General features: G+C 66.2%; 7 protein-coding genes across 17 annotated transcripts; 4 read left to right on the top strand and 3 right to left on the bottom strand.

Annotated features, from left to right (window-relative positions):
- Positions 1 to 900: 900 nt before the first annotated feature.
- IRF3 (interferon regulatory factor 3) lies at positions 901 to 6,186 on the bottom strand. 3 transcript variants are annotated; one of them, XM_037888377.2, is made up of 10 exons: positions 6,124 to 6,186; positions 5,588 to 5,769; positions 4,741 to 4,924; positions 4,498 to 4,595; positions 4,292 to 4,346; positions 3,433 to 3,489; positions 3,247 to 3,339; positions 2,468 to 2,839; positions 2,240 to 2,358; positions 901 to 1,110 (listed from the first exon to the last, which is right to left on the bottom strand). In XM_037888377.2, the coding sequence occupies exons 2-10, from the start codon at positions 5,750 to 5,752 to the stop codon at positions 919 to 921; spliced, it is 1,335 nt and encodes a 444-aa protein (XP_037744305.1). In that variant the 5' UTR covers positions 5,753 to 5,769; positions 6,124 to 6,186; the 3' UTR covers positions 901 to 918. The 3 variants fall into 3 exon arrangements, with proteins under 3 accessions (XP_037744305.1, XP_037744306.1, XP_037744307.1); XM_037888378.2 differs by having other exon boundaries at positions 901 to 1,802; positions 6,124 to 6,173; XM_037888379.2 differs by having other exon boundaries at positions 5,684 to 5,769; positions 6,124 to 6,173.
- A 2,145-nt stretch (positions 6,187 to 8,331) lies between these two features.
- Positions 8,332 to 11,953, top strand: BCL2L12 (BCL2 like 12). Its single transcript, XM_037888432.2, has 6 exons — positions 8,332 to 8,597; positions 9,134 to 9,498; positions 9,660 to 9,818; positions 9,908 to 10,002; positions 10,955 to 11,206; positions 11,555 to 11,953. The coding sequence occupies exons 1-6, from the start codon at positions 8,452 to 8,454 to the stop codon at positions 11,597 to 11,599; spliced, it is 1,062 nt and encodes a 353-aa protein (XP_037744360.1). The 5' UTR covers positions 8,332 to 8,451; the 3' UTR covers positions 11,600 to 11,953.
- Positions 11,954 to 15,791: 3,838 nt separating this feature from the next.
- On the top strand, positions 15,792 to 29,066 carry PRMT1 (protein arginine methyltransferase 1). Of its 2 annotated transcripts, XM_037888342.2 has the most exons (11): positions 15,820 to 15,908; positions 17,511 to 17,564; positions 18,981 to 19,082; positions 19,529 to 19,684; positions 21,655 to 21,718; positions 22,073 to 22,215; positions 22,674 to 22,761; positions 27,330 to 27,445; positions 27,698 to 27,848; positions 28,059 to 28,180; positions 28,454 to 29,066. In XM_037888342.2, exons 1-11 carry the CDS (start codon positions 15,879 to 15,881, stop codon positions 28,535 to 28,537), a joined length of 1,110 nt encoding a protein of 369 aa, XP_037744270.1. In that variant the 5' UTR covers positions 15,820 to 15,878; the 3' UTR covers positions 28,538 to 29,066. The 2 variants fall into 2 exon arrangements, with proteins under 2 accessions (XP_037744271.2, XP_037744270.1); XM_037888343.2 differs by lacking the exon at positions 17,511 to 17,564 and having other exon boundaries at positions 15,792 to 15,908.
- Positions 29,067 to 32,461: 3,395 nt separating this feature from the next.
- LOC119564895 (DNA-directed RNA polymerases I, II, and III subunit RPABC5) lies at positions 32,462 to 41,125 on the bottom strand. 5 transcript variants are annotated; one of them, XM_037888349.2, is made up of 3 exons: positions 41,102 to 41,125; positions 33,219 to 33,314; positions 32,462 to 32,704 (listed from the first exon to the last, which is right to left on the bottom strand). In XM_037888349.2, the coding sequence occupies exons 1-3, from the start codon at positions 41,107 to 41,109 to the stop codon at positions 32,596 to 32,598; spliced, it is 213 nt and encodes a 70-aa protein (XP_037744277.1). In that variant the 5' UTR covers positions 41,110 to 41,125; the 3' UTR covers positions 32,462 to 32,595. The 5 variants fall into 5 exon arrangements, with proteins under 5 accessions (XP_037744277.1, XP_037744278.1, XP_037744279.1 ...); XM_037888350.2 differs by lacking the exon at positions 41,102 to 41,125 and adding an exon at positions 34,302 to 34,439; XM_037888351.2 differs by lacking the exon at positions 41,102 to 41,125 and adding an exon at positions 34,302 to 34,353 and having other exon boundaries at positions 33,219 to 33,330.
- On the top strand, positions 34,606 to 39,794 carry LOC119564896 (tetraspanin-4). Of its 3 annotated transcripts, none has more exons than XM_037888352.2 (8): positions 34,606 to 35,007; positions 35,519 to 35,598; positions 35,994 to 36,185; positions 36,649 to 36,723; positions 36,822 to 36,923; positions 37,002 to 37,130; positions 38,803 to 38,886; positions 39,347 to 39,794. In XM_037888352.2, exons 2-8 carry the CDS (start codon positions 35,530 to 35,532, stop codon positions 39,413 to 39,415), a joined length of 720 nt encoding a protein of 239 aa, XP_037744280.1. In that variant the 5' UTR covers positions 34,606 to 35,007; positions 35,519 to 35,529; the 3' UTR covers positions 39,416 to 39,794. The 3 variants fall into 3 exon arrangements, with proteins under 3 accessions (XP_037744280.1, XP_037744281.1, XP_043390366.1); XM_043534431.1 differs by having other exon boundaries at positions 34,856 to 35,001; positions 35,514 to 35,598; XM_037888353.2 differs by lacking the exon at positions 36,649 to 36,723 and having other exon boundaries at positions 34,832 to 35,007.
- AKT1S1 (AKT1 substrate 1) lies at positions 39,925 to 44,463 on the bottom strand. The gene is given in 6 exon segments (XM_043534416.1): positions 39,925 to 40,622; positions 40,624 to 40,665; positions 40,667 to 40,902; positions 42,121 to 42,198; positions 42,606 to 43,053; positions 44,330 to 44,463. Coding segments are annotated over 5 exon segments (1,011 nt in total). The 5' UTR covers positions 43,048 to 43,053; positions 44,330 to 44,463; the 3' UTR covers positions 39,925 to 40,409.
- A 182-nt stretch (positions 44,464 to 44,645) lies between these two features.
- Positions 44,646 to 57,832, top strand: TBC1D17 (TBC1 domain family member 17). 2 transcript variants are annotated; one of them, XM_037888574.2, is made up of 17 exons: positions 44,646 to 44,792; positions 45,390 to 45,488; positions 45,871 to 45,945; positions 46,021 to 46,129; positions 46,386 to 46,596; positions 46,961 to 47,072; positions 51,256 to 51,417; positions 51,859 to 51,990; positions 52,462 to 52,565; positions 52,878 to 52,972; positions 53,380 to 53,496; positions 53,597 to 53,697; positions 53,781 to 53,880; positions 54,393 to 54,490; positions 54,732 to 54,848; positions 55,978 to 56,064; positions 56,980 to 57,832. In XM_037888574.2, exons 1-17 carry the CDS (start codon positions 44,772 to 44,774, stop codon positions 57,181 to 57,183), a joined length of 1,944 nt encoding a protein of 647 aa, XP_037744502.1. In that variant the 5' UTR covers positions 44,646 to 44,771; the 3' UTR covers positions 57,184 to 57,832. The 2 variants fall into 2 exon arrangements, with proteins under 2 accessions (XP_037744502.1, XP_043390295.1); XM_043534360.1 differs by lacking the exon at positions 51,859 to 51,990.
- The last annotated feature ends 2,765 nt before the right edge of the window (positions 57,833 to 60,597 follow it).

Genomic DNA, 60,597 nt, shown 5'->3' with positions numbered 1-60,597 from the left:
TAAACAAGCACAAAGAGTGCCTGTGAACGGCACGACGGAGGGAGGCCCCGAGTGGGGTTCGGCGGGGACCTTTAGTAAGGAGCAGGCAGATCCAATCTGCTGGGGCTGGGAGGTTGTCAACACCTGGAGGACAGAGCTAAAATCCCACGGGATCTTGGTAAATGGGAGAACCGGGCTCTAGACGACCAAATGAAACTCAGCCGAGCAGAAAAGCAAATGGCGCTTTAGGTTGCATTACCAGAGGCCCAGCAGGCAAGTTACCGGAGGGGAGCGGCTCCTGGGGGAACCCTGCCCCACTGCGCACGCAGCCTTGGTGGCTGGCGCCGAACTTTGATTTTCTGCACAGCAAATACATTCTGGACAGACAGTGCGGGGCACATGGGGCTGCTGTGGGGGTCACAGACTGGGGTTCAGAAGGGCCAGTGGGGGGGACATGGGTGGGGGCTCAGGAGCTAGTGGGGTGACAGACATTGAGCGGGGCGGGCTACAGGGACACCTAGGGTTGGGGGCAGATGTGCCTGACTGAATGGGAAAGGCTAGGAGTCAGTCACGGTCTGCATGGGGAGCCTCCCCAACAATCCACCCCCCCCCCAAAAAAACCCTGTTCATATTTTTTCCCACCTGCACCCCATAACCCTCCAGGTTCACTCGAAGGCTCCTTCCCTTCCCCTCAGCCTGACTCCCCCGAGCCTTGGCACGGCTCCCGACAGGGGCGGGAAATACGGCTCTGTCATGTAGTTGAAACGAATTACTCAAATTTCTGTATTAATTTGCCGAGTAAGGAATCTATTTGTCAAAAAAACATTTCCCGAGTCCTTTTTCTTTTTGGTGTGTGTCTGTATCGTTACAGACGGACTTGCTGACCGGTATTTTGAAATAAATGACCAAAATCAGTGAAACTGGCGTGATGACCGTGTGTTATTTTGACAAATAAAAACAGGCAGGATTTGAAAATATGGTGCGCAGAATTGTTAATGGGTTGGCGCAGAATTCCCCCAGGAAGTGCGATCGTACGGCTCTGGTTAGCCCTCGGCTGGAGTCCTGGGTCCAAGTTTGGTTACCCTGTGAAGAAAGCGGCAAGGCCCCAGAAGCGAGCGGCAGGAGCCACGCCTGAAGGAAGCGGGTGTGTTAAGTTCGGAGAAGAGAAGGCTCGAAAGGCTGCCATAAAAACACCAGGGAACCGTTGTTCTCGCTGCCCCGGAGAGCAGGGCGAGAGCTTTGCACTCGGGTAGAGAAGAGGGAGATTCAGAGGAAAAACATCCTAAGGGGGTAAGAAAAGTGGGGCGACGGGGGGCAGCTCCGTCAGCGGGAGGTGGCCAACAGGAGGCTGGATAGACACCTGTCTGGGATGGACAGGGGCTTAGAGCAGCTGACCCTTGCGGGCTCTTCTAGCCCTATGGGTCTACGATAACCAGGCTGTCCCACCCCAGAGGGGCCACAATCCTGGCTAACCAGCCCCCCCACCCGCGGCGCGGCCTGATGGTACAGACAAGGTGGGTGAACCTGGGGCTCTGTCCCAGCTCCGGGCGGGGGGAGGGAGTTCGGTTCGGTTCGACTGTGCCTGGGTTCGGTTGGGAGGAGTGTCAGGCACAGTCGAGGGGGTCGGGGAGAGCGAGCGTCCGTCTGTCCGGCTAGCTGTAGGGCTGACTCTCCATCCGCTCCTCCCAGTCCCGCAGGGCCCCCAGCAGCCCGGCCTCCCCCAGCGAGTCCGAGATGCGCAGGTCCAGCTCCTCGCCCCGCAGCGACGACGCCCCCCCGGCCTGGCCCAGCTCGTGCAGGGTCCGCAGGACCGTGGGTACCACCTGGGGGGGAGGGGGGAGGGTTGGCGTTTCAGGGATTCCCATTCTCCCCCCCCCCCCCCCCCCGAACCGATTCCCAGGGCCATGCAGCTGGAGCCAGCCTGGCACCAACTAAACCTGGCCAGTGCCAGGGCCCCCCACCCCATAGGGACCTGTAGCTGGACTCAGGTGCCCCACCCCTGCCCCCCACATGGGGAGCAGCCGAGCTGGGGCCCCTGGTCTCTCTCACTCTGGGGTAGGATTTCTGCCCCTTTCGTCCACCTCCCCATGGACCAAGCTCCCTCTAGCCCAGGGACCCCAGGGCCAAATGCCTTCGGCCACTCTTTGTGTTGGGCGGGGGGGGAAGGACAGGAGGGAACCCCCCCCCCCCCCCGAGAGAGGGAGGGAGGGAGCCCAACACCAGAGGAAGCCTAGGAATTGGTGGGGGGGCGGATTCCTACCTGCACCATGATGAGTTTCTTTTTCCAGGAGCGCCCTGTGTCCGGCCAGGCCTCCCCCAGACAGAGCCACAGCTCGTAGGTGGGGGAGCTACCCTGCCCCTCTATGAAGCAGATCAGTTCTGGGGGCGAAAGGGGGGCGCATCAGCCAAGTGGGGGGGGCAGGGGCTCCCCCAGGGCTCCCCCAAGCCCCCCCACCGCACCCCGTGGGGGGCTCCCTCTCCCCCGTACCTCTGACAAAGTGCGACATGTCGTACAGGCGGGTGTACCCCTCCTTGGACAGCTCCCCACCTTCGGCCCCCGGCTCGGGGGTCTCCGTGTGCCCCCAGTAGGCGTGGAGGCGCCCGAGGCGGGTGGCGCAGAGGGCTGGCCCCTCCACCCGCACCAGCACCCCGGCCCCCAGCCCCTGCAGCAGCCGGGCCGTGTAAGAGGCCTGCACCCGATCCGGCAGCATCCCCGGCCCGGGCAGCTCCACGTCCGCCAGCTCGGGGCAGGGGCTGGGCCCGGGGCTGGTGGACACCAGCCGGAAGCCCTGTGGGTTGGGGACCAGCGTCTGCAGCACAAGGTGCCCCCGGTAATAGACCCGCACCTCGAAATCCGTCACTGCGGGGAGAGAGGGAGAGTGAGGGGGGAGATGACATGCCCCCAGAAGCCCCCCAATACCCTGATAATTCCCCAGAAACTGCCAGAGCCCCGAGAAGCGCTCCATAATCCCCCAGAAACAGCCAGAGCCCCCCATAATATCCCAGTAACAGCCAGAGCCCCCAGAAGCTCCCCATAATCCCCTGGAAACAGCCAGAGCCCCCCAGGACTCCCTATAGCCCCCTGACCCAGAGCCACCCCCATTGCTTCTCCCCCCCCGCTTGCCCTAGAGATGAGGGTGCTACGGTCCTACACAGGGCAGGGGAGGGGTCCTGACCATCCCCACCCCACCCCCTGCCACCCCCAGGTGTGCAGCGACTCTGGTTGCAGCCCCAGCAGTGGCCAACAGAGGGCGCCAGGACACTCACTCAGCACATTGGACCCCAGCAGCTGCTCCAGGGCGCTGGGGGCCGGCTGCACCAGAGGAGGGAAATCCCCGAACCCCGGCGAGAGAGCGCCCCCTAGGGGAGAGAAAGGGGCACAAGTAAGGGACAGAGCGAGGGGCACTGCCGGGGGGGGGGTAGGGGGGGAAGCGCAGATGGGGATTTACCTACCTGTGGCTGCATCATGGACGTACGGGGCACCTGGCGGGAGCGCAGAGCACGGAGCATCTGGAACAGAAAGTCAAATAGTTAAGCGGGCGGGGCTGGGAGCCCGGACTCCTGGGTTCTCTCCCTGGCTCTGGGAGGGGAGTGGGGACTAGTGGTTGAAATCTGAGGGGGGCGGGGTGGAGGCCGGACTCTAGGGTTCTCTCCCCGTCTCAGGCAGGGCTCAGGAGTTCCAGTAAATCAGGAGGAGGACAAAGGGGGTGGGTGGGTCGGGAGTGAGGGGCACCAGCAGGGCTGTGGGGGCCGGGCTAGCAGGGGGCTGTGGGTCGGGAGTGAGGGGCACTGGCGCTGCAGGGCACTGTCCGGGCTGTGCGAGGGCCGGACCCCGCAGGGGAGAAAGGGAACGGCGCCGACGGGCCCAGGGCATCTCCCCGGGTGGTCTGGGCACAGACACGGGCAATTGCGGGGGGTCACTGCGGTGCCAGGCGCCGGCCTGGCCCGGCTGTGCTGAGACCGACCCTGGCCTCCCGGCACCGCTTCGGGGCTCCACCTTCTCCACTGGCCCTGAGCACTGGGGGGGGCTGGAGAAAGCGCCGCCTGACGAGGGGTCGGGGTGAAGGGACCGTCCCAGGGCCTGGTGGCCAAGTTGGGGGCTTGTGCAGCTTCACCCAAATGACAGGGCCAATGCTGGTGGGGGCTGGGAGCCAGGACCCCTGGGTTCTCTCCCCAGTTTGGGGAGGGGAGCCAGGACTCCTGGGTTCCATGCAGAGCCTGGCATGGCCAGACCGAGAGCTGGGACTGGCTCCAGGGGTGCCCATCACCCTGGCCTCCGGCCCTGCCCCGCCCCGTCCCCCGGGGCACTCACCCTCCTCGGGGCTGGAGAGGTCCAGCGCGTTCAGAATGTCATCCAGGTCATCGTCCTGGGGGGGCGCAGAATTGGGGGTGTCACTAAGGGGAAGGGCCCCCCAGTACCCACAGTTCCCCTCGATACTCCCCCAGACCCGGCCAGAGCCGTCCAACCCCCTACCCTGACCCAGGCTGCCCCAGCCCCCCTGCCCCGGAGGCACTGACCTGGCTGCAGGAGAGGCTGCCCCCTGACCTGTCCAGGAGCTGGCTGCTTGCGTCAGCCTCGGTGCCCCCCACGGCAGCACTGGGGGCCTCGTCCGCACCTGGTGGGGGAGAACAGAGCCACAGGCCCTCCTGAGCCACACACGGGAATCCCCTTGATATGGGTATGGCCCCACCGGTGCCCCTCACTCCCGACCCGCAGCCCCCTGCTAGCCCGGCCCTGGGCTCACCCGTCTAACCCCTCACCTGCCCGGGCCCCATTGGGCAGGATCTCGTAGACCTTGTGGGGGTCGGCGGAGTCCGAGCTGTGATCCTGAAGCACCTGGATCCCCGGCTTCCGGTTCAGGGCAGAGCGGAAGTTGCGTTTCCAGATGGAGGGCGTGGGGGCATCGTGGCCTGGCCGGTAGTTGCCGCTGTCAATGGCCCAGTCCTGGGGGAGGTGGCGGGGGGGTGGGGGCGGGAAGCAGACGTAGGTACCTGGGAGCTGAGGAGGCCTAGAGGCGGCTGTGAGGCGGGGGGATAATGGGGGTCCCCCAGACCTCACTTCTCCACCACCAAGGAGGGCGAGAGGGCTGCGAAGTGACTGGTACCCCAGCCCCCCGGTGCCCCTCACTCCCGACCTGCAGCCCCCTGCTAGCCCAGCCCTGGGCTCTCCCTCCAGCCCTGCCGGTGCCCCTCACTCCCGACCCACAGCCCCCACCTGCCAAGCTCCCTACAGGGGAGCCGTTCTGAGGGAGAGGGATGGGTCCTGGCATGGGGGTGGTGGGGGGGGACAGGATGGGACCGCAGGGCACCTGCTAAAAGGGGAAGCTTTTCAAAGCAAATCAGCCTGGGGAACTCCCTGCTACTGGACGTGGGGAGTCCGGTGTCAGGGGTGTAAACCCAGCCGCTTGGGGGAGTCAGGAGCGGTACAGAACTGCCCATTGGGGGTCCGTCCCCCCCCCACACCGGCACCGTCACTGGCAAAGATGGGAGACTTGGGTAGATGGGTCACCACGGACCGGGGTGTGGATGGGGGAGGAATCACCCTGCCACCTACCCCCCCATATCTGTGGGTGCAGGGGGGGGATCCCCAGCTTGGGCGGGGGGTTACCCGGAATAGCTGGAAGTCCTCGGAGGAGGCATCCTGTCGCAGCCCGTGTTTCCAGGGCACCCGGAACTGGGTGCGCCCCTGGTCCAGCCAGCTCACCCCCGGGTAGCACCCGTCGTCCAGCTTCTTCCGCAGCCACGGCACGATCAGCGGCTTCGGGGTCCCCATCGCCGGGGCGGTGCCGCCTAGGGGAGAGAGAGAGGGGGGCGGATGGGGGGCAGGGCCTGTCCCCTCTGTGGGGGGCCGGCTCCAACCCAGGGCAGGGAATGGGCCAGCTCCCACCCAGGGCAGGGGCTGAGTTGGGGGGCAGGGAATGGGGGCGGGGCCTGTCCCCTCTGCAGGGGGCCAGCTCCCACCCAAGGCAGTGGCTGGGTTGGGGGGTAGGGAACGGGGGCGGGGCCTGTCCCGGCTGGGTTGGGGGGCAGGGAATGGGGCCCGGGGTCTGTCCCCTCTGGGGGGGGCTGGGTTGGGGGCAGGAAATGGGGCCCGTCCCCTCTGGGGGGGCTGGGTTGGGGGGCAGGCAATGCCCCCCCCCGTACCTGCCTGGCACCTTCCGCAAGAGGAAGCGGCTCAGAGAAATGGAACCCGCCCCCCCAGGTCACATGATTCCCCCGCCCCAGCACGTCACGTGATCCCCAAACTTTGGTACAATTTCTGTGTGTGCCGGTTCCTTCCCCCGGGGCCGGGGACTGTGCGGGGCGCAGGCCCCCCCCCACCGTCCCGTCCCGCGATTCCCCCTTTCCCCCCAGCTGCCTGTGGGGCGGCTGGGAGTTCAGACCATGAGATCTGGGGCGGGGAGGGGGCAACAGCACCCAAGGCCTCAACCCCCCCCCCACTCCAGAAGCCATCCAGGAGATGCAGCCGCCTTTGGGGTGGGGGACAGGGGGGCTGGGTGTACAGGGCCCCCTCTGGGGTGGGGCACAGGGGGGCTGGTTCTGTAGGGTCCCCTCGCCCGGTTCCGAGATGCGCCTGGCTCTGGGGTGGGGCAGGTGGGAGCTGGAGTGATGTGAGCCGGGCAGCAAGGGAGGGTCTTGCCCTGCGCCCCCAGCAGCCGTGCACAGTGGTGCGCTGCCCATGTGCGCGTGTGCCCAGGAGCGGGCGTCGCACGGGGGCTGCATGCACTGTTGGCCGACAGGCCCCCTGGCCGGGGAGAGGGGGCGCGGGTCGCAGGCGGGGTCAGGGCAGATGGCGGCTGCTCCCACGTCTGTGCACGCGGGTCACACGCGTGTCCAGCGGCGTCGGCCTCGCCCAGGGCCGGCTGCTCCTCGACACCCCCTGGGACCCCCCCCCAGTCGCCTCCCGGGCCCGGGGCAGGACGGACACACGGACGCGCGAGTCTCTCTGCACCCCATGGCCCAGCCTCCGACTGCCCTGCCCAGCCCCCCACTGCCCGGCCCCCCACTGCCCAGCCTGGTGCCCCATGGCACTGTGCCCCACAGCACAGCCTGTCCCCCCAATCCGGCCCCCCACTGCCGAGCCCGGCCCCCCACTGCCTGGCCCCTGACTGCCCAGCCCCCCACTGCCCAGCCTGGTGCCCCATGGCACTGTGCCCCACTGCCCAGCCTGTCCCCCCAATCCGGCCCCCCACTGCCGAGCCCGGCCCCCCACTGCCTGGCCCCTGACTGCCCAGCCCCCCACTGCCCAGCCTGGTGCCCCATGGCACTGTGCCCCACTGCCCAGCCCGGCCCTCCACAGCCCAGCCTGGTGCCCCATAGCACTGTGCCCCACTGCCCAGCCCAGCCCCCCCACAGTCCAGCCTGGTGCCCCATGGCACTGTGCCCCACAGCACAGCCTGTCCCCCCAGTCTGGCCCCCCACTGCCGAGCCCAGCCCCCCACTGCCTGGCCCCTGACTGCCCAGCCCCCCACTGCCCAGCCTGGTGCCCCATGGCACTGTGCCCCACTGCCCAGCCCGGCCCTCCACAGCCCAGCCTGGTGCCCCATAGCACTGTGCCCCACTGCCCAGCCCAGCCCCCCCCACTGTCCAGCCTAGTGCCCCATGGCTCTGTGCCCCACAGCACAGCCTGCCCCCTCAGTCTGGCCCCCCACTGCCAAGCCCGGCCCCCCACTGCCTGGCCCCTGACTGCCCAGCCCCCCACCACTGCCCAGCCTGGTGCCCCACGGCACTGTGCCCCACAGCACAGCCTGCCCCCTCAGTCCGGCCCCCCACTGCCGAGCCCGGCCCCCCACTGCCTGGCCCCTGACTGCCCAGCCCCCCACCACTGCCCAGCCTGGTGCTCCTCCCATGGGGTCCAAGGAGCCCCCAGCCCAACCCGTGGAAAGGGGGCGGAGCGTATCGGTTTCTATATATGCAAATAATCAACGCCCCGCCCCTCCCGTTATTTGCACCTCGCGCGGCTGCCGCATCCTGCGCCCAGTGGACCCATTCCGTGGGGCGTGGCTTATGGAGCCCCGCCCACGCGTCTAAGCTCCGCCCCCCGCATGGGGAGGTGCATGGTCAGTGCCCTGCAGTTCAGAAAGTTTGTGAAGTTTGGGGCTGGGCCCTTGAGGGCCCCCGCCCCGCCCCGCCAGAAAGTTGAGAGGGGCGGGGCGGAGATGAGGGGCGGGGGTTGAGCGACGCGTTTTACCCCCCCCCCCCCCGCCCCGCCTAGGTCCTGCCCCCCCGCCTCCCCTCCCCCCGCGGGACAGCTGGGATCCCGGGTGGCTCCGAACTTGGCTCTGCGAATCGCAGCTGGAGCCCGGCGCGTCACCCCCGCCCCCCCCCGCCGCCCTTCCCCGCCCCCGCTCTGCCCCCCCCCCCGGGGTTGGGCAGGGAGTCGCCCGGCTTGTGCACAGGTTGTGTCGGGGGCGCTGGACAGAGATTCCCCCACCTTGCCCCGTGTCTGACCCCCCCCCCACAGGCAGGGCCATGGCGGGGCCCCCCCAGGAGCGCCGCCGGCTGCAGGAGGAGACGCGGCTGGTGCTGGAGGCCTTCCTGCAGGGGGCGCTGGGCCGGCGGCCCGCCCTGGGGCACGTGGGGGGCAGCTACCATGACCCCCACTGCTACGCACACAGGTAAGGGGGGGCGGGGCTCACCCCCCTCCAGGGCGCAAGCAGGGAAGGGGGGGCCGTTGGAGTGGGAGGGGGGCAGAGCTCATGGAGTTCCCCCCCCCCCCCCGGAGGGACGGGGGGAGGGAATGTGCAGGTTGGGGGGGGCGGGGTGTTGGCCGGGGAAGGGGGCATGCCGGCGAGAGGAGGGATGGGGAGGAGTGGGGGAGGGGTTGCCCATGGGTGCCCAGGGATCCAGGTGACTGGGGGGGGCAGATGGGGGGAGGGGGTATGCGGAGATGGGTTGCCGGAGGGGGCGGGGTGGGAAGGCAGGATATGCAGGAGGGGGGGTGGGGGGAGTTAGAGAGTTTCCAGGGGGGAGGGGGATATGTGGGGGGGTGGGGGAGATGGGTTGCTCGAGGGAGGGGGATATGCACGGGTGGGGGGCTAGGGGGATATATAGGCATGAGGGGGAGGGTGGACATGCAGGGATGGGGAGGGCTGGGGGGGCCGGGAGATGCATTCTGGAGAAGAGTTCCCTGCCCCCCCGACTCTCCCCGCAGGCGCCCCGTGGAGCCGGGGGGGGCCTGGACCCCCCTGCACGAGGAGATCAGCCGGGCGGAGGAACGGAAACACGGCTTCAAGACCAGCATGAAGCGGCTGCTCCAGCGACGGACCAGCCCCCGCCGGGACCCCCCCGGCCCCCCACCCCCCGGGGCAGAGCCCCGCGAAGGACAGAAGGAGCGGGGGGAGGAGCGCCCCAAGCACGGCCGGGGGTTCCCCTTCAAGGCCATGCTGTGGAGGAAGGGCCCCCCTCGGGAGGAGACAGAGCCCCCGCCTCCCCCCTCCGCACCCCCCAACTCCCTGCCGGTCACCCCCTGCTACTGCACAGACACCCTGACCTCACGGCCAGACCCCCTGCCTCTGGGTAAGAGCCCCCCACGGGACCGGGAGAGAACCCAGGAGTCCGGGCTCCCAGCCCTCACTGCTCTAACCCACTAGACCCCCCCTCCCTTTCCAGAGCCTGGGATAGAACCCAGGAGTCCGGGCTCCCCACTCCCCTGCTCTGACCCCCAGCTCTCTCCCCAGGCCCGGCAGCCGAGGACCCCGAGTTCTACGCCCGCCTGGCCCAGAAGCTGGACCGGCTGGTGAAGCTCCAGCACAGCCAGCCTGGCAGCCCCTGCGGGGTCCAGTCCCCTGAGGTCGTGGCCGGGCCCCTCAGCCCGGAGCCGGGCCCCGGGCCCCTAGGTGAGCAGGGGCCTTGGCCCTTCCCCCCACCCTGCGGCCGGCGCCCCCTGGGGGCAGCTCTGGGTCACAGGCCTGTATCTCTCCCCCAGCCCCACCGGAGCCGGCCAGCGAGAGGCACAAGGAGCAGGTGATCCAGAGACTGGTGGCCCTGCTGGAGGAGCAAGCCGGGGTCATCAATGAAGAGGTGCCAACCCGGTGCCCCTCACTCCCGACCCACAGCCCCCTGCCAGCCCAGCCCTCGTCACCCCCCACCCCCCCGGCCCTGCCGGTGCCCCTCACTCCCGACCCGCAGCCCCCTACTAGCCCGGCCCTGGTCACCCCCCACCCCCCGTGCCCTGCCGGTGCCCCTCACTCCCGACCCACAGCCCCCTGCCAGCCCGGCCCTGGTCACCCCCCACCCCCCCGGCCCTGCCGGTGCCCCTCACTCCCGACCCGCAGCCCCCTGCCAGCCCGGCCCTGGTCACCCCCCACCCCCTGGGCCCTGCCGGTGCCCCTCACTCCCGACCCGCAGCCCCCTGCCAGCCCGGCCCTGGTCACCCCCCACCCCCCCGGCCCTGCCGGTGCCCCTCACTCCTGACCCGCAGCCCCCTGCCAGCCCGGCCCTGGTCACCCCCCACCCCCCCGGCCCTGCCGGTGCCCCTCACTCCCGACCCGCAGCCCCCTGCCAGCCCGGCCCTGGTCACCCCCCTACCCCCCCGGCCCTGCCGGTGCCCCTCACTCCCGACCCACAGCCCCCTGCCAGCCCGGCCCTGGTCACCCCCCACCCCTCCGGGCCCTGCCGATGCCCCTCACTCCCGACCCGCAGCCCCCTGCCAGCCCGGCCCTGGTCACCCCCCCCCCCCCCCGGCCCTGCCGGTGCCCCTCACTCCCGACCCGCAGCCCCCTGCCAGCCCAGTCCTGGTCACCCCCCACCCCCCCGGGCCCTGCCGGTGCCCCTCACTCCCGACCCGCAGCCCCCTGCCAGCCCAGCCCTGGTCACCCCCCACCCCCCCGGGCCCTGCCGGTGCCCCTCACTCCCGACCCGCAGCCCCCTGCCAGCCCGGCCCTGGTCACCCCCCACCCCTCCGGGCCCTGCCGGTGCCCCTCATTCCCGACCCGCAGCCCCCTGCCAGCCCGGCCCTCTCTCTCCCCCACAGATCGAGGCTGACCCTCTGCTCCGCAGTTCCCTGTCCCGCCTGTCGTACCGCAGCTTCTCCCGGCTGGCCGAGGCGTACACCGCGCGGGCCGACCCGGACAGCCCCAGCCCCCAGCTCACCCGGCTGGCCCTGACCATGGAGCTGACGCGGAAGGTGGCCGGGATCAGCAGCCACACGGTGCAGACCCTGATGGGCTACAGCCTGCAGTACATGGACATGTTCGTGCCCTGGCTGCAGCAGCAGGGCGGCTGGGTAAGGGGGGGGCAGGGTGTGCCGGGGGGCGGGGGGCAGGGTGGGCTGGGGGGGAGCTGTGCACGTGGGGGAGTGGGTGATGTACAGAAGATCCGGGGGGGGAGGGGGACTTTGTATATGGTGTGGGGGAGCTAGGGGGCGGCTGTGGGGGGGCCCCGAGCAGGGAGTGGGGTGCTGGTTGGGGCTTGGAGGCAGGCTGGGGTTGACCCCCTGGCTCATAGTCTGTGGGGCAGGGGCTGCATGAGCCGGGGGTAGTTTTTTTTTTGGGGGGGGGGGGAATCTGTCTGGGATAAACCCCCCCCCCCCCCGCAATCTCAGGGACTAATCTCTCTCTCCTGACCCCGGCAGGAGAGCATCGCAGGACAGGAGGAGATCTTCGATGTCCTGGACTAGCAGCCCTTGGCCGCAGGGGGCTCGGGGCCGGGGTCACAACGCCGGCCCCTCCCCCTTTCCTCCCCAGAATCCGCCTTGCGGGGAGGGTTCAGAACACAGCCATGGCGGCGGGAGGGGGGCTTTGGGGAGAGGGTACCTGTCCGGGGGAAGGGCAGAAACTGAGCCAGCCCTCCCCAAATTCTCAGGGGAGTTGGGGGGGGGGAGGGTGTCACTGGAGGAATCCACCCCACAAAATCTCTGGGTCTGCCCAGGTTTGGGGCCCCAGCAGAGAGCAATCCCCCCCCAACTTTTGTTTTGGCGGAGGTGAGTGGTTTTTTTATAAAGGATTTTCAATATATTTTACTATTAAAGCTCCTGGCGTGTCTGTCTCTCTCCTGCCCCTCCCACCCCCACCTCCTGCGTGACCAGACTGAGGGGGCCCTGCACTGCACCCAGTGGGAGGGGCGGTCCTCTCTGGGGTGGGGTGCCAAGATGCAGGGGAGGGGGGGCAGGAAGACAGGACTGCAGTGATGGAGGAAGGGAGTTGCAGTGGGTGAGATGAGGTTTGCAGGGGTGAGTTGGGGCACACAGGGTGCCTTGGCAGGGAGTGCGCTAAGGGATGGGGGAGGTGTGGTGGTGGTGGGGTTCAGTAATGGGGAGGGAGTTGCAGTGAGGGGGTGCAGTGGGAGAAGAGCTGGGAGACGGTGGGGGTTGCAGTGTTAGCAGATGGATGTGCAGTGGGAGGGCTGGCAGTGGGAGGGAGAAGGTTGCAGTGATGGGGTGGAGCAGTGGTGGTTGCAGTGAAGGGGAGAGGGTTGCAATGGGGTGTAGTGGTAGGGAGGCCAGCAGTGGGGCGGGGGTGCAGTGAGTGGGAGGGGTTGGAGGAGGTGTTGCAGTCACGGGGGAGGGGGATGCAGTAAGGGGGTATTGCAGTGTTGGGGAGGGGGATGCAGTGTGGGAGTGGAGGAGGGGGTGATGCAGTGGAGGAGGGGGTGTTGCAGTGATTGGGGAAGGGGATGCAGTGGAGGAGGGGGTGTTGCAGTGATTGGGAAAGGGGATGCAGTGTGGGAGTGGAGGAGGGGGTGTTGCAGTGATTGGGGAAGGGGATGCAGTGTGGGAGTGGAGGAGGGGGTGTTGCAGTGATTGGGGAGGGGGTGTTGCAGTGTGGGAGTGGAGGAGGGGGTGATGCAGTGGAGGAGGGGGTGTTGCAGTGATTGGGGAAGGGGATGCAGTGATTGGGGAAGGGGATGCAGTGGGGAGGGGGTGTTGCAGTGATTGGGGGGATGCAGTGGAGGAGGGAAATGCAGTGGAGGAGGGGGTGTTGCAGTGTTGGCAGAAGGGGATGCAGTGGAGGAGGGGGTGCTGCAGTGTTGGCAGAAGGGGATGCAGTGGAGGAGGGGGTGCTGCAGTGATTGGGGAGGGGGATGCAGTGAGGAGGGGGTGTTGCAGTGATTGGGGAGGGGGATGCAGTGGAGGAGGGGGTGTTGCAGTGTTGGCGGAAGGGGATGCAGAAGAGGAGGGGGTGTTGCAGTGATTGGGGAGGGGGATGCAGTGGGGAGGGGGTGTTGCAGTGTTTGGGGGGATGCAGTGGAGGAGGGAAATGCAGTGGAGGAGGGGGTGTTGCAGTGTTGGCAGAAGGGGATGCAGTGGAGGAGGGGGTGTTGCAGTGATTGGGGAGGGGGATGCAGTGGAGGAGGGGGTGTTGCAGTGTTGGCGGAAGGGGATGCAGAAGAGGAGGGGGTGTTGCAGTGATTGGGGAGGGGGATGCAGTGAGGAGGGGGTGTTGCAGTGATTGGGGGGATGCAGTGGAGGAGAGAAATGCAGTGGAGGAGGGGGTGTTGCAGTGTTGGCGGAAGGGGATGCAGTGCAGGAGGGGGTGTTGCAGTGATTGGGGGGATGCAGTGGAGGAGAGAAATGCAGTGGAGGAGGGGGTGTTGCAGTGATTGGGGAGGGGGATGCAGTGGAGGAGGGGGTGTTGCAGTGATTGGGGGGATGCAGTGGAGGAGAGAAATGCAGTGGAGGAGGGGGTGTTGCAGTGTTGGCGGAAGGGGATGCAGTGGAGGAGGGGGTGTTGCAGTGATTGGGGGGATGCAGTGATTGGGGAGGGGGATGCAGTGAGGAGGGGGTGTTGCAGTGATTGGGGGGATGCAGTGGAGGAGAGAAATGCAGCGGAGGAGGGGGTGTTGCAGTGTTGGCGGAAGGGGATGCAGTGGAGGAGGGGGTGTTGCAGTGATTGGGGAGGGGGATGCAGTGGAGGAGGGGGTGTTGCAGTGTTGGCGGAAGGGGATGCAGAAGAGGAGGGGGTGTTGCAGTGATTGGGGAGGGGGATGCAGTGAGGAGGGGGTGTTGCAGTGATTGGGGGGATGCAGTGGAGGAGAGAAATGCAGTGGAGGAGGGGGTGTTGCAGTGTTGGCGGAAGGGGATGCAGTGCAGGAGGGGGTGTTGCAGTGATTGGGGGGATGCAGTGGAGGAGAGAAATGCAGTGGAGGAGGGGGTGTTGCAGTGATTGGGGAGGGGGATGCAGTGAGGAGGGGGTGTTGCAGTGATTGGAGGGATGCAGTGGAGGAGAGAAATGCAGTGGAGGAGGGGGTGTTGCAGTGTTGGCGGAAGGGGATGCAGTGGAGGAGGGGGTGTTGCAGTGATTGGGGGGATGCAGTGATTGGGGAGGGGGATGCAGTGAGGAGGGGGTGTTGCAGTGATTGGGGGGATGCAGTGGAGGAGAGAAATGCAGTGGAGGAGGGGGTGTTGCAGTGTTGGCGGAAGGGGATGCAGTGGAGGGGGGGTGTTGCAGTGATTGGGGAGGGGGATGCAGTGGAGGAGGGGGTGTTGCAGTGTTGGCGGAAGGGGATGCAGTGAGGAGGGGGTGTTGCAGTGATTGGGGAGGGGGATGCAGTGGAGGAGGGGGTGTTGCAGTGATTGGGGGGATGCAGTGGAGGAGAGAAATGCAGTGGAGGAGGGGGTGTTGCAGTGTTGGCGGAAGGGGATGCAGTGGAGGAGGGGGTGTTGCAGTGTTGGGGGAGGGGGGTGCAGTGGAGGAGGGGGTGTTGCAGTGATTGGGGGGATGCAGTGATTGGGGAGGGGGATGCAGTGAGGAGGGGGTGTTGCAGTGATTGGGGGGATGCAGTGGAGGAGAGAAATGCAGTGGAGGAGGGGGTGTTGCAGTGTTGGCGGAAGGGGATGCAGTGGAGGAGGGGGTGTTGCAGTGTTGGCGGAAGGGGATGCAGTGGAGGAGGGGGTGTTGCAATGTTTGGGGAGGGCGATGCAGTGGAGGAGGGGGTGTTGCAGTGAGGGGTGTTGCAGGGGGGGAGGGGGGAGAGCCGCATGACCCGACAGCGCCGGGAATGGGGGGCGGGGCTCCTGGTGACAGGCACCTCCTGCACCCAATAACTGCAGGGGGCGGTTCCACGGGTGGGCGGGCCTGGCTGCTGGGAAGAGCCAATGGGGTTTGTGGCTGGCAGGGGAGGCGGATCCCTGCCTGGGACGGGCACCAGAGTCTCCACTGAGGTAGCGGGGGCAGGGTCTCATTCCGCGATTGACGCTTCGATCTGCAAATGGGACGGGGCTGCGAGGGTCAGAGCAGAAGAGCGTCATGGGGGTGGGGCTCAGGGTTTGAGTGACACATCGTCCACCAATGGCATTTGCATTAGGAGGTGGCCGGGGGCGAGTCCCTGAGTGACACCTGTCTCGCCCAATGGCATTCTCTTTTGGCTCTTGGGGCTTGTTACCGTCCGTCAGAGACTAGCGGCCAGTCGCGAAGCGAAGATAGGGCGGGGCAACATTGAGAGTGACATCCCCCTTGCCCAATGGGAGCTTCACAAGACTGCGAGGACCGGCTTGGAATGCTGAGTGACATCTCCCTCGCCTAATAGGAGCGTCTCTGGATGGGCGGGCACTCTGAGTGACACCTCCTTCGCCCAATAAGAGTACGTAGTGGCTGTGGGGCGTGCCCGGCACTCTGAGTGACACCTTCGTCGCCCAATAGGAGCACCTTTGGCTGTGGGGGCGGGTCCGCTACTCTGAATGACAGCTCAGTCGCCCAAGAGGACCACCTCTGGGGTGTGAGGGGTCGGCAAACATGCTGAGTGACATCTCCGTCGCCCAATAGGAGCGCCTCTTGCTTGTGGCGGGCGGGCCCGGCCCGCTGAGTGACAAGTGCCCGGCCCAACGGCGGCGCCCAACGCGAGGGGCGGGCCCGAGGCCCACGGGGGGGCCAATGGAGGCCGAGGGGCGGGGCCGGGCCCTCCCCCGGTATAAGCGGCGGGGGGCGGGGCTCTCGCTCTCTCTGCGCTTCGCTCGCAAGATGGCGGAGGCGACCAACTGCACCATGGAGGTGGGGGCCGGGCCGGGCCGGCACGTGCGGGGCCGGGGGCGCGGGGCGCGGCGGGGGCGGCTCGGGGCCTGGCGGGGGGGGACTTGGCGGGGGGCCGGGGAGCCCGCCGGGGGGGGCGCCGGGCTGGGGGGGTCGGCGGGGGGCTGTGTCCGGCGGGGGGGTGGCCGTGGGCGGGGGAACTCGGGGGGGGCCGTGGCTGGCGGGGAGCTCTTGGGGGGGGCGTCTCGGGGGGGCGGGGGCCGTGGCTGGCGGGGGCGTCTCGGGGGGGCGGGGCTGTGGCTGGGGGGGCGGGGGAACTCGGGGGGGGTCTTGGGGGGGCGGGGGCCGTGGCTGGCGGGGGGGTCTCGGGGGGGGCGTCTCGGGGGGGCGGGGGCCGTGGCTGGGGGGGCGGGGGAACTCGGGGGGGTCTCGGGGGGGCGGGGCTGTGGCGGGGGGGGCGGGGGAACTCGGGGGGGGTCTCGGGGGGGCGGGGCTGTGGCTGGGGGGGCGGGGGAACTCGGGGGGGGGTTTCGGGGGGCGGGGGCCGTGGCTGGCGGGGGGGGTCTCGGGGGGGGCGTCTCGGGGGAGCGGGGGCCGTGGCTGGGGGGGGCGGGGGAACTCGGGGGGGCGGGGGCCGTGGCCGGTGGGGGGGTCTCGGGGACCTCTCGCCCGCGGACAAAGGGGTGGGGGCGGATCCGCGGGGGCTGGGCGGGCCCTATGGGGGGCGGGGGGGCGGGGCCATGTCCCAGCGCTGCGGAGCGCGGGGAGCCTGCGGCTGGTTTCCGGTCCCGCGAGCTCAGCGGGGCGGGGGTCGGGAGTGTGGGGCACTGGCAGAGCGGGGGGGGGGGGGGCGGGCTGGGGGTCGGGAGCGGGGCGGGCTGGGGGTCGGGAGCGGGGGGGGGGGGGCGGGGGGTCGGGAGTGTGGGGCACTGGCAGAGCGGGGGGGGGGGGGCTGGGGGTCGGGAGTGTGGGGCACAGGCAGAGCGGGGGGGGGGGCACTGGCAGAGCGGGGGGGGGGCTGGGGGTCGGGAGTGTGGGGCACTGGCAGAGCGGGGGGGGGGGGGCTGGGGGTCGGGAGTGTGGGGCACTGGCAGAGCGGGGGGGGGGGGCTGGGGGTCGGGAGTGACGGGCACCGGCAGAGCTGGGGGGGGGCGGGGGGTCGGGAGTGTGGGGCACTGGCAGAGCGGGGGGGTCAGGGGGTCGGGAGTGTGGGGCACTGGCAGAGCTGGGGGTCAGGAGTGAGGGGCACCGGCAGAGAGGGGGCGTCAGGGGGACGGGAGTGTGGGGCACTGGCAGAGCTGGGGGGGCTGGGGGTCGGGAGTGTGGCGCACTGGTGGAGCGGGGGCGTCAGGGGGCCGGGAGTGTGGGGCACCGGCAGAGCTGGGGGGGCTGGGGGTCGGGAGTGTGGGGCACTGGCAGAGCTGCGGGGCTGTTCTGTTCCCGGCCTGGCTTGGTGCTGATCTTGCGAGGGGGGTGGAGCCCCCCGTGACCTGTGTCACCCCTCCCCTGGCAGCTGAGAGCAGTGGCCCCGGGCACAGTGTTAGGGAGACCCTGGCTCTGGGGGGCTCGGCCCCCCCCGGTTCCCGAGCCCCCCATTGACTTGTCTCCGTTACTTTCTCCTAGAATTTTGTAGCCACCCTGGCTAATGGGATGAGCCTGCAGACTGCGGTAGAAGATGTAAATATCCTTTGAGTGAGGGGCCAGGCCAGGGCTCGGGGGCTAGTGACCCCCAGGGCCGGCCGGCCGTGTACATCTCCCCCGGCCTGTTCCCAGCACTGCCTGGTGACATCCCCCCGGCCCGTTCCCAGTGACAAATGCCCCCCCACCCCTGCCGGCCAGCCACCATACCCCATTTCAACTGACCGCCCTGGTCCTCGCCCTGCCCCATCTAGAGGGTTCCCTCCCTTGGCAGCCAGCCCCAGAACCCCCCTTCGGAGTCAGATAAACCATGGGGAGGGGGACCGAAGGGATCCAGAACCACCCCCGCCCCCCGAAATCCCAGCTCAGAGTGTCTGCCTGCTCTCCCGGCAGGTTGCGACCCATCCCCCGCACATTGCTCAGCCCTAAGGGGGGCAGTGGGTGTCCATGGGGTGGCGGAGAAGAACCTCTAGGGCCCCTGCAGTCTCCTGGGGGGCGCTCTGTGCAGGGGGGTCCCATAGGAAGCTCCTAGGGCCCCATGTTCTGTATGGGGGTTACTGGCTGGGAGTTTTTGAGGGGGCTGGGTAGTTCACTGCATGGGGGGGGTGGGTCGCTGCTGGGGAGGCTGTGTGCATGGTTGGACCTCGGGGGGTGGGGAGTGGCTGTTGGAGTGTGAGTGGGGCTCTGTGCCTGGGGGGGCAGGTAGCTGCTGGGGGGATTCGGGGCTCTGTGCCTGGGGGGGCAGGTAGGTGCCAGGGGAATGGGGGGCTTTGTGCTTGGGTGGAGCAGGTAGCTGCTGGGGGGAGCGGGGGCAGGTGGCTGCAGGGGAGGGAGGGGGGAACTCTGTAATTTCCCAGTTTCCTTAACTCGGTCTCCAGCCCCAGCTCCTGTGATGCATTGTGGGTGCGGTCGGTGGGGGCACGGAGGTGGGGCGTGGGGAGACCCAGCTCTGCGGGGGGCTGGAATGGGGGGGCTTGGGGCTACGTGTCCCAGCCCTGCATTGTTCCTTCCAAACAGACATGCTCTGGGCCGCACCAGGGGAGGGGGCAGGATGGGGGGCTGGGTCCCTGGCCTTCAGCCTGGCCCCCCAGAATGGTGCTGTCTGCTGCCAGGGGACCCCCTGTTCCACATGGGCCCTGCAGAAATGGAAGTGGTGGCACCAGGCGGGGGCTGGTGTGAGGGACTGGGGGGGATACAGGCTGGGCTGGGCCCGTGGGACAGGTCAGGGGGGTGGATACTGGCCAGACTTGGCACATGGGGCTGATGCTGGGGCTTGGGGGTGGATACAGGCCAGGCTGGGCCCATGGGGCAGATGTGGGGGCTGGATAGCAGCTGGGCTGGGCCCGTGGGGCTGATGTGGGGAGTGGATAGTGGCTGGGCCAGCTGTGGCTTGGCCCCATCCCTAAGGTGTGTTTGGGGGCGTCCGTCTGACTGTGGCCCCCCCCCGCCCCCCAGGTGTCCTGTCCCCAGGCCGAGAGCAGTGTGAAGCCCACAGCCGAGGAGATGACGTCCAAGGATTATTACTTCGACTCCTATGCCCACTTCGGCATCCACGAGGTCAGTGTGGGGGGGAGGCTGCCCCCCGGGGCGTGGGGGGGGGCAGACGTCTCCATGGGGTACTTGGTTTCATGGGTGTGTCCCTACCACTTGCCCCCGTCCCACCCCCAGGAGGAAGTGGAGGATGAGGTGCACTGGGGGGCTGGGTAGGGTTGGGGGGTCCCTCTTCTCCCCCAGGTGATGCTGAAGGACGAGGCGTGTGGGGTTGGGGGGCCCCGCTGACCCCCTGTCCCCCCAGGAGATGCAGAAGGACCTGGGGAGGGGGCTGGAAGGGATTGGGGGGCCCCCTCTGACCCTCCGCATATTCCCTCAGGAGATGCTGAAGGACAAGGGGCGCGGGGAGGGGGTTGGGTGTCCCCCCAGGAGATGCTGAAGGACGAGGGTGCGGTGAGGGCTCTGGGAGGGGTTGGGGGGCCCCCACTGACCCCCCCCCCGTGTCCCCCCAGGAGATGCTGAAGGACGAGGTGCGCACTCTGACCTACAGAAACTCCATGTTCCACAACCGGCACCTCTTCAAGGACAAAGTGGTTCTGGACGTGGGCAGCGGCACCGGGATTCTCTGCATGTTCGCGGCCAAGGCGGGCGCCAAGCGGGTCATCGGGGTGAGTCGTTCCCCCTCCCCGCTGGGCCCCCTGACCCCTTGCTTCCCGGCCAGTCGCCTAGTCCGGTCCCCTGCGCTCACGGCAGGACTAAGTATTGTCCAGACCGTCCCTGACAGGGGTTTGTCCAACCCGCTCTTAAAAATCCCCAATGACGGAGATTCCACCACCGCCCTGGGCAGTTTATTCCGGTGCTTCACCAGCCTGACAGGACGTTTCTCCTAATGTCCAACCTAAACTGCCCTGGCTGCATAAGAACGGCCAGACTGGGTCAGACTCAAGGTCCATCCAGCCCAGGATCCTGTCGGCCAACAGTGGCCAATGCCAGGTGCCCCAGAGGGAGTGAACCTAACCGGTAATGATCAGTGATCGCTCTCCTGCCATCCATCTCCACCCTCTGACAAACAGAAGCTAGGGACACCATTCCTTACCCATCCTGGCTAATAGCCATTAATGGACTTACCCTCTGTGAATTTATCCAGTTCTCTTTTAAACCCTGTTATAGTCCTAGGCTTCACAACCTCCTGAGGCAAGGAGTTCCACAGGTTGATTGTGCGCTGAGCAAAGAAGAACTTCCTTTTATTTGTTTTAAACCTGCGGCCCATTAATTTCATTTCGTGGCCCCTAGTTCTAAAATTATGGGAACAAGTAAATAACTTTTCCTTATTCACTTTTTGCACAGCACTCATGATTTGATAGACCTCTATCATATCCCCCCTTAGTCGCCTCTTTTCCAAGCTGAAAAGTCCTAGCCTCTTTAATCTTTCCTCATAGGAGACCCCTAGTTGCCCTTTTCTGAACCTTTTCTAATGCCAGTATATCTTTTTTTGGGACGCGGGGACCACATCTGTACGCCGTATTCAAGATGTGGGCATACCATGGATTTATATAAGGGCAATAAGATATTCTCCGTCTTATTCTCTCTCCCTTTTTTAATGATTGCTAACATCCCGTTTGCTTTTTTGACTGCCGCTGCGCACTGCGTGGATGTCTTCGGAGAACTATCCACGATGACTCCAAGATCTTTCTCCTGAAAATTTAAGCCCATGGCTTCTTGTCCGATCCTCAGAGGTTCAGAAGAACAAATTTTTGTTCCCTCCTTGTAACTGCCTTTTCTGTACTTGCAAACTGTTCTCACGTCCCCGCTCCGGCTTCTCTTCTCCAGACTAAACAAACCCCGTTTTTTTTCAATCTTCCCCCATAGCTGATGTTTTCTAGACTTTTCATCATTTTTGTTGCTCTTCTCTGCGCTTTCTCCAATTTGTCCCCTCTCTCCTGCAATGTGGCGCCCAGAACTGGACCCAATACTCCAGCTGAGACCAGATCAGCACGGAGCAGAGCGGACAATTCACTTCTCATGTCTTGCTATTCACAGCAGCGTTACACTGTTGACTCTCATTTGGCTTGTGATCCACTCTGACCCCCAGATCCCTTTCCGCAGGACCCCTTCCTAGGCAGTCATTGCCCTTGTGTGTGTGCATCTGATTGTTCCTTCCGAAGTGGAGAACTTCGCATTTGTCCTGACTGAATTTCATCCGATTTACTTCCGACCATTTCTCCAGTTTGTCCGGATCGTTTTGAAGTTTAATCCTATTCCCCAAAGCATTTGCAACCTCTCCCAGCTCAGTATCGTCCGCAAACTTTATCAGTGTCCTCTCTGTGCCATTATCTAAATCCTTGCTGAAGATATTGAACAGAACCGGACCCAGAACCGATCCCTGCGGGACCTCGCTCGTTACTCCCTTCCAGCCTGACTGTGAACCCCTGATAACTACCCTCTGGGAATGATTTGGCCCCCTTTCTCTCCTCCCAGGGCCCCCCTCCCAGCCTCCCTGTTCTGCCCCAGCCCCGGGATGGGGGGGCGTTGCTCTTGGGGGTTCATCTCTCCCCACTGACCCCCCCCCCCGGCTCTGCTTGTCCCAGTCCTGGCGGGGGCACGTCGTCTCCCCACTGACCCCTGGCTGCCCTTGCAGATTGAGTGCTCCAGCATCTCCGACTACGCTGTCAAAATCGTCAAAGCCAACAAGCTGGACCATGGTGAGTGGGAGCCCCCCTGCCCCCCCCATTGTCTTCCCTGGGGCGCTGCCCCTGGAGCTCCCACAATCCCCTGCTGTCTCCCCTGGGGTATCCCCCTGCCCCCACGCCCTCTCCCCTGGGGTGCTGCCTCTCTGGAGCCACCCCCCCCCTTCTTGCTCCCAGGGTGCCCCCCGGAGCCTGCTGAGCCTGCTCATGGCTCCTCCCACCCGGACCGGTGCAGCTCTCCCCACAGGGCCCCGCCCTGCACCCCCATAACAGGAAACAGCAGCTCATCCCCATCCTCCCTGGAGCCGCTCCCCCTCCCCCACGTCTGGCCCATCCCCCGTGCTGAGACCCCCGTCCCCTCCCCCGCAGTGGTGTCCATCATCAAGGGCAAGGTGGAGGAGGTGGAGCTGCCGGTGGAGAAGGTCGACATCATCATCAGCGAGTGGATGGGTTACTGCCTCTTCTACGAGTCCATGCTCAACACTGTCATCTACGCCCGCGACAAGTGGCTGGTGGGTCCTTCCAGGCCCCCTCCTCTACCCCCTGCAGCCAGCTGGGCCCCCTTCTCTGCCCCCCGACAGCCAGCTGGGCTCCATTCCCCGACCTGCCATAGGGCCAGACGGGAGCTGGCTCCCTCGGAGGGGACAGGCCCTGTGTCCCATTCCCTGAGCCAGCCAGTCCCCACCTTGGGGTGGGTCAGAGCTGGTGCCCCGTACAGGGGAAAGGCCCCATTCCCCATCCCCCTGAGTCAGCCAGTCCCTGCCCTGGGGCCAGGTGGGAGCCGGCACCCCCTAGAGAGGAACAGGCCCCATTCCCCGCCCCCTGAGCCAGACAGTTCCTGCCCCTTAGTGGGGCAAGGCCCTGTATTCTGTTCTGGGGACCCTGTGCCTAGGTGCTGTGGGGGTGGGGGAGCGTTGGGGATTTTAGGGGCTGTGACGCAGTGACCCCCCCCCTCCGTTTGTCTCCCCAGACCCCCGACGGACTCATCTTCCCTGACCGGGCCACCCTGTATGTCACAGCCATAGAGGACCGGCAGTACAAGGACTACAAGATCCACTGTGAGTGGGGGGGGCTGCAGCCCCTCTCTTGGGGGGCTGGCTAAGTGTCTGCAGGGTGCTGGTCCTGGTGACTCTCCCTGCCTGCGGGCAGTGTTGCTGCTGTTCTGTGGTGGACGGGGGGGGTGTGTGTGTGTGTGTGTGTGTGTGTGTGTGTGTGTGTGTGTCTTGGTGTGGCCCTGGCTCTCTGTCCCGGGTGGGGGCGGGTCTCTTGTTCCGCCCGCCCGTGGGGTCTGCCTGACCCCCCCCCATTAAATCATAGAATCATAGAATCTCAGGGTTGGAAGGGACCTCACGAGGTCATCTAGTCCAACCTCCTGCTCAAAGCAGGACCGATCCCCAGTTAAATCCTCCCAGCCAGGGCTTTGTCAAGCCTGACCTTAAAAACTTCTAGGGAAGGAGATTCCCCCACCTCCCTAGGGAACCCATTCCAATGCTTCACCCCCCTCCTAGAGAAATAGTGTTTCCTAACATCCAACCTAGACCTCCCCCACAGCAACTTGAGACCATTACTCCTCGTTCTGTCATCAGCTACCACTGAGAACAGTCTAGATCCATCCTCTTTGGAACCCCCTTTCAGGTAGTTGAAAGCAGCTATCAAATCTCCCCTCATTCTTCTCTTTCACAGACTAAACAATCCCAGTTCCCTCAGCCTCTCCTCATAACTCATGTGTTCCAGCCCCCTAATCATTTTTGTTGCCCTCCGACGGACACTTTCCAATTTTTCCACATCTTTCTTGTAGTGTGGGGCCCAAAACTGGACACAGTACTCCAGATGAGGCCTCACCAATGTTGAATAGAGGGGAACGATCACGTCCCTCGATCTGCTGGCAATGCCCCTACGTATACATCCCAAAATGCCATTGGCCTTCTTGGCAACAAGGGCACACTGATGACTCATATCCAGCTTCTCGTCCACTGTAACCCCTAGGTCCTTTTCTGCAGAACTGCTGCCGAGCCATTCGGTCCCTAGTCTGTAGCGGTGCATGGGGTTCTTCTGTCCTGAGTGCAGGACTCTGCACTTGTCCTTGTTGAACCTCATCAGATTTCTTTTGGCCCAATCCTCTAATTTGTCTAGGTCCCTCTGTATCCTATCCCTACCCTCCAGCGTATCTCCCTCTCCTCCCAGTTTAGTGTCATCTGCAAACTTGCTGAGGGTGCAATCCACACCATCCTCCAGATCATTAATGAAGATATTGAACAAAACCGGCCCAAGGACCCACCCTTGGGGCACTCCACATGATACCGGCTGCCAACTAGACATGGAGCCATTGATCACTACCCGTTGAGCCCGACAATCTAGCCAGCTTTCCATCCACCTTATAGTCCATTCATCCAGCCCATACTTCTTTAACTTACTGGCAAGAATACTGTGGGAGACCGTGTCAAAAGCTTTGCTGAAGTCAAGGAACAACACGTCCACCGCTTTCCCCTCATCCACAGAGCCAGTTATCTCGTCATAGAAGGCAATTAGATTAGTCAGGCATGACTTGCTCTTGGTGAATCCATGCTGACTGTTCCTGATCACTTTCCTCTCCTCTAAGTGCTTCAGAATTGATTCCTTGAGGACCTGCTCCATGATTTTTCCAGGGACTGAGGCAAGGCTGACTGGCCTGTAGTTCCCAGGATCCTCCTTCTTCCCTTTTTGAAAGATGGGCACTACATTAGCCTTTTTCCAGTCGTCCGGGACTTCCCCGGATCGCCATGAGTTTTCAAAGATAATGGCCAATGGCTCTGCAATAACATCCCCCAACTCCTTTAGCACTCTCGGATGCAGCGCATCCGGCCCCATGGACTTGTGCTCGTCCAGCTTTTCTAAATAGTCCCGAACCACTTCTTTCTCCACAGAGGGCTGGTCACCTCCTCCCCATGCTGTGGTGCCCAGTGTAGCAATCTGGGAGCTGACCTTGTTCGTGAAGACAGAGGCAAAAAAAGCATTGAGTACCTTAGCTTTTTCCACATCCTCTGTCACTAGGTTGCCTCCCTCATTCAGTAAGGGGCCCACACTTTCCTTGACTTTCTTCTTGTTGCTAACATACCTGAAGAAACCCTTCTTGTTACTCTTAACATCTCTTGCTAGCTGCAGCTCCAGGTGCGATTTGGCCTTCCTGATCTCACTCCTGCATGCCTGAGCAGTATTTTTATACTCTTGCCTGGTCATTTGTCCAATCTTGCACTTCTTGTAAGCTTCTTTTTTGTGTTTAAGATCAGCAAGGATTTCACTGTTAAGCCAAGCTGGTCGCCTGCCATATTTACTATTCTTTCTACACATCGGGATGGTTTGTCCCTGTAACCTCAATAAGGATTCTTTAAAATACAGCCAGCTCTCCTGGCCTCCTTTCCCCCTCATGTTGTTCTCCCAGGGGATCCTGCCCATCAGTTCCCTGAGGGAGTCAGTCTGCTTTTCTGAAGTCCAGGGTCCGTATTCTGCTGCTCTCCTTTCTTCCCTGTGTCAGGATCCCGAACTCGACCATCTCATGGTTACTGCCTCCCAGGTTCCCATCCACTTTTGATTCCCCTACTAATTCTTCCTGGTTTGTGAGCAGCAGGTCAAGAAGAGCTCTGCCCCTAGTTGGTTCCTCCAGCACTTGCACCAGGAAATTGTCCCCGCACCGCTGTATTGCTCTCCCAGCAGATATCAGGGTGATTGATTCCTGGCTGCAGCCCTCACCCCTGCACCCCAACCCTCTGCCCCAGCCCTGAGCCCCTCCCAAACCCCTCATCCCCAGCTCCATTGGGTCGGGCATCAACAGTTTTCTTCAACTGGGTCGCCAGAAAAAAAGTTTGAAAACCGCTGGGTTAAAGCAACCCAGACACCCACTGCAGGTATGCGGGGGGTCACTGAAAATCTTATTCATCATCTAAGAAAGTTCGACCAGCCCCAGAGGATGGGACACATCACCTCCCAGGTTAATGAATCTTCCAGGTCTTACCCAAATACGCGCTTTCCGCCAATTCTTAACAACGAAATGAAAAAATTTTAAGAAAAGAGAATTCGTTAAAAGGTCAGTGCACATACAGGTGTGAACACAGCTCTGAGATCAGATTTGTCACAGAGGTGATGAGCTTTGTAGTTGCTAAGCGTTCTTTCAGAATTAGTCCATAGGTTATAGTCCAATGTCCATATTCAGGGTGTCATGGACTCTCAGGTCGTGGCCACTCTTGGCCCCATGTGGTCCCTGGGGGGAACCCCCTTCAGTGTGACAGCCCTTCTCGGGGGTCCTCTCTCTCGGGGGGTTAAGCCCCTCCGCCTCCTGGAACTGCACCTTAGCACGCCTGTCTCTGCCGTGGGCCCCCTCAGGAAGTCCCCTCGCTCTGGACCCCTGGGGCCTCCACTCCCAGAGGGAATAATGCCCCCCTGTTCTCTAGCCCGGAGTGACTCTCAGCCAGCATAAAACAAGAGGGTTTATTGAGCGTCTGAACCCAGCACAGGAAACTCTCCGGGTCGCAGGCCTGGCCTCCCTCAGCCCAGCACATCCCAGTTTCTCCTGCATCCAGGTGGGCTCTTCCTGCTCCCCTCTCCAGCCCCAAGCCCCCCTGCTTCCCAGCTGGGCAGCTGAGATCACCGGCCCCAAGCCCCCCTCTGTCTATTGTCTTCTCTCCAGGTAAACAGGGTCGTCTGAGCCCCCTCTTCTGTCCTCTGGCCCCTCTGGCTGGAACCGGCTGGTCAGGTCACCGGGGTCCTCTCTTCACAGCCCATTGTCCTCCCACTGGCCGGACCCGGCTGTGACTCCCGAGCGGGGCCTCCCGGCCACCAGTCACTGGGTCTCCGTTCTCCAGGCCATTGGCTGGGGTCCCAGGTCCCTTGCCGGTCCCCTGTACCAACAAACTCCCTCCCCCATCACCTCCTTAAACCAGTAACATGCAGGGAAACTTGAGTCCCACCCCCTCGGCATGCAAACCATTGGAAAAACCAGGACACCCCCCCCCCCCACCTCGTCACACAGGGTGATCCAGATCAGACTGGATATCTGGCCCCTGACTTAAACTTCCCCTGCAGGAAGCATCAAGAAGATCTGAGAGAAAAGGATCAGGACCCAAGGGGTTTTTATATAGCTCCAGGCCTTCTCTGGACAGCTCGGAGTCCTTAGGGGAACAATAGGCAATCATGGAGACTTTGAAGTAGCCCTGTTTCCTACGCATCCCCGGTAATTAGCTACACAGATTAACATAAGGCAGTTGATCCATTAGGCAGTTTATCACCGACTTTAAAGAGACATAGAGACAAGTCATCTAAATGTTAATATTCCCTTTTGATCTCTGAATCAACAGCCTTAGTGACAGACAGGCGCTCTCTGTTTATGTGGCTAACATCTAATCAGATGTAAGTAAGCACACACAATTAGTATCACCCCCAATTCTCTAACAATCCAGGTTTGCTCTGCAGAGTTGGAGCCTATCTAGCATGGAATGGCCCTAATTACTGTTTACACACTTTTCTAAGGTATTTGGGTCATTTATCCTGCAGGGGGCTTAACCCTTTCTGGCCCCGTGTCACGCTGTATAAGATTTGTTGCCGTTATAGCCGTGGCATGGTCCCTCCTCTAATCCGATAACGTCTCCTCCGCCAGGGTGGGAGAACGTCTATGGCTTCGACATGTCCTGCATCAAGGACGTGGCCATCAAGGAGCCGCTGGTGGACGTGGTGGATCCAAAGCAGCTGGTCACCAACGCCTGCCTCATCAAGGTGCAGCCCGGGGGACAGGCCTGCCCCTGGCAAGGGGGCCATGCAAGGGGGTGGATGCCAGGAGATGCAGTTCCAGCCTGTGGAACTCCCTGCCACTGGATGGCACCGGGGCTGAGAGTCCCCCTCTGCCCGGCTTTTGCCACCCACCAGGGAGCCCCCCAGACAGGGCCTGGCGTTGGGGGTGTTATGCGTCTCTGGGGCGGGGGGGGGTGTGTGTGTGTGTGGGCAGCGCTGACCCCGCTCCTCCCGCAGGAGGTCGACATCTACACGGTGAAGGTGGAGGACCTGACGTTCACCTCGCCCTTCTGCCTCCAAGTGAAGCGCAATGACTACATCCACGCGCTCGTGGCGTATTTCAACATCGAGTTCACCCGTTGCCACAAGCGGACCGGCTTCTCCACCAGTATGGCCCGGGCGGGGCCAGGGAGCGGGGCCAGGGGCGGGGCCTCTGGGTGGGGGGCGGGGCCACGGGATAGTGTTGGGGGCAAAGGAGGGGATGGGAACGGGGGGTGGGGCTCGGGGAGGGGGCAGGGCCAAGGGATAGGACTCTAGGGGAGGGGTGGGGCTGGCCCTAGGCCCCTTCCCCTGACCCCCTCTTCGCTCCCCCCCCCAGGCCCCGAGTCGCCCTACACCCACTGGAAGCAGACGGTGTTCTACATGGAGGACTACCTGACGGTGAAGACGGGCGAGGAGATCTTCGGCACCATCAGCATGAAGCCCAATGCCAAGAACAACGTGAGTGACGGGCTGGGGGGCACCAGTGGAGATGCCTACATCTGGGCTCATGGGGGGAGCCACACCCCCCCCCCCCCCCCCCCCCCCGGGTTCTGAAGAGCTTGATTGCGGCCCCGTGATGGTCCTCTAAAGGGCATTGTCCTGTGGAACTCACTGCTACTGGATTCTGAAGCAGAGAGGGGGATGGGGGGCCAGTGCAGTGCATGCTGGGAGGCAGGGAGTGGTGGGCCAGACCCCCATGACTTACCCCACCACCCCATCTCTCCCCTGCAGCGGGACCTGGACTTCACCATCGACCTGGACTTCAAGGGCCAGCTGTGTGAGCTGTCCTGCTCGACGGATTACCGCATGCGCTAGCCCCCCATGTCCGCCCCCCATTGTGCCGTGTGCCCCCCCGGGGCGGGCCCAGAGCCGTGGGCGCCGGCCACGACTCCCCTTCTCATGGTGAGGGGGGCGCAGAGCTGCCGCTGACTCCCCCCTCCCTGCGTGGCCCTTGGCAGGAGGGGGGACACATCTCCCTCTGCCTTGGGGCCCCCCCATCCCTCCCTCCCGTCTGCTTTTAAACCAGCGACCCTCCCCAGTAACTAAGTACCTCACTGCTCCCCCCCCCCCCCCCCCACTCTGCTGTGCCGTGGGGCACCCATGAGAGGTGCCAGGGCCTGGCTGAGTCCCTCTGTTCCGGTGGGGGGGTGGGGCTGCCCTGTTTTTTAGCTGAGGGAGGGCAGGGCGGGGGGGCTATGGGGAGGGTCCCCAGTTTGTGTTTTGCTGACGGTTCTGGTCTCTTCTCCCCCCCCTTTTACCCCCGCCCGGTTGACACATCGTGACTGTTTCATAAGTTATGTTTTTATATGGTTACATTCATGAGAAAATAAAGAGATGAAACGGGGCCCCCGGCTGCCTGGGGAGGGTGGGGGGGCCCCCAAACTGTGACCCCCCCATGGCTTCCTGGGTAGGGTGGGCCTGGCATGCCTAAACTGGCTCCTGCTGCTCTGTACCCCAAAAACCTGCCTGCCATGGGGCACCCTGCAGGCCCCCAGCCTCTATCCTACTCCGCAAGGGAAGGGCCCCCCTGCAGCCCTTTGTCCCAGAACCCTCCTGGCGGGGAGGTGGGGGGCTCCCCTCTCTGGGCAGCCCCCCGGTGACATCAGGAGCTGCATGGCCACAATAGCCGAGTTGCATCTGCTGGAGCTGGGGGCAGAACGCAGGCATCCTAGCTCTCCCCCCGCCCCCCGATGTACTAAGTGGTAGCTGTGTGGTGATTGGGGGGGGCCCCCTGTGGGGGTGTGGCTTAGAGCTGGGGGCTCTGTCACCCCTGAGCCCTGGCTGCCCATTGTGGCCACTCATCCAGGAAGTGGGGTCTTGGGTGTGGAGGTGGCATCTTTGGGTGGGGGCTTCCTGGACACCCCCCAGTCCCCTTTGGCAGCATCATTGCCCCCACCCTCCTGGCTAGAAAAATACCCAGGGGTGGGAGCTGCCCTCAGCCTGGTCCACCCCCCTTTGTGTGGCCCCAGTGCTGCCCTGTCTGTGCCCCCCTAGCCTGGCACAGGGGGACCCTGAGCTCTGTCTGGGGGAAGGGTCTGGGCGGTGCCCGGTGTGGGCCCTGATCTCAGTGTGTGTGAGGGTTGGGAGTTGCCTCTCATGGCCTGGGACCCCCGTGGTGGAGGGGCTGCCCCCCAAGAGCCGGTGCCTGCACTGTGGGGCTTCCACTGAGACTATAAGAGATGCCAGGTACAGACCAACTGAGGGGGGAGAGCACACGCCCCCCCCCCCAGCTAGCTAAGGGGCACACGTGGCGGGGGGTGTTCAGGCTCTGGGTGTTTCCCATGGAAGCTGAGAATCCCAGGGCTTTGCGGTGCCCCCCAAGGGCTGCCCCCATGGGGGAGGGTCACTGATTCTCAGGCCCAAAAGCAACATGTAGGAATCTGCCCCCTACCTCCAGCTCCTTCCCAGGCTGGCTCCGGCCTGAGGCACGGCCCAGCCTGGGCCCACGGCTGCCCTCCCACCGCCAGGCTGCCAAGCCTGTGGACTCATATTTGTTGCCCTCTCTAGGGACCTGCCACCAGTCTCTGCCCCCCTGCACCTGCCCTGGGGGGGAGCGGCCAAGCTAGGCTCCTGGCATCACTTTAAGGCAGGTTTTCTGGGAACCCACCAGACTCATCCCCGGCCTCCTGGAATTGGGGCCCTGGGCGCCCCAAGGCCGAAGCCAATCGCTGCTCCGCGACACGCCCGTGGCCCCCTGGGAGCTCGGGTTCGGCCACCATTCGCTGCGCCCAGACGTTTACATTTCCCTGGAGCTGTGTTTAAACACGCTGGGGGCTCGGGCCCTGCCGATCCGGATTGCTCTCTAGGACTGACTTGCTTTAGGTGGGTAACTCACCTCGCCCCCAAGTTTGGGGTCATCTGCAGCCTTTAGTGGGGCTGGTTTTCTGTTTTCCTCCAACTTCTTGGTAAAAACATTACCCCGCGCAGGGCCACGACCAGTTCCTTGCGGGACACCCCAAACATGCCTGACGATTCCCCGCCTAGAACTCCGTTGGGAGCCCGCGCAGACAGTGTTCAATCTTTTAACGGGGGCCATGTTAATTTTATATGGGTCTCGTTTTTAATCAAATTGGCCCTGTGGTACCAAGGCAAACACCTCAGCACAATTACCTCGCCACAAGTTAGTTTGATGAGCTGGTTTTCATAAACCCATGTTCATTGGCATTAATGGCATCACCGACCTCTCAGTTGTTATTAATCGAGTTACATATCAGCCTCACTGTTATCTTGCCCGGATCAATGTCTGGCTTCAATTACCTGGGTTTGCCCATTTACTCTTTTTCAATATTAGCACAACACTGGCTTTCATCCTGTCTTCTGGCACTTCCCCAGCGTGCTGAGACATTGGAAAAAAGCAACATTAATGGTCCAGCAAACTCCTCGGCCAGCTCTTTTAAAACTCTTGGGTGGACGTTCTCTGGACCTGATTTAAAAATATCTCACTTCAATAGCTGCTGTTCACCAGCCTCCAGATACTAGTGGAATGGAAAGTGTTATCATGAATTATGACTACATTTTTTTTTTTTTACTCAAATACAGATCAGAAATACTGAACAATTCTGTCTTTTCTGCATTATTATTGCTATTTTAACATGTTCATCTAGGAGTGGACCAATACCACTAATATACTTAAAATAACTCTTTCAGTATCCTTAATTACGCTGGCCATGGATGTCTCCTGGTGTCCTTTTCCTTCCCTTATCAATTTTCTACAATTCCTAACTGCTGATTATTATTAGCAACTACCCCTTGCTTCCATTTGTTACATTATTTCATAGGTCCTTTTGCTTCCCCTTTCAATTAGGCTGTTTTATTTTTTAAAACCCATCCAGCCTTTCTTGCTCCTGGCTTTTTGGACAGCCCGTTAAATGTTTTTGAACGATCCTCCATTTTGGTTTGAAACTTTCCTCCTAGCTGCTTTGCCTCAGAATTGTTTCTGGCTTTGTGAAATCAGCCCCAGCTGGGACGGGGCTGGACTCTGCTTGCACGTTATAAATGTGATCACATCCCCATCACTTGTGCTACGAACGCAGTTTACTCCGGTGATCCTGTTCCGCTTTATGCGGCTACCCTTGGGCCTGCCGGGGGAGGGGGGGGGGGTTGCAACGCTTCAAGTTAGCAAATTGTCAGCTCTAGTTTTAGGAAGTCCAGGGGCAGTTGGTTTGGGCGGCAGGGGACCAGGGTTCTAGATTTATCCGGTGTCTTCCAGAGCCACCAGCAGGATTTGCCCTGCTGGGTTCCAGATCAACGCCCTGCGTTTATCCGCTCCCGTGCTTCGGATCTCCTCCTCCGGTTCTAGATCGGGTTCTAGATGGATGCCTGCGTCCATGGGCTGGCGCATGGTCTAGATCCACACCCCTGTTCTGGAGCCCCAGGCCCGTTCCCCGGTGATCTGCAGCTACCTCTCCCAGCACCCCTTGGGGGGCAGGGGCTTGTAGTTTTCCAGAGCCCCCACCTCACCTTTTCCAACCGTCTTTCCAGGTTATCAGCAACAGCATTAAGATGGCACATTTCCCCCCCCCCCTTAACTCTGCCCCCCACTGGGCAGCCATCCCCTTAACTCTGCCCAACAGACCTGGAACCTCCATCATGAAATCACCAGACACGTCTTTGTATGGCCTGGTGTGGGGAGGGGCTCCTGGCTGCAGGACGGCGGGGGTGGGAAGGGGCACTAGGGAGACACAGGCTTAGTGGGGGGAAGGCTGGGGGGGGGGGAAAAACAGGCTGCAGACACAGGTGCACCTCTGGCGGGGGGTTTATTGCAGGGAGGCAGCGCTTCCCCCACGCTGAAGCATCAGATTAGATCGGGCAGCGAGGACTCGGGGCCCGGCCCGGGGGGGCCCATCGTGCGGCCCCCCCCCCCGCGGCGGGTGCTATTTCTCCAGGGGGGCGTAATTCAGCAGCTTCTCGATCAGATCCACGTGGGACAGGAGCATCCGGCGACAGCAGTATCGCTTCAGCCCCAGGGCGTCCAGGGCGTCCCTGGGCGGGGAGAGAGAGAGAGAGAGAGAGAGAGAGACAGAGCTGGGGGGGCTGCGGGTCCGGAGTGGGGCGCACCGGCCGGAGGGGGGCTGCAGGTCGGGAGTGGGGCGCACAGGCCGGGCTGCTGGGGGGGGGCTGCGGGTCCGGAGTGGGGCGCACCGGCCGAGGGGGGGAGGGGGGGGCTGCGGGTCGGGAGTGGGGCGCACCGGCCGGGCTGCGGGGGGGCTGCGGGTCTGGAGTGGGGCGCACCGGCCGGGCTGCGGGGGAGGGGGGGCCTGCGGGTCGGGAGTGGGGCGCACCGGCCGGGCTGCGGGGAGTGGGGGGCTGCGGGTCGGGAGTGGGGCGCACCGGCGGGGGGGGGGGCTGTGGGGAGGGGGGGGGCTGCAGGTCCGGAGTGGGGCGCACCGGCCGGGCTGCGGGGGAGGGGGGGGCTGCGGGTCGGGAGTGGGGCGCACCGGCCGGGCTGCGGGGGAGTGGGGGGCTGCGGGTCGGGAGTGGGGCGCACCCCGCTTACCCCTCTGTGTACTCCGCCTGCAGCAGCCCCAGATACGCCTCCCACTTGTTGCCCACCACCTTCCCGCAGGTGAAGCACCGGACCGGGATGATCATCCTGGGGGGGAGAGACACTGAGCTGGGAATAGCGGGGCGGGGGCAGCGACTCCCGGCCCCAGAGACCCCCCCCCAATCCCCCGTCCCTTTGCACCCAACAACCCCTGCCCCCCAGCAGCCGCGAGGGGCCCGGGGGGGGGGAGTCGGATACTCACCCTGCCCCCCCCCCAGCAGCCGCGAGGGGCCGGGGGGGGGAGTCGGACACTCACCCTGCCCCCCCCCCCCCAGCAGCCGCGAGGGGCCGGGGGGGGGGAGTCGGACACTCACCCTGCCCCCCCCAGCAGCCGCGAGGGGCCCGGGGGGGGGAGTCGGACACTCACCCTGCCCCCCCCCAGCAGCCGCGAGGGGCCCGGGGGGGGGGAGTCGGACACTCACCCTGCCCCCCCCCCAGCAGCCGCGAGGGGCCCGCGGGGGGAGGGGAGTCGGACACTCATCCTGCCCCTCCCCACAGCCGCGAGAGGCCCGGGGGGGGGGGAGTCGGACAGTCACCCTGCCCCCCCCCCAGCCGCGAGGGGCCCGGGGGGGGGTGTCGGACACTCATCCTGCCCCTCCCCACAGCCGCGAAGGGCCCGGGGGTGGGGGAAGTCGGACACTCACCCTGCCCCCCCCTCACAGCCGCGAGAGGCCCGGGGGGGGAGTCGGACACTCATCCTGCCCCCCCCCCCCTCACAGCCGCGAGAGGCCCGGAGGGGGGAGTCGGACACTCATCCTGCCCCCCCCCCCTCACAGCCGCGAGAGGCCCGGAGGGGGGAGTCGGACACTCATCCTGCCCCCCCCCCTCACAGCCGCGAGAGGCCCGGAGGGGGGAGTCGGACACTCATCCTGCCCCCCCCCTCACAGCCGCGAGAGGCCCGGGGGGGGAGTCGGACACTCACCCTGCCCCCCCCCCCTCACAGCCGCGAGAGGCCCGGGGGGGGAGTCGGACACTCATCCTGCCCCCCCCCCTCACAGCCGCGAGGGGCCCGGGGGGGGGGGGTCGGACACTCACCCTGCGCAGCCCCCAGCGCTCAACTCGCCTCCCGCTGCGGCCGCTTGTTTATGTCGGGTCGGCGCCGGCCGCTAGGGGGCGGCGGGGGGTGGGGCCAGCGGCGGGGGAGGGGCAGATTCAGCCCTCTGCGCGCGGGGTTACGGGGGGTCGGCGGGGCAGGTTGGGGGGGGCAGGAGGGTCGGATCTGAACTCGGAAATGAGTCCCCCCCACCTGGAACCGAACAGCCCCGGAGCCCCCCCCCTTCAGCCCGTCACCCCCAATTCCCCCGCGGCCCCCCCGGCCCCCTATAAGCTTTTCCCCTCCCCCATAGACCCCCCAACCCCTCCCCCTCCAGCCCCTTCCCCAGCCCCCGCTCCCAGAGACCCCCAGCCCCAGATCCCGCCCCCAGAGACGCCCCAGCCCCTCCCCCATACACCCCCAGCCCCTCCACCTCCAGCCCCTTCCCCAGATCTCGCCCCCAGAGACCCCCAGCCCCTCCAGCCCCTTCCCCAGACCCCTCCCCCATACACGCCAGCCCCTCCCTCTCCAGCCCCTTCCCCAGACCCCGCCCCTCCTACTCCCTCCCCTCCCATTTCCTCCCCCTCGCTGAGCCTGGAATTTCCCCCCATCCATCCTGCCCCCCCCCCCCGAGGCCGAGCGAGCAGCACCCGCAGTTTAGGGGGCTCCAGCAGCGCCCCCCAACCCCGCCGCCGCCCGGGGGCCCAGGTGAGGGGCGGCGCGATGCCCAGGGACCCGCTGAGAACGTTTGGCGGGGTTGGGGGGGGACAGCGGATGCGATCGGGGGGGCTGCTAGGACGGAACTTTCCAGCCCCCAAACTCCATGGAACTCGGGGGGCCGGGCGGGGGGCCACAACATCTCCACTTGCTCCCCCCGGGGAGGGGGGATATTCTGGGCCCCCCCTCCTTCCGCAGCTTCCCTGGGCCCAGTGGATCTGGGGACCCAGAACCCCCACGTGCTCCAGTCCCCCGGGACTGACAGGGAATGGGGGGGGGGCAAGGGAACCAGGATGGGTCACTGCCCCCCGCCCCCCCCCCCCGCCAGGTCAGGGACCAGCTGAGAGGCGAAGGGGAACCGAGCAAAGTGGGGTGGGAGGAGCCCGGGGCTGGGCTAGCAGGGGGCTGCAGGTCGGGAATGAGGGGCACCGGCAGGGTGGGGGGGAGCCCCCCCGGGGTGCTGCCCCCCAACACCCGGCTCTGCTGTCCCCCCCACCCCCAGGTTCCTGCACTATGGGCCCGACCCAGCGCTGCCTCTTCTGTCTCAAGCTGGAGCTTTTCATCTTCAACCTGATCTTCTGGGTGAGTCTCGGCTGCGAGCGTCCCTGCAGCAGTGCCCGGGGGGGGGGGCAGCTGGGGGGCGCTGGGTGGGGACTTGTGGCTGGGTGCCCCTGACCCCCCGCAGCTGGGGGGGCTGTGGCACGCCGGGCAGGGGGGCGCCGGGCGGGGGGCTGTGGCCAGGTACCCCTGACTCCCCCCCAGCTGTGGGGCGCTGGGCGTGGGGCTGTGGGGCACTGGGCATGGGGCTGTGGCTGGGTCCCCTGACCCCCCCCAACTGGGGGGCTGTGGGGCACTGGGCTGTGGCTGGGTCCCCTAACCCCCCCCCCCAACTAGGGGGCTGTGGGGTACTGGGCGTGGGGCTAGGGGGCTGTGGGGCGCTGGGCTGTGGCTGGGTCCCCTGACTGCGCCCCCCCCAGCTGGGAGGCTGTGGGGCGCTGGGCGTGGGGCTCTGGCTCGCTCTCTCGCAGGGCCGGTTCTCCACCCTGTCTCTCTCGCTCCCGTCCCTGGGGGTCGCCGGGCTGGTGATGGCCGCGGGGGCCGTGGTGATGGCCCTGGGCTTCCTCGGCTGCCTGGGGGCCGCCACCGAGCAGCGCTGCCTCCTGCTGACGGTAGGGCCGGGGGGCAAGCCGGGGGGCAAGCTGGGGGGCTCGGCGCAAGCTGGGGGGCTGGGCGACGGGGGCAGGGCCCTCCACCTGTGGGGTAGGCCGGGGACGGATACCGAGAGGGAGGTGTGGGTTACGAGTGGGGGGGTCGAGCAGGGGGGTCGGGCGGGGGGGCAGGCGGCATGTGATGGGGGTGGTTTCGGGGGTACGTGGGGAGGCTGGGAGGGCTGCCTGCAGGGGAGGGAGCACAAGGGGAGGGGAGAGGGATTACGGGCAAGGGGCGGTACAGGCGGGGGCTATGTGGTGGGGGTGGCTTGGGGGGTACGTGGGGAGGCTGCCTGCAGGGGAGGGAGAACAAGGGGGGGTTATGGGCAGCAGGGAGCCTGGGACCCCCCCATTGCTGAGTGGGGAGGAGGGTCCCCCCTGCTGCCCTGGGGGGGGGGCTCTGATCCGTCTCCCACTCCCCCAGTTCTTCGTGGTTCTCCTCACCATCGTCCTGCTGGAGCTGAGCGGGGGCCTGGCCTTCTACACCTGCCGGGGGCAGGTAAGGGGGCACCCCCCTCTCCCCTCCCCCACTGCATGGCCCCCCCCGGCCCCTCCCCCTGTTTACTGCCCCCCTGGCCGACCCGCTCTGGGTCTCAGTTTGACAGATACGCTCAGGACGACCTGAAGTTGGGGCTGCGGCGATACGGGGCCCCGGGGGAGCCGGCGCTGACCCAGGCCTGGGACACGGTGCAGACCGAGGTGAGCCCCCCCCAGCACCCTACAGTCCCCCCCACCGCCGGTTCCCCCCCCAGTGTCTGACGCTCCTCTCCCCCCCAGTTCCGGTGCTGCGGGGTGCAGAATTACACCGACTGGTTTGAGGTGCGCAACGGGACGGGGGTGCCCCAGTCCTGCTGCCTGGAGCACGGCGCCCCCTGCTCCGGCATCGGCGCCGCCTGGTGGCAGGAGGTGAGTGCCCCTCCCTGCCCTTAACAGCCCCCCCCGAACACCCCAGACACCCCGTCTCCTGCAGCTCGGTGGGGCTAGGGCACAGTGGGAGGGGTGGCTGGTCACTGGGGCCGGGTAACACCCGGGGGGAAGGTGCAGCCAGTCGCTATGGCCAGGTAATGCCCAGGGGGAGGGGTGGCTGGTCACTATGGCTGGGTAAGGCCCTGGGGGGAGGGGTCAGCCGGTCAGTATTGCCAGGTAACAGCCTGGGGGGACGGAGTACCTGGTCGGGTACAGCTGGGTAATGTCTGGGCAGGAGGGGGTGGCTGGTCACTATTGCTGGGTAATGTCTGGGACGGTGAACGGGTGGACGGTCAATCCAGCCAGTAATGCCCCAGGGGATAAGGGGGCAACTGGTCACTGTGGCCAGGTAATGCCCAGAGGGGACATCCAGTCAGTCCATCTGGTAACACCTAGGGGGAAGGGGGCAGTTGGTCATTATGGCTGAGTAATGCCTGGGACGGGGAGGGGGCGAAAATTGGTTCAGCCGGGTAAGGCCAGAGGAGGGGTCGGTCGGTCGGTAGGGGTGGGTAAGGCCCTAGGAGCGGGCGGTCCCTATAGCCCTTGGGGGGGGGGGGGTCGGTACGCCCGGGTAAGGCCTGAGGAGGGGGCAGTCAGTAGGGGTGGATAAGGCCTGAGAAGGGTGCGGTCCCTATGCCCGGCTAAGGCCCGAGGAGGGGCTGGTCGTTACAGCTGGGTAAGGCCCGAGGAGGGTGCGGTCCCTACGGTTGGGTGAGGAGGGGGCAGTCAGTATGGGTGGATAAGGCCTGAGGAGGGCACGGTCCCTACGGGCGGGTGAGGCCTGAGAAGGGGCCAGTCAGTATGGGTGGATAAGGTCCAAGGAGGGTGCGGTCGGATAAGGCCCGAGGAGGGCGCGGTCAGTATGGGTGGATAAGGCCCGAGGAGGACACGGTCCCTACGCCCGGGTGAGGAGGGGGCAGTCAGTATGGGTGGATAAGGCCCGAGGAGGACACGGTCCCTACGCCCGGGTGAGGAGGGGGCGGTCCCTAAGGCCAGGTAAGGCCCGTGGAGGGCACGGTCGGAACTGCTCTCCGGCTCTCACGTACTAGCCAGCACGGATTCATGACGACCCCGCGGCGCCGGGCTGCCCTGATTGCCGCCCTCGCGGGGCGGGGGCCGCCGGAGACGCGCCCGATCCGGCCGTCAGGGAGGCGTTTGCCGCCGTCCCAGGGGCCTGGCTCGTAGCAAACTGGGGCCGGACCCTTCAGAATTAGCGCCGGCCCCGGGGCCCGGTCGAGCGTTTTGTGAACGGGATGATGGGAAGGCGAATTTGGCTCGGAAATCGGCTCCCAGCGCCCGGCCCTGCCCGCAGGACGGGAAGATCTGAGGTGACACCGGCTCCCGCACTGAACGGGGCCCGGCCATAGCGGCTCAGGCGGTCCCGGGCTGCGTTCCTGGGGGGAGGGGTGGTGGAATGGGGGGGGAGCGGGGGCCAGTCCAGGGCACTGCACTGCAGGTCAGGCCGAGGGGAGCAACATGACAGGGCAGAGGGCCTGGCCGTGGGGAGGGGTGATCTCAGGGGGGAGTGGAGCCGCCAGCAGGATCCCGGCCCGGGTCAGGCGGGGGCCTGGCTCAGTGACCCCCCCGTTTCTGTGATTCTCCCATTCTCCAGCCCTGCTACGAGAAGGTGAAGTCCTGGGTGGGGGAGAACGTCTGGGCCATGGGCATTTTCGCTGCCTGCATTGCTGTCGTCCAGGTGAGGGGGGCCTGGGGCGAGGGGGGGCCCCCGGGGAGATCCCCAAAGCTCTATGAGACTTGGAAAAGGGACCGAAGGCGCGGTGGGGGCTGGCCCAGCTTTGGGGTGAGGGGAGGTGAAAAGGCCATGGGGGGGGATGCACCGGGGTGGGGGGAAGTGGGGGGCATTATTCACCCGTCACCTGACCCACGAACCAGGGGTCACCCGCTGCCGTTAACAGGCAGCGGGTTTAAGACACACCTAAGGCTTCACCCAACGCCCCGTTAACTGGCGGAACTCCCTGCTGCGGGATGTTGTGATGCCCGCAGGACGTGTGGCTTAGAGAAGAATGAGATTGGTTTCTGGAGGCTAGGGCCAGTGCTGGCTAGTAGCCAGGACGGGCAGGGATGCAGGCCCCCCCGCTAAATCGCCCAGGTCCATTTGCTGGCCCCCTCACCTCACCCTCCTCTTTCTCCTCTAGGTCCTGGGCCTTGTCTCCTCCATGCTGATGTACTGCCAAGTGCTGAAGGTGGAGAAATACTACCACTGACAGGGGGGGCCTGGAGTCTCCCCCCCAGTCCCTTTTTACACCTGTTCCCCCTGCCAGCCTGGCCTCCCATCACCAACAGAGCAAGGGGTGAACCCCAGCCCCCCCCCCACTTACAGAGCCTGGTGGGAGTCACATCCTACAGCAGGGGCTTGAAGTCCAGGCCGGAGTGAGACCATTCTCCCCAACCCACTAATATGCCCCTGCGGCTGAGATGCGGTGGTGGGTAGTTCCACCGGCTCGGGTGGTGGTGGGCGGGGGGGCACAGAGAGCCCTCTGCCACCCCCAAGCCTGTTTGGTTCCCCCATGGAGGACAGCCCCCACCCCCTCCATTTCTGCTATCCTGCCCCACGCCCAACACAATAAATGGTTCTGTGTCTGGCATCTGGCTCCAGCTCTGCCTGGGGGAGGGGGGTAGAGAGGGGCTAGGAGCTCACACACCCTGGGAAGCAGAGACACCCCCCCCCGGCCCTCTGGCTGTCATCCCCCCCAAAATCAGAGGCACCAACGGCTGAAGCTGGTAAAAGTTGGCATCTTTTTATTGGCCAACAAGGGGATGGAGGGGCGGGGCTCCCCGCGCCCTGACCCACCAATCATCTTTGGACAAAAATAAAGGGGCAGGGCCAGGGCCCCTGAACATCTGGTACAAAAGAAGGGGTGGTGGTGGGGGTCCGGGCCAGGGACCCTCTGGGGTCAGGTACCGAGGCTGGGCTCGGAAAGCCAGCCCCTGCCTGTCCTCTCAAAGGAGGGGGCAGTTCCCTCCACCCCCCAAAAATTAGGGTGTCAGTTCTGGGGTGCAGGGGGGAGAAGTCTCTCCTGGAGGCTGACAGCAGAGCCCCCCCCCCATAGGGGGGTTTGGGGAAACTGCCCCCCCTTTCCGGGGGAACAGCTCATGTGCAAACGGAGGGCCTTACAAAAATCTATTAAGACACTTTCGGGGGGGGGGGGGGCAGTGTCCCCTGTAGTGTGTGGAGGGGGCATCGGGGGTGCTCCCCTCTCAGTAGCTGTAGTGCTGGGGGGACCGGAGGGGCTCCCCACCACATCTGCTGCTGTGGGAGGGGATGGAGTGTGGAGGGGGAGGGACACAGGGCCCCCCCATCATCTCCCCGCAACCCTCGTGATCCTGTAGCGTGAGCAGTCAGCTAATATCCCCCCGCAGCTTAGATGCGGTGGCAGGTAGTTCCACCGGCTCACGGCGTCCCAGAGAGCCCTCTGTCACCACAGGCCTGTTTGGGGCCGGGGCGGGGGGGGGGCGGGGGGGGAAATCCCCCTTGCCCTGCCATTGGGGGGGGTGTAGTGTCCAAGGGAGGGGGCGCTGTCGGGGCCCCTCCCCCAGCGGGGGGAGGTCAATACTTCCGCTGCAGTTTCTGGAGGTCCCCGGTGTTGAGGCGGGGGCGGGGCAGGTCCCCGAACATCTCGGTGCCGTCGGAGCCACGCAGGGCCAGTGCCCGCATGCTGGCCGCGATCTTCTCCAGGTCGGGGGACGAGTGCTGGGGGGTGGGGAGGGGGAGGGGTTAGCGCCAGGGGCACCAGCCAGGGACCCTAACACCCCCCGCCCCACCTCTCCCCCTGCGGCCGGATTCTCCCCCGCAACCGCCACGACCTCTGCTCTCTGAGACAGACCCCCCCCACCCTGCTAAGACTCCAACCAGGGCCAGGGGCCCCCCGTTCCCCCGCCGGGCCCCCCACCTTGGCATTCTCCTCGTCAGATGAGCGCTGCTCGGGCCCCGCCTGCCGGAAGGCCCAGACGGGCACGGAGACGGGCAGTGACTTGGCGTACTGGTGGTTGGGGGGGGCGGGCGGGGGCTGGGCGGGCGCCTCCTCGCTCAGGCTGCCATCTGGGGAGGGAAGAGAGTTAAGAGGGGGACCCCAGCCCCCAGACAGCCCCGCTGCCTCCACCCTTTCCCCCACCCTCTCTGGCAGGCTCCCTCCCCTCAGCCCCACGGGGTGAGATGGAGGTGGGGTTTTAGTCTCCTTATGATGTCGCACGTGAGTTTTACCGGCCTCTGCGTGCCTCAGTTTCCCTGTCCGCAGCACCAGTGCTAGGTGATGGAAATTGTGTGTGTGAGACTTTCGCTGAGGCCCCTGGGGGCAGGCGAGGCAGCTCTGAGGTCTGCACGTAGGGGATGGCCGGTAACCTGAGCCCCAGGAGGGGCGTGCGACCAAGTGACTCTGTGCCCCAGAAGAGAGACAAAGACCAGCAAGAACAAGGGGCGGATCACAGGGAGTCTGGGGACTCTGTGTGTGTGTGTGTGTGTGTGTGTGTGTGTGTGTGTGTGAGAGAGTGGGGGGGGTGAGGAGGAGTCCAGGGCGTCTGGCCCAGGACTCCCCAAGATGGACTTGGCTGAAAGTCCCCGATTTCTGTGCTCACAAGCTCTGTTCTATGCCGTGTTCCTGTCGGCTAATAAAACTTCTGTGTCCCCGGCTGGCTGACGGTCACGGCTGGCTGCGGAGTTGGGGGGCGGGGCCCCCTGGCTCCCCCAGGACCCCCGCTGGGCGGACTCACTGCGGGAAGCGCCTGGTGTGGACGGGGAGGCTGAATGCTCGGGGATCAGCCCCAGGAAGGTGGAAGCTGGGGCAGCGTCTTGCCCTGGGGACAGTAGCTCCGAGAGAGGAGGGTCCCGCCCCCCCCCCGACTCCTGGCTGGCTTCGTGCGGACATCGCCTCGGTGACTCCATGACACCCCCCGACAGCCCCCCCAAACCTACCGTCAGTGCTCTCCGGGTCCGAATCGAAGAAGGGCTCGTAGTCCTGGCTGGGGGAGTCCTCGTCCATCACAAAGAGACCTGGGGAGCCGCAGAAGGGCCCCGTGAGGAGACGCAGCCACCTCTGGGGTGGGGCGCTGGGTATGCGGGGTCCCCTCACCCGGTGCAGGAAGTGGGATGGGGCGCAGGGGCTGGGTGTACAGGTCCCCTTGCCTGGTGCCGAGATGCAGCCCCTCTGGGGTGGGGCATGGGAGCTGGGGACGCCTCGCCCGGTGCTGGTAGACGCAGACCCCTTGCCTGGCACCATGACGTGGCCCCTCTGGGGTGGGTCCCGGGCCTGGGTCCCCTTGCCTGGCACCGAGATGCATCCCTTCTGGGGTGGGGCACACAGATCCTTCTGCCTGGCGCCGAGATGCAGCCCCTCTAGGGTGGGATGTAGGTAGACAGACCACCCCTCCCCCCTCCCGTTGGGGGGGGCACGGACTTACCCGTGGTGTCGCTGGGGGGCTGCTGCTTCCCCGGTGACTCCATCTCCCTGGGAGCCGGCATGTTTTTCTCCTCTTCCTCCTGCCCCCCGACGGCCTCAGCCGGGGCTCCCTGGGCGCCCGCGATCCAGTGGGGGCTGGTGGGCGGGTCCTGGGGGGGGCAGCTGCGGGAGTAGGGGCTGGGGGGCGGCCGGGGGGCAGGTGCGGGCCGGGCGGCATAGGTAAAAGCCGTGGTCTTGTGGACCACGGCGATGTCCTCCAGGTAGCGGCGGGTGGCGTCGCCCAGGGCCCCGCAGCCGTGCTGGGTGTAGGCGAAGCCGCCCGGCTGCGGGGCCCGGTAAGCCGTGATCAGAACCACCTCGTTCCCCGTCCGGCGCCGGTACCGCTCGGCCTCCGCGATCAGCCCCGCCCAGCTCTCCCGGTGGTTGTCGGCCATGCCCGTCATCCTGGCCTGCGGGAGACAGGGGGTGAGCGCCCGGACGCCTGGGTTCTTGCCTGCCTCGGTGAGGGGGTGGGGGGCTGGGAGCCCGGACGCCTGGGTTCTCTCCCAGCTTGGGTGGGCATGGTCTGGGGGGCAGAGCCCGGATGCTTGGGTTCCCTCCTGGCTCAGGGAGGGGGAGCTGGGAGTCAGGACGCCTGGGTTCTTTCCTACCTCAGGGAGGGGAGTGGGGGCTAGTGGTTAGAGCAGGGTCGGGGACTGGGAGCCCGGACGCCTGGGTTCTCTCCCTGCCAGGGGTGGGGGGTACGGGGGGAGCAGAGCCCGGACGCCTGGGTTCTCTCCCTGCCAGGGGTGGGGGGTACGGGGGGAGCAGAGCCCGGACGCCTGGGTTCTCTCCCTGCCAGGGGTGGGGGGTACGGGGGGAGCAGAGCCCGGACGTCTGGGTTCTCTCCCTGCCAGGGGTGCGGGGTACGGGGGGAGCGGAGCCCGGACGCCTGGGTTCTCTCCCTGCCAGGGGTGGAGCATACGGGGGAGCGGAGCCCGGACGCCTGGGTTCTCTCCCTGCCAGGGGTGGGGGGTACGGGGGGAGCAGAGCCCGGACGCCTGGGTTCTCTCCCTGCCAGGGGTGGGGGGTACGGGGGGAGCGGAGCCCAGACGCCTGGGTTCTCTCCCTGCCAGGGTGGGGGGTACGGGGGGAGCAGAGCCCGGACGCCTGGGTTCTCTCCCTGCCAGGGGTGGGGGGTACGGGGGGAGCAGAGCCCGGACGCCTGGGTTCTCTCCCTGCCAGGGGTGGGGGGTACGGGGGGAGCAGAGCCCGGACGCCTGGGTTCTCTCCCTGCCAGGGGTGGGGGGTACGGGGGGAGCGGAGCCCAGACGCCTGGGTTCTCTCCCTGCCAGGGTGGGGGGTACGGGGGGAGCAGAGCCCGGACGCCTGGGTTCTCTCCCTGCCAGGGGTGGAGGATACGGGGGGAGCGGAGCCCGGACGCCTGGGTTTTCTCCCTGCCAGGGGAGGAGCATACGGGGGGAGCGGAGCCCGGACGCCTGGGTTCTCTCCCTGCCAGGGGTGGAGGATACGGGGGGAGCGGAGCCCGGACGCCTGGGTTCTCTCCCTGCCAGCGGTGGGGGGTACGGGGAGGGGTCAGAGCCCGGACGCCTGGGTTCTCTCCCTGCCAGGGGTGGGGGGTACGGGGAGCGGGCAGAGCCCGGACGTCTGGGTTCTCTCCCTGCCAGGGGTGGGGAGTACGGGGGCGGCGGAGCCCGGACGCCTGGGTTCCCGAGGGCCCGTTACCTGCCCCCGCCGCCTCCTGCCTCCCTCTGTCCGTCCCAGCCCCCAGGGTCACTGCGCGGCCCACGGCGGCGTCACCCTCTGACCCCTGACCTATAACCCCGGGAGCAGTTCCGCCCCGCCCCCCACACCGCGCCCCGCACAAGCATGGCGGCCCCCGCAGCGCCCCGCACAAACATGGCGGCGGCTGTGTTGCCCCGGATAAACATGGCGGCCGCTACCAACCCTCGGCTCCTCCCCCCTCCCCCAAAGCAAACATGGCGGCGGCCCTTTGCCCCGCACAAAGATGGCGGCCCCGCCACGCAGAGACATGGCGTCACCCTCACTCACGTGGCGACGGCCACCATGCATCGCCCCTCACAAAGATGGCGGCCGGCCCGGGGGCGGGGCGTGAGGGCGGAAGTGACGGGTGGTTGTTTCCGGAAGTGGTGGTGGTCTGCGGAGGATGGAGTCGGAGGGCTGCAGGGTGAGCGGCGGCCCCGGGCCGGTGGGGCTGGGAGGGGGCGGGGCCTTGGGGCGCGGCTCGGTGGTGGGGGAGGGGTCCCCGTGCGGGGGGGTGGGGGGCTGGGGGGAGTGACAGGTGGGGGAGGGGTCCCCGTGCGGGGGGGAGTGACAGGTGGGGGAGGGGTCCCCGTGCGGGGGGGGGGGGGCTGGGGGGGAGTGACAGGTGGGGGAGGGGTCCCCGTGCGGGGGGGAGTGACAGGTGGGGGAGGGGCCCCCGTGCGGGGGGGGGCTGGGGGGAGTGACAGGTGGGGGAGGGGTCCCCGTGCGGGGGGGAGTGACAGGTGGGGGAGGAGTCCCCGTGCGGGGGGGGGGGGCTGGGGGGAGTGACAGGTGGGGGAGGGGTCCCCGTGCGGGGGGGGAGTGACAGGTGGGGGAGGAGTCCCCCCATGCGGGGGGGCTGGGGGGAGTGACAGGTGGGGGAGGGGTCCCCGTGCGGGGGGGTGTGTGACAGGTGGGGGAGGGGTCCCCGTGTGGGGGGGCTGGGGGGTGTGACAGGTGGGGGAGGGGTCCCCGTGCGGGGGGGGGCGGTACTTGCTCTGGCTGATATCCCCCCCCCCAGGTGGTCTTCGAGAAGGACGGGGTTTTCCTGCACACCAGCGCCAAGCGCCACCCAGATCAGGACTCGCTCATCCCGGGGCTTGTCCGCATCCTCGACAAGGTACCGAGGGCAGCGGGTCGGGAGTGAGGGGCACCGCCGAGCTGGGGGGGCAGGGCTGGGCTGGTGGGGGGCTGCGGGTCGGGAGTGAGGGGCACCGCCGAGCTGGGGGGGCAGGGCTGGGCTGGTGGGGCGCTGCGGGTCGGGAGTGAGGGGCACCGCCGAGCTGAGGGGGCAGGGCTGGGCTGGTGCAGGGGGGGCTGCGGGTCGGGAGTGAGGGGCACCGCCGAGCTGGGGGGGCAGGGCTGGGCTGGTGCAGGGGGGGGCTGCGGGTCAGGAGTGAGGGGCACCGCCGAGCTGGGGGCGGGGGGGCTGGACTGGCGGGGGGCTGTGGGTCGGGAGTGAGGGGCACCGGCAGAGCTCTAACTTCACCCCCTGCCCACAGGGCTCAGACCATCTGCTGCAGTGGACGCCCCTGGAGGAAGCCGGTGATGCTCCCCCGATTGTTTTCTCCAAGAAGGTGATCGGCTCCCCCTACCGGAACCCTCTCAGTGCCCCCCTCCCCAGCCCCTCTAACCCCCTTTCTGCCCTGCAGGAGTCCCCGGGCGTGGCCGAGGAGGAGCCTTTCGATCCGGGCTACGAGCCTGACTGGGCCGTGATCAGCACCGTGAAGACCCGGACCCGGCCGCAGGAGGAGCCCCCGGGTAACGGTGGGGGAGACGGTGGGGCAGGATGGGCGGGGAAGGTGTGTGGGGTAAAGCCTGGCTCATGGGATCTCGGGGTGCAGCAGGGACCAGACAGGGTCGGGGGTCCGTGCATTGACGGGGCAGCCCTGGATGGTGCGGCTGCGGGGGTGTTAGTGCAGTGGGCCCAGCGTGGGACAGCTCTGGGGGTGTGTGCGCAGCTGGAGGGGTGTTAGTGCGGGGGGCTAACGCGCCCCCCCATCACTCTGCCCCGCAGGCTCCGTGCCCCCGGCCAGCCCCTGGGCGCAGTGGGCCTTCACGCTCAGCCTCTCTGAGCTGCAGTCGATCCGCCGGAGCCGGCCGGGGCTGGGCTGGTCCTACCTGATCTTCATCAGCCGGGAGAGCGGGTCCCTGCCTGCCCTCCACTTCCACCGCGGGGGCAGCAAGGCCCTGCTGCGGGCACTCTGCAAGTACCTCATCCTGGCCATGTGAGCGGGGGCGGGGGGGACTGTGGGGGGCAGGGGAAGGGGCTGTGCTGCCGTGGCCGTGTGCGGAGCTTATGCACTGGGGCACTGTCTTGGGATGCTTGCAGCTGGGGACGTTGGAGGGCAGGGCACTGCTGGGGGCAGCTCACAGCAGGGGTGGGGTAGTGGGGCACTGCCATGGGTCCAGATTGGGGGGCCCAGGTGAGGGAGCTGGCAGTATGAGGCTGGGGGGTCCCCAGGCAGTAAGAGCTGGTGCAGGGCACACTGGGCAAGGTGGTCCCGGAGGGCGGGAGGGGGGACAGTTAGCAGGTGCGGGCGGAGGCACATGCCAATGCTGGGGTAACTGAGGACCCCCTGCCCCCGGCAGCTCCCCCAAGGACTCGCGGCTTTACCTGGTCTACAGCCATGACTCGTACGCGCTGTCACACGCCTTCGACGAGCTGCAGCTGTTCGATGAGAACTCCTCCAACCTAGTGTCGGTGAGTTCCCCAGGCCCTGGTGGACCCCTGCTCCCCCACAGCACACCTGGCTGGCCCTAGGGGAGCCCTCCCCACGGCCTGTCTGCCGGAGCCGCTCAACTAGGCCATGAGCCCTACGCCACTCATGACACGGGGCCGGGGGGGGATAGAGAGGTCGGGGGGGCTGGGAATGAGGACCCTTGGGGACTATCCTTGTGTCACGTTGTGTGGGGGAGTCAGGGCCCTGCACCCCCCACCTCCTGCGATTCACCGTGACTCTCGGCCAGCCAGTAACACAGAAGGTTTATTAGCCGACAGGAACATGGTCTAAACCAGAGCTTGTAGGTACAGAGACCAGGACCCCTCAGTCAGGTCCACCTTGGGGGGCAGGGAGGCCAGAGCCCCATCTGGGTCTCCCTCTGTTTCCCCAGCCAGCTCCAAACTGAGACTCTCCCGCCCTCCTCCGGCCTTTGTCTCTTTCCCGTGCCAGGAGGTCACCTGATCCCTTTGTTCTCCAGCCCCTCCAGTTGGAACCTTGCGGGGGGGAAGGGCCCAGGCCATCAGTTGCCAGGAGATGGGGTGTCGGCCATTCTCCGTGCAGACCCCATCACACTGGTCCCCTAGGGCTCTGCAACAATCGCACCGCTTTATCCCCCCACCTCGAGACTTAAGAACTGCCTGGGGAAACTGAGGCACCCACCCAGTATTCAGAGGGAACATTAAGAACAGTCCCGCTTCGTCACATCTCTCCCCCCTTTGAGTCCGAACTGAGCAGGGTCACTTTTGCCGGTGACCTGGGGAAGTTCAACGTTCCCATGGATGCCCCAGCATCTCTCCCATTCCTTGGTGGGAGTTACACCAGGCCCTTCCAGTCTCACGCCCTCCCTTAGGTCAGGGGTGCTCGATGGCACTCGCAGGCCGCATGGGGGAAGGTTTATGCGGCCCCGGCCCTTTTGCCACCCCAAAACCCCTGGAGTTCAAACAGGGATCGGGCCTTCTCCCAGCGCTCCAGGCTGGAGGGCTGCGATTCGGGCTCTCTTGGTTAAGGGCCCCCAGCTTGACCTTGGCCCCCCTCTGACCGGGTGTCTCTGTCCCCCGCCGCTCGGCATCAGCCCCTTTCCTTGGGTGCAGCCACGTCGGGGCAGAGTCGTCAGGGGGCCCAGCAAAGCGCCGCCCAAAGAGATCCCGCTGCAGCTTTTTAGGGGCCTGCCCCATCGCCAGGCATTTCTCCTCTGTGGCCGGACAGTTCTGCTCCCGGGGCAGTCGCTTCTTGCTCCTGTACCCGCTGGGGTGTCTCTCCCCCTTAGCATCGGCCTGCGTCAGCACCGCACCCAGCCCTGCGTCTGAGGCGTCGGTGAACACTGTAAAAGCCTTGGCAAAGTCCGGGTTTACCAGATTTACCGGGCCCTGGATTAGAGCCTCCTTCAGCACACCGAGAGCCCTCTGGCACCAATCGGTCTAGACCACCTCATCTGGCTTCCCCTTCTCACATAGCTCAGTGATGGGGCCAGCTAGGGAGCTCAAGTGGGGTACAACCCCCCAGTAGTACCCTGCCATCCCGATAAGGGCCTGGACCTGGTTCTTGGTCTGGGGAACAGGCCCATCTCTGATCGTCTCCACCTTGGCCGGCTCTGGGCTTGGGCAGCCGGTCCCCACCTTGTGGCCCAGGTACGACACCTCTGCCATCCCCACCTTGCACTTTTCGGCTTTTTCCGTCAGTCCTGCCTCCTTGGGGAGCCCATTCCCGGCACAGGAATCCCCTCTCCCACAGGAATCGGTCCCTGCAGCCTTCCCCAAGGGGGTTTGCAGTGCTGTGGCCTGCAGGTTCCCTCAGCTTCTCCACGGAGGGATCCCTCTGCAGCTCGGTCTGGAATTCAGCTGCTGGGGAAGGGAGTGGGACTGTTCCCTCTCGCTGGCTGGGCCTGGGGTCACAGCCACGCTGAGCCTGTGCCTGGTCGCTCCCTCCCTGCCGTGGGATCACTTCCCAGCACCGCCTCTGGACAAGGCGAACCTGGTTGGCAGCTGACCTGCCCTGCCTGTGGGTGTCCCCAGTCAGCTGGTGTCTTATCTCCCCCCTTGCTCAGCGCTGCCCTTGCTGTCCCAGTGGGGGCAGGCAGCGAGCTCTCTGCTCTCCTTACAGCATCAGAGCCAGCGGGAGCCCCCTCTCCTGAGTGCAGGGGGGTGGGGAGCATCTCTTTGTCCCACCCAGCCCCAGGGGGCTGGTTACAGGCAGGCAGGTAGCCTGAGCCTAGCGGCTCCTCCCCCTGCCAGCCACGTCATCTGCATTTTCACTGACCATTTCCCTCTCAGCCGGTTGGTTCCCTGGATTGAAATTCAAACAGGAGCAGGGCCTGGATCCTGTCCCAAAGAGACACAGTCACTCCCCAATAGGGTCTTGCAGCTGATATCCTGGAGCACCCCAACGTCCAGCCAGCCCCACCCCTCCTGGGTCTGCACAGGGATCTGGGCCATAGGCAGGGCGAGGGGCTTCATCCCTGGGACCCTCGCCCAGCTCACCCAGCCCCTGAGCATCTGAGGCTGCACCACCCGGGGCCTGACAATCGTTCTCTCTGTCCCAGGATCTCGCCACCCCAGGAATGTCTCCCCATTGACCATCACCTTCCGCTCCCACTGGGGGTCCGAGGGGCCTGAGCCCAGGAGACTCCACACAGACATATAGGTTGGGGTCAGGAGTGGGAGCCTGTCCACCTCCCCACCCATCTGGCTGACGGAGTCTGTGGCCTTGGGACCCAGCAAGGGAGCTAGACACCGGGGCTTTTCCGCAGGGTCCCCCTGGTTCAAATCTCCGTTAAGAACAGTCCCGCTTCGTCACAGCAATTTAGTCTCGAGGTTCCCTGTGGAACTGGCCCCCCGGGGTCTATCCCCACGCACCCCTGGGAGGTCTCCTAGCCTCTCCGCCCCCCCACGACCAGTTCATGCTGCTGCTGCTTCTGCAGCTCTTTCTCGGGCTCTCGCTGTCTCTCACAGTCCTCTTGCTCTCTCGGACTCAGCTCCAATCCCGTCCGTCTCCAATCCCCTGATGGGGAACCCGATCGTGAAGACCCCCGTCTGGTCAGGGACAGGAGTCTTGGGGGTGCCTGACTCCCACTCCAGCTGCTCCCAGATCCTGCTATAGCCCCATCTGGGTCAGGAATCTGTCCCTTAGAGCCGTCATCCTCCTCCAGCTGCACGATGAACTGTGCCTTGGTGAACTTTCCAATGCTCAACCCTCTCTTTCTGCACAGGGTTACAATGTCCTTCTTAAGGAGACGGTGACAGGCCACCACTCCGCTCTTCCCAAGTTGCTGTGGACTCACAGGCCTGTGTGCTCTCAGCTCCCCACAGTCTCCAGGGAGAACCCCTCGTGTGCCAGCCCTTCTCGAGGTCACCACCTCCTTGCCAGGGTTGAGCTGCAGACTCCTCCTCCCCTGAAACCACTCGCCGTGGACCCAGTTACTGTAACAGTCTTTCTCGCAGGTCACCCACTCCTAGGGGTTAAGCCTAGCTCCTCTCTGAGCCTTCAGCACACCTGGTCCTCGTTAACCCCCTTCGTTTTACTGCTCCCCTGTCACTCACTGCAGGAAGCGCCATCCCCGGGGTGCAGTACATCCCACCGCTGACACCAGTTGTCACAGAGTGTGCGGGAGTCAGGGCCCTGCACCCTGCACTTCCTGCGATTCACCGTCACTCTCAACCAGGCAGTAACACAGAAGGTTTATTAGCCGACAGGAACACAGCCCAAAACAGAGCTTGTAGGTACAGAGAACAGGACCCCACAGTCTGCTCCCTCTTCAGGGGTGGGGAGCCCAGGCCCAGGTTCTGGGCCTCTCCCGCTCCCCAGCCAGCTCTAAACTGAAACTCACTCCAGCCGCCTCCCCCAGCCACCCCCCACCCCCCATCCAGCCTTTGTCCAGTTTCCCGGGCAGAAGGTGTCACCTGGCCCCAACCCCCTTGGCTCAGGTTACGCAGGGAAACAGCCACCCTTTGCGCTGGGCGCCAGGTATCGTCCCTCAGTGAAGTCCCCCCCTTGTTTCCCATCCCCAGCTAGTGTTGGTGCAGACAGTAAACTAGTAAAACTCCCCTGCACCATTCCCAGCTTAATGCTCCCTCCTCCGACACAGCTGGGAGCCAGGACTCCTGGGTTCTCTCCCTGGCTCTGGGGGTTCCCCTCCAGGAGTGACTCTCCCTTCCCTCCCCCCCGCAGCGTTTCCTGCAGGACCCCTACACTGCCACTTTCGGGGGCTTCTCCAAAGTCACCAGCTTCTTCCGCGGGGCCCTGCACCACGAGGCTGGCACCCCCCTGCGGCCCTCGAGCACCGCCACCACTAGCCTGGAGGATGAGCCAGGCTTCGAGGTCATCAGCTGCGTGAGTGTCCACGGCCAATCCGGGTGCACCCCAGAGGCACCAGCCAATCGCATCTCTTTGTGTGGTGTGGTTGGGGCACCAGCCAGAAGGGTCCCTCACTCTTATAGGGCACGGCTGGTCAGGGGGCGGAGCTGGCCTCACGGGGGGGCGGGGAGTGGGTGGCAGAGGGTGGGGCTAGCCTAGGAGAGGCGGGGCATAGGTGGCAGGGGGCGGGGCTGGCCATGCAGGCGGGCTGTGGGTGGCAGGGGGCGGGGCTGGTGACACAGGAGGGGTGGAGCATGGGTGGCAGGGGTTGGAACAGGCCTAATGAGGTGGGCGGGGCTGGCCTAGCCAGGGCGGGGCATGGGTGGCAGGGGGCGGAGCCAGGCTTGGGCAGGGTAAGACCGGTGTGTCCTGGGGGGTGCCTTTCCCACCCGCCCCGTGATCCCCTCCCGCCCGCAGCAGGTGCAGCTGGGGCCGCGGCCGGCCGTGTGCCGGGAGGCCCCGGTGACGGAGCAGGAGTGGGGGCAGCACCTGGACCCCGAGGGGCGCATCACCCACCTGGACGGGCTCAAGAGGAGGATCTTTGCTGGGGTGAGGGCAGGGGGCAGAGCAGGTGGGGGGGTGGGGCCTCTGGGAGAGAGCTGTGCTTGGGAGCTGGGGGGCTAGAGAGAGGGGGCCCAGGCTGGGCAGAGGGCCCGGATGGAGGTGGGGCCTGGCTGGGGGGCGGGGTGGGGCTGGAGGAGAGGCCTCTGGGGGACAGCTGTGCTTGCGGGGGCTGGGGGGAGGAGCTGCTGGGAAGGGGGCTTGGCTGCAGGGTGGAGGCAGGGGCTGGGGTGGGGCTGCAGGGGGTGGGGGTGGGGGGGCTGGAGGCGGGGCCCTGGCTGGGCAGTGGGGGCGGGGCTGCAGGGGGTGGGTGGGGCTAGAGGCGGGGCCCAGGCTGGGGGCGGGGCTGGGTTGGAGGAGGGGGCTCTGCGTGGGGAAGAGGTTGGAGCTGGTCCGGGCTCACTGGGGGTCCCAGGACTCTCTGCCCCCCGGGGTCTCACCACAGCCCCCCTGTCCCAGGGCCTCACCCCGGCGCTGCGCAAGGAAGCCTGGAAGTTCCTGCTGGGCTACTACGGTTGGGAGAGCACCAGCGAGGAGAACCGGGCCCGGGCCCGCCGCAGAACGTGAGCGTCCGCCCGCCGCGGCTGCGGGTCGGGAGTGAGGGGGCCAGGGCTGGGGTGGGGGGCCAGGGCCAGGCTGGCAGGGGGCTGCGGGTCGGGAGTGAGGGGCGCCGGCAGGGCTGGGGGGGCCAGGGCTGGGCTAGCAGGGGCTGCAGGTCGGGAGTGAGGGGCACCGGCAGGGCTAGGGGGAGCCCAGGGCTGGGCTAGTGGGGGCTGCGGGTCGGGAGTGAGGGGCGGGCGCAGGGCTGGGGCTAGCAGGGTGCTGTGGGTTGGGAGTGAGGGGCACCCCCTCACCCCATGCTCCCCCTGCCCCAGGGACGAGTATTTCCGCATGAAACTGCAGTGGAAGTCGGTGAGCGAGGAGCAGGAACGGCGGAACTCCCTGCTGCGCGGCTACCGCAGCCTCATTGGTCAGTGGCACCCCCCGTCCCTGCCCTGGGCGACCCCCCCAGAGTGTGGCCCTGTGACCAGGTGCCTGGAGGGGAAAGCCACGCTCAGGGCAGATGCGCCTCCCCCTCCCTCCCCCCCCCCCCGAACTCAGGGCAGACGTCCCCCAGACCCATAACCAGGGGGCGTCTGCAGCTAGTGCCTCCCAAGCCAACCCCAGCCCTCTGGGCAAACAGGCGAGAGGTTCGTGCAACCCAGTTCACCATTCTTGTGCGCGCTGTGCACGCGCATCCAGACACCTGCGCACGCGTGACACCGAGGCCCGCGAGGGCGTTGGGGAAATATTTCGGGACAGTCCCCCTTCGTCACCCCCCCCGGGCCCCCCCATAGTGCCCCCACAGCCGTGTAACCCCCGCCCCGCCCCTTGCAGAGCGGGACGTGAGCCGCACCGACCGAAGCAACAAATTCTACCAGGGCAGCGAGAACCCGGCGCTGGTTCTGCTCCACGACGTGCTCATGACCTATTGCGTGTACAACTTCGACCTGGGTGAGCCGGGGGGCAGGGGCTGCCGGGGGGAGGGGCTGGGGTCCTGTGCCTGCGGGGGGGCCAGTCTGTAACCCCGTTGTCTCCCCCCCCCCCCCCACAGGCTACGTGCAGGGCATGAGCGACCTGCTCTCCCCCGTCCTCTACGTCACCCAGAACGAAGTCGACGCCTTCTGGTGCTTCGCGGGTTTCATGGAGCTGGTGGTGAGTTTCGGGGGGCCCGAGCGGGGTGGGGGCTGAGAGTGGGGGTGGGGTTCGGGCCCCCCTGACCCGCCGTCTCCCCGCAGCACCATAACTTCGAGGAGAGCCAGGAGAGCATGAAACGGCAGCTGGCACAGCTGGGGCTGCTGCTGCGTGTACTGGACCCGCCGCTCTGCGACTTCCTGGGTGAGTGCCCCCCCCCCGGGACAGCCTGCCCCCCCCAGGGAGCGCCCGCCCTTAGGGAAACGCCCCCTTGTCGTGGGGCCTGGGCGAGGGTCCGTGCGACGCCCCCCCCCCCCCCCCCCCCGGGCCCGCTCAGACCAGCGCCGGGCTCCTCGGCTACCCTGCCTGGCTCTGCCCTCGGCTCCCCCCCCGCAGGGAGTCCGCTGGGAGGGGGAGCCTTGCGCCCCCCTCCCCACCCAGTGGCCCATCCAGCTCCTGCGGGGGGCCCCAGTGTCTGCCCATGAGGACCTCTGCCACGCTCACCCCCCCTCATTCCGCCACCTCCATACACGAGGGAAACTGAGGCGCACGCAAAACATTATGAAAATTCCCATTTCGTTACACCCCTGGGACTCCCCAGGGCTGGAGGGGAGCCAGCACCCCCAGAGGGGACAAGGACCCCCCCACCCCAAGCCAGACAGTCCCCCGCCCAGCTCTGGGCCCCCTCACTGACAACCCCCCTTGTCTCCCCCCAGACTCGAAGGAATCCGGCTCTTTGTGTTTCTGCTTCCGGTGGCTCCTGATCTGGTTCAAGCGGGAATTCGCCTTCGACGACGTGCTGCAGCTCTGGGAGGTGTGGGGGGGCAGTGCATGGGGGGGGCTGGTGGGGGTCTGTGCGTGTTGCAGGGGGCTGGAGGGGGTGTGATCCAGGTGGGAGAGGTTTGGTGGGTGACCTCTGGCCCTGGGGGGTAGATGCATGGGGGGGGGGTTCCTTGTGGGTGGAAGGGCTCAGCTTGGGGAGGTCCTTGTGAGTCTGTCTGGCAGGGAGGGGCCTCTCCCCCCGCCCCCCATGCTGACCCTGCTCCGCCCCACAGGTGCTGTGGACGGGGCTGCCCTGCCCGAGCTTCCACCTGCTGGTGGCCTGCGGGATCCTGGACTCGGAGCGCGAGGCCCTAATGAACTCGGGGTTCAGCTTCAGTGAGATCCTCAAGGTGAGACACGCCCCCCCCCCGAGCTCCCCCATCCCGACCGCCCCGGTTCCGACACCTTCTCGGGGGTCCGGCCCTGGGCCCCGCCGCCTCTGAGCCCCCAGAACCTGGCTCTGCCGCAGGCTCCTTGGGGGTCCCCTCATGGGGGCCGCCCCCCAGAGGGAGCAGCCCCCCTGTGTCGGAGGAGGGGGTATTAACCTGGGAACGGGGCAGGGGAGTTTTACTAGTTTACTGTCTCCTGCTAACACGGGGTGTGCCTCAGTTTCCCTGGGGTGCTGCACCGGCATGAGCTGGGGGTGACTTCCCTGAGGGGTGATACTCGTAACCTGATCCTGGGGGGGGCTGGGGCCAGGACACCTTCTGCCCGGAAACTGGACAAAGGCTGGAGGAGGAGCGGGGGGGGGGGGTGGCTGGAGGAGGCGGCTGGAAGGGGGTTCAGTTTAGAGCTGGCGGGGGGCAGAACCTGGGTCTGGGCTCCCCACCCCCCCAGAGGGACCTGACTGCAAGCCCTGGTTTGGGCTGCGTTGCTGTCGGCTAATAGCCCTTCTGTGTTACTGGCCGGCCGAGAGTCCCGGGGAAGTGGGGGGCGCAGGGCCCCGACTCCCCCACACTCCCTGACACCTCCCCCCCCCGGGCTCCAGCCCGCAGGGACCCTCAGCCAGCGCAAAGGGGGGTCATTGTACGTCCCAGCCCAGCCCCGGCAGCTCTCAGGGCCCCGGCCCGGCCAGTCCCAGCCCCATGGCCTGGCCCCATGGCTTCCGGCTGCTCCTTGTGACCAGCCCAGTTCCCCCCTTCCAGCCGGGCCCCTGTATCCCCTGCCCCACATCCCCCCTTCCGGCTGTGCCCCCTATATCCCCTCCCCATGCAGCCCCCCCCCTTCCAGCTGGGCCCCGTATCGCATCCCCACAGCCGCCCCCCCCAGCCTGCCCAGAGACGTGTCCCCCCCTAGAGGTCCCACAGCCCCCCCTGCCAGGAGCCCCCTCCCCCCCAGTCTCATCCTTTGTTCTCCAGGCATTACCGTAGTACACCTAAGAGAACCACAAGGGTGCTGGGGGGTCCTGGGGCAGCAGTGGGGATCCCGGGCACTACCGTAACCTACCTAATAAATGTGCCCCCCCCCCCCCCCCCCCAGCACATCAACGAGCTGACCATGAAGATGAGCGTGGAGGAGACGCTGTGCCGGGCCGAGGCGCTGTACGGACAGCTGGCGGCCAGCCCCGTGAGTGCCCCCCACCTGCCCCCCAGCGCCCCCGCAGCCTGCCTCCCCCAGCTCCGTGAGTGCCCCCCGCCTGCCCCCCAGTGCCCCCGCAGCCTGCCTCCCCCAGCCCCGTGAGTGCCCCCCGTCCCCCCAACCAGCTCCCCATCCTCCACCTGCCCCCCAGTGCCCCCACAGCCTGCCTCCCCCAGCCCCGTGAGTGCCCCCCACCTGCCCCCCAGCGCCCCCGCAGCCTGCCTCCCCCAGCCCCGTGAGTGCCCCCCAGCTGCCCCCCAGCGCCCCCGCAGCCTGCCTCCCCCAGCCCCGTGAGTGCCCCCCACCTGCCCCCCAGCACCCCCGCAGCCTTCCTCCCCCAGCCCCGTGAGTGCCCCCCGCCTGCCCCCCAGTGCCCCCGCAGCCTGCCTCCCCCAGCCCCGTGAGTGCCCCCCACCTGCCCCCCAGTGCCCCCGCAGCCTGCCTCCCCCAGCCCCGTGAGTGCCCCCCGTCCCCCCAACCAGCTCCCCATCCTCCACCTGCCCCCCAGTGCCCCCACAGCCTGCCTCCCCCAGCCCCGTGAGTGCCCCCCACCTGCCCCCCAGCGCCCCCGCAGCCTGCCTCCCCCAGCCCCGTGAGTGTCCCCCAGCTGCCCCCCAGCCAGCCCCCCTGTCCCTCACCTGCCCCCCAGTCCCCCGCAGCCTGCCTCTCACACCCTGAGTCCCGTGAGTACCCCCTGCCCCCCTGCCTGCCCCCCCGATACCCCACCCCACAACCAGACCCCCTGCCTATTCCCCAGTGCCACCTCAGCCTACCTCCCACACCCCCAGTCTGGTGAGTGCCCCCCCAGTCCCTGCCGCCCCCATGTCTCATTCTGCCCCCACCCCAAGCCAGCCAGTCCCCTGCCCCGTGTCCCAGCCCCCGGTGACCTTGCTCTCCCCACAGGAGCTGCCACGGAACGTGCAGGAGCTTCTGGGGCTGGGGGGTCCTGCGGGGGGCAGCCCCCCAGCCACTCCCCCCCAGCCCCTCTCTTCCGTCCAGGCCCCGGGACTGGAGCTGACGGGCAGCGTCTCGACCCCCCGGCCTGACAGCAGCATCGAGATCCTGCCCCCCGAGGAGCCCGCCATGGCCCAGAGCCCCCTGCCCTGAGCCGGACGCCGGGGTCTGCCCACCCCTGCCGGCTGCTCAAACCAGCACTTTAACAGGGGTCGGGGGTCCCATTGTGCCCGGGGGGGGGTGTCGGGGCAGACCTTGTTCCCAGGGTGCACTGGGTTCTGCTCCCGGACCCGCGACCTCAGACTCCTGGGTTCTGAGCCCCGGCCCCCTCCCCGAGCCCGGACTCCTGGGTTCTAGCCCTGGTTCTGGCGAGGGGAGGGGGTCCTTCAAACACCATCATCCCACTTGCCCGGGCCCATGACCTTCGGGGGGGCTGGGCCTGACCCTCATGCCATATGGGGGAGCAGCAGGTGGGGCGACACCCATATTCTCGTGGCCTCGGGGGGTCCCCCGAGTTGCCTGTGAGTGGAAGTGGGGGGCAGCCTGGGAACCAGGACTCCTGGTTCCCCCGGAGGTCCATCCCCTGCCCTCCCCCCCGGCCCAGCTGCTGTTCACCCCAGCCCCGGGGCTCCCCCATTGCTGCCCTGAGGCTCGCTGCTTTCTGCGATGTACAGACCCCAAAGGGCTGGGGGGTCCCTACTGCTCCCCAGACACTGACACCCCCCCTAACAGCTGCTGTCCTGGGGGGCCCTGCCCCTCCTGCTTCCTTTGTAATGTACATTAAAAACTCATGTTTACCAAATGCCTTGTATCTTTCCTAATTGGGGCCGGGGGGCTGGGAGCCAGGACTCCTGGGTTCTCTGCCCAGCTCTGGGAGGGGAGTGGGGTCTAGTGGTTACAGCGGGGAGGGGTGGGAACCAGGACTCCTGGGTTCTCTCCCTAAGCTGCAGCGGGAGACCCCTTGTCCTCCCGAAATCCGCTTCTGAGGAGTTTGCAGCATCCGCTTCACGGCCTGTGCATGTCACGTGTGTGTGGGGGGGGGTATTTCCCATCTAGGGGGCACCAGCCCCCCCCCCCACCCGCCCCATCCAGGGAAGAGAATTTCTTGGGTCTGCTCTAACCTGCCCCCATCTGCCCCAACCAGAGCCCCATGTCCCCCTCCCCCTCCTCAGGGAGATGGGGGCCAGGGTCACTGTCTCGGGTGGGGGGGGCCCGCTGGGTGTTGGGGGTAGGAGGGGGCAGAGAAGGCCTGGACTCCTGGGTTCCAACACTCCTCCTGCGGGTCATTGTTGGTCTGTGGCCTTTATGTGTGTGTGTGCGCGCGGGGGGGGCTTCATCATTTCCCCTCCCCTGCCCTGATAGGGAGAATCTAGGCCGTGCGTGTCCCCCCCCACAGCGGGGGCTATTTTGAGCCACGCAGCCCCCTCGGCGGCTCCCTTATGTAACCAGCTGCGGCCCCCGGGACACGACCTATTTATAGCAAAATGCAGGCAGCTGCTCCCCCCCCCCCGGCAGGGACGGACAGATGGGGGGGCTGGGCCAGCCTGGAACATGGCCCCCCCTGCCCTGCCCCCATGCAGCTGGGCTGCTGCCCCTCACTCCCGACCCACAGCCCCCTGCCAGCCCAGCCCCGGGCTCCCCCCAGCCCTGCCGGTGCCCCTCACTCCTGACCCAGAGCCCCCTGCTAGCCCGGCCCTGGGCCCCCCCCGCAGCCCTGCCAGTGCCCCTCACTCCTAACCCGGAGCCCCCTGCTAGCCCGGCCCTGGGCCCCCCCCGCAGCCCTGCCGGTGCCCCTCACTCCCGACCCGCAGCCCCTGCTAGCCTGGCCCTAGGCCCCCCCCCAGCCCTGCCAGTGCCCCTCACTCCCGACCCGCAGCCCCCTGCTAGCCCGGCCCTGGGCCCCCCCTGCAGCCCTGCTGGTGCCCCTCACTCCCGACCTGCAGCCCCCTGCTAGCCTGGCCCCGGGCCCCCCCTGCAGCCCTGCCGGTGCCCCTCACTCCCGACCCGCAGCCCCCTGCCAGCCCGGCCCTGGGCCCCCCCCAGCCCTGCCAGTGCCCCTCACTCCTGACCCGCAGCCCCCTGCTCGCCCAGGTGTTGCTCTGTGTTTGTCTCCTCCAGGGCCTTTGCCAGGCTGCCCCAGCCCCACAGAGGCCCCCTGGCAGGAGAGGGGAGAATCCAGCTGCCGTGGGGGAGTCACAGGCTCTCCCTGATCCAAGGCCAGCCCTGGCGTCACCCAAACGTTGACCTCGGCTCCAGCCCCTCCGTGGGGCCCAGCCATCCCAGCGCTGCCACCAACGCGACCCCCCTGTCAGCCGCTGCGGCCTGCAGCATGAATGGGGGCATTGGAGCCACCAGGGAAGACACCCCCCCTCCACCACAGGCCCAGCCATGGGGAAGGGGAGCCCAGGGCTGGGCTAGCAGGGGGCTGTGGGTCAGGAGTGAGGGGCACCGGCAGGGCTGGGGGCTGCCAACTCGTGCGGGGGGCTCATACTGGTTGTGGCGGAGGATAGAAAGGAGGGCAGCCCCTGCCAGCTCCCCCTCCCCGGGGGCTGAGCAGCAGCTCATTACTACCACCCCCACGCCCAGTGGGCCCGGAGAATTAATTAGCTACCACCGAGCTAAACTGGGTCTGGAAGGACTGAAATAGAGCGAAAATGGAGAACTGAGAGAATTCCACCCCACCCCCCAGCCCTGCTCCGGACTCCTGGGTTCTCTGGAGTCCTGGCCCTGGGAGGGGAGCGGGGTCTGGTGATTAGAGCAGGGGGGGCTGGGAGCCAGGACTCCGGGGTTCCCTCCCTGGCTCGGGGAGGGGAGTGGGGTCTAGTGCTTAGAGAAGGGGGGGCTGGGAGCCGGGACTCCGGGGTTCTCTCCCTGGCTCGGAGAGGGAGGGGGTCTGGTGATTAGAGCAGGGGGGGCTGGGAGCCGGGACTCCGGGGTTCTCTCTCTGGCTCAGGGAGGAAGGGGGGTCTGGTGATTAGAGTAGGGGGGGCTGGGAGCCGGGACTCCGGGGTTCTCTCCCTGTCTCAGGGAGGGGAGTGGGGTCTAGTGCTTAGAGAAGGGGGGGCTGGAAGCCGGGACTCCGGGGTTCTCTCTCTGGCTCGGGGAGGGAGGGGGTCTGGTGATTAGAGCAGCGGGGGCTGGGAGCCAGGACTCCGGGGTTCTCTCCCTGGCTCGGGGAGGGAGGGGGTCTGGTGATTAGAGCAGGGGGGGCTGGGAGCTAGGACTCCGGGGTTCTCTCCCTGGCTCGGAGAGGGAGGGGGTCTGGTGATTAGAGCAGGGGGGGCTGGGAGCCGGGACTCCGGGGTTCTCTCTCTGGCTCGGGGAGGGAGGGGGTCTGGTGTTTAGAGCAGGGGGGGCTGGGAGCCGGGACTCCGGGGTTCTCTCTCTGGCTCGGGGAGGGAGGGGGTCTGGTGATTAGAGCAGCGGGGGCTGGGAGCTAGGACTCCGGGGTTCTCTCCCTGGCTCGGAGAGGGAGGGGGTCTGGTGATTAGAGTAGGGGGGGCTGGGAGCTAGGACTCCGGGGTTCTCTGTCCCGTCCTACTTGTACCCAGGGTCAGTCCCTGCCGG

The sequence above is a fragment of the Chelonia mydas genome, chromosome 23 (genome assembly GCF_015237465.2).
Source record: "Chelonia mydas isolate rCheMyd1 chromosome 23, rCheMyd1.pri.v2, whole genome shotgun sequence".
Classification (NCBI taxonomy): Eukaryota; Metazoa; Chordata; order Testudines; family Cheloniidae; genus Chelonia; species Chelonia mydas.
The sequence above is the reverse complement of the archived record's forward strand: the minus strand, read 5'-3'. Positions and strand labels throughout refer to the sequence as shown.

Excerpts from the sequence above, each read along its gene's own strand:
- IRF3 (XM_037888377.2), bottom strand. The coding sequence starts at position 5,752 with ATGGGGACCCCGAAGCCGCTGATCGTGCCGTGGCTGCGGAAGAAGCTG. Across the intron at positions 4,347-4,497 it reads GCAGCCTCTCCTGCAGCCAG|GACGATGACCTGGATGACAT; the intron begins GTCAGTGCCTCC and ends GCGCCCCCCCAG. Across the intron at positions 1,111-2,239 it reads AGAAACTCATCATGGTGCAG|GCGTGGCTCCTGCCGCTCGC; the intron begins GTAGGAATCCGC and ends CGCTTCCTTCAG.
- BCL2L12 (XM_037888432.2), top strand. The coding sequence starts at position 8,452 with ATGGCGGGGCCCCCCCAGGAGCGCCGCCGGCTGCAGGAGGAGACGCGG. Across the intron at positions 9,499-9,659 it reads GCCAGACCCCCTGCCTCTGG|GCCCGGCAGCCGAGGACCCC; the intron begins GTAAGAGCCCCC and ends CTCTCTCCCCAG. Across the intron at positions 11,207-11,554 it reads TGCAGCAGCAGGGCGGCTGG|GAGAGCATCGCAGGACAGGA; the intron begins GTAAGGGGGGGG and ends TGACCCCGGCAG.
- PRMT1 (XM_037888343.2), top strand. The coding sequence starts at position 15,792 with ATGGAGGCCGAGGGGCGGGGCCGGGCCCTCCCCCGGTATAAGCGGCGG. Across the intron at positions 22,762-27,329 it reads CAAGGACTACAAGATCCACT|GGTGGGAGAACGTCTATGGC; the intron begins GTGAGTGGGGGG and ends CTCCTCCGCCAG. Across the intron at positions 28,181-28,453 it reads AGCCCAATGCCAAGAACAAC|CGGGACCTGGACTTCACCAT; the intron begins GTGAGTGACGGG and ends TCTCCCCTGCAG.
- LOC119564895 (XM_037888346.2), bottom strand. The coding sequence starts at position 34,244 with ATGAGTGTCCGACTCCCCCCCCGGGCCTCTCGCGGCTGTGAGGGGGGG. Across the intron at positions 33,315-34,188 it reads TGTGAGGGGGGGGGGGCAGG|GATGATCATCCCGGTCCGGT; the intron begins GTGAGTGTCCGA and ends TCTCCCCCCCAG. Across the intron at positions 32,705-33,218 it reads CAGGCGGAGTACACAGAGGG|GGACGCCCTGGACGCCCTGG; the intron begins GTAAGCGGGGTG and ends CTCCCCGCCCAG.
- LOC119564896 (XM_037888352.2), top strand. The coding sequence starts at position 35,530 with ATGGGCCCGACCCAGCGCTGCCTCTTCTGTCTCAAGCTGGAGCTTTTC. Across the intron at positions 36,924-37,001 it reads GGGACACGGTGCAGACCGAG|TTCCGGTGCTGCGGGGTGCA; the intron begins GTGAGCCCCCCC and ends TCTCCCCCCCAG. Across the intron at positions 38,887-39,346 it reads CCTGCATTGCTGTCGTCCAG|GTCCTGGGCCTTGTCTCCTC; the intron begins GTGAGGGGGGCC and ends TTTCTCCTCTAG.
- TBC1D17 (XM_037888574.2), top strand. The coding sequence starts at position 44,772 with ATGGAGTCGGAGGGCTGCAGG. Across the intron at positions 45,489-45,870 it reads TTGTCCGCATCCTCGACAAG|GGCTCAGACCATCTGCTGCA; the intron begins GTACCGAGGGCA and ends CCCTGCCCACAG. Across the intron at positions 46,597-46,960 it reads AAGTACCTCATCCTGGCCAT|CTCCCCCAAGGACTCGCGGC; the intron begins GTGAGCGGGGGC and ends TGCCCCCGGCAG.